The 72,089-nt window shown below is 39.2% G+C and overlaps 4 protein-coding genes across 6 annotated transcripts; all 4 read right to left on the bottom strand.

Moving 5' to 3' along the window:
* Positions 9,392-14,249, bottom strand: LOC109822261 (short-chain dehydrogenase cctT-like). Its single transcript, XM_020388431.1, is given in 5 exon segments — positions 9,392-9,934; positions 10,652-10,811; positions 13,638-13,932; positions 13,935-14,023; positions 14,113-14,249. Coding segments are annotated over 4 exon segments (840 nt in total). The 5' UTR covers positions 13,983-14,023; positions 14,113-14,249; the 3' UTR covers positions 9,392-9,597.
* LOC109821461 lies at positions 15,226-17,159 on the bottom strand. Its single transcript, XM_020387646.1, has 4 exons — positions 17,153-17,159; positions 15,744-15,857; positions 15,534-15,590; positions 15,226-15,464 (listed from the first exon to the last, which is right to left on the bottom strand). Exons 1-4 carry the CDS (start codon positions 17,157-17,159, stop codon positions 15,226-15,228), a joined length of 417 nt encoding a protein of 138 aa, XP_020243235.1.
* LOC109821462 lies at positions 20,824-21,898 on the bottom strand. Its single transcript, XM_020387647.1, has one exon. The coding sequence runs from the start codon at positions 21,625-21,627 to the stop codon at positions 20,824-20,826; it is 804 nt and encodes a 267-aa protein (XP_020243236.1). The 5' UTR covers positions 21,628-21,898.
* On the bottom strand, positions 32,143-40,174 carry LOC109820285. Of its 3 annotated transcripts, none has more exons than XM_020386413.1 (7): positions 40,101-40,174; positions 37,225-39,102; positions 36,277-36,332; positions 35,914-36,147; positions 34,253-34,544; positions 33,528-33,724; positions 32,143-32,504 (listed from the first exon to the last, which is right to left on the bottom strand). In XM_020386413.1, exons 2-7 carry the CDS (start codon positions 39,001-39,003, stop codon positions 32,351-32,353), a joined length of 2,712 nt encoding a protein of 903 aa, XP_020242002.1. In that variant the 5' UTR covers positions 39,004-39,102; positions 40,101-40,174; the 3' UTR covers positions 32,143-32,350. The 3 variants fall into 3 exon arrangements, with proteins under 3 accessions (XP_020242002.1, XP_020242001.1, XP_020242003.1); XM_020386412.1 differs by having other exon boundaries at positions 39,999-40,152; XM_020386414.1 differs by lacking the exon at positions 40,101-40,174 and adding an exon at positions 39,844-39,985.

Consider the following 72,089-nt stretch of genomic DNA (forward strand, 5'->3'; position numbering starts at 1 on the left):
TTGTGCTTTTTGTTTATAGACTTAACAACTATAGTTTATATCTTTTATCAAGTATATAAAATTATTTTACAAAGTTTTAAAAGTTTGTTTAAAATATTTTGTCAAAAACATGTCTTGTTTAGCTTTCAAGTTTTGGACCTTTTTGCAAAATAAAGAGATTTCTCATTTGGGAGGTGCAATTCTAATAATACTTTTTGTAACATGTTTATTATCATGCTTACAATCATTTCCTAAAGTTTTACATTTTTTAAAATTTATTTACTATTTTTAAAAGAACTTCAAAAATCAGATTTACTGTTTTATTTAGGCTGATAACTTATTATCAGTCGACTGATGGAATTTTTCAGTCGACTGATGAACTCATCTGGAATCATTAAATAGTTTTTGTTTTTGCAACTGATGAACTATCAGTCGACTGATGAGGTCTTCAGTCGACCGATGAGCTGTGAACTGCCTGTAATGGTCAGCTCATTAGTCGACTGATACTGTTCATCAGTCGACCGACGGCCTCTAACAGCTATATTTTTAGTTTCCATTATTTTGTCTTTTTTCTTGGTTTTTTTTTTGGTTTTTAGGCTTTGTCTTATGATCCTATATATACTCATTGCCCTCTAACATTCTGAAGCAATAAAAGAAAGTTTTAAACAAGTTTAAGAGGGTTTTAAGTTTGTTTTAGTGTTTGTTTCAAGTGTTTATTTATGAAGAAAATTTCACAAGAGTTTGAGGAGATCATGATCTCCATTGGTGTTTGAGCATTCAACTCTTCTCCCTTTCTCTCTTGTCATCTAGAGAAGTTTTTCTAAACTCTTATCTAGCTATTTATATGTTTGATTTTTATTTCTTTAAGCTAGAGTTTACATTGAGTTTAGTTTGATTTTGATTTATACTCATTGTTCACACACAACCTATTAAGATTATTGTATTTGTATACATAGTATATATTGGGGTTGTGGGATTGTGACATTGAGAGTGAGCCTTAATTGAGTTCTCATCCATAGTAGAGAACAAAACTTTATATTTGAGCTTTCACTATAAGGATACACTTTGTAATACACTTGTACACCGAGAGGAGTGTGTGGTGAGAGGCGGGGTCGTCCCAAGAGGAGTGATGTCGTTAGTAAAGCCTAGGAAGAGGTTATAAATCCGAGTACCTGAGGGAGATACAGGCTAGAGACCAACATTTAGATGGTGTAGAGTAGGATTGTAAGAGTGTTAATTATAAAGTTTTCGGTAAGCTAAGATATTTATTAATTAGTTTTTATTGACATTAAATCAGATTAGATTAGCATAAACCCTATTTACCCTCCTCCCCCCCTCCCCCCAAAGGTTCTTTCCTAGTGGCATTAGGGTCTAATAATTGGTATCAGAGTTTGATGCTATTTGATTTATGGTTTAACCACCTTGAGTTAAAGATCCAAGCTTTCATATTGTTGCTAATCTTGTTTTGATGTTTCTTTTTGCTTGCTTAACACATTATGGATATGCACGATGCACCTAGCTTAGGTTATACCATTAATGTTGCTCCTAAATTAGATGATTTCCCTAATGCCCAATGGTGTGTTAGATTTAAACTCTTTGTTCGATCGAGACACTTTGATTTATAGAAAATTATCGACTATGCTTATATTATGCTCATGTTGGAGAAATCCAAGTGGAGCAATCATGATAAGAAAATATTTACAATGAATAAGCTCTTGTTAGAATTTTTGTTAAATACTTTTGATTCATTGTTTTCTAGCAAGCTTGATTCATTTGATAGTGCTTATACATTGTGGAAACTTATAGAAGCACATCAAGAAATTTTGGAGGCAATCCGATAAGATTTGGAGGATTCCGCTTCTAGTTTATGTGGAGCTTCATTTTTATGCACATGGTTACTAGGTGATAGCCCTAGTGTGGTAAGCGAGTCAAAATCTGAATGTGATTTATCTTTTGATAAACGTGCTTGTACTTCTGAAAAATTATTGCATGCCTATAACAAATTGCACCATAGCTTTATAATTTTAAAAAGCAAGCATGTTAATTTAAAATCTGATCATGAGAAGCTAGTGTCCAAATTTGATATCATTGAAAAAGAGAATATAATGCTTAAAGAACAATGATATGCTGAATTTTGAAAATAAAAAGTTATCCTCATCTGTTACTAGCTTGACTCTTGAGAAGAATAATGTCATATTCTAAGTAGAGAACATGAAAAATGAAGTTGCTTCTTTTGGAAATAACTATATATGTTCTACTTCTAATAACAATGTATTTGTGCAAAATGATGAGTTGTCATGTTAAGAATCATATATCTACTCTAGATTCAACCCTTAATTCATGCATTGTTAATCATAATAAGCTTATGGGCTTGTGTGTAAAGTCCCGTGTTAACACTACTTCCAAATCAAACACTCACTATGCACACATGTATAGCAAAGTCTACAAATGCACAAATTACGATTGTAAAGGCCATCTTGTTAGATTTTGCTATAATGCACAAAAACTCATCAAGCCTAGTCATGTTTGTGCATCCCATGAAGCTTCATAATCATGTACACATGCACATGCATATTCTCATAAAGTTCATCATAAGCATGCTAATGTGTACAAATGTTATCTTTGTGGACGTTTTGGCCATTTGGTAAAATTTTGCTTTGATTTGAAAAGAATTTCACCTTTGCCAAATGATTTTATTAAGCCACAAAAGTTTAAATGTGATGTTTGTGGTTGTTTTTGTCATTTGACCAATTTTATTTTGATTTGAGAAGAGATTTCCATTTTCAAAATAATTTTAAAGAAAAATCTATTTTTGCAAATGAGTTACATGCACAACCAATTGATCAACGCAAATTATTTCAACCTTTTTATTGCACAAATTACAATTGTAAATGTCATTTATACAATTTTTGTTATGATTGTGTTAGTACACCACATGTACCCAAAAGGGATCATAACCCTAGGGCTTTGAGCTTTAACGGTAGGAGTCATGTCCCTAGACTCTTAGCTACCAAGAGTAATTGGGTACCAAAACTTGTTTGATTTTTAAGAATAATTTTTTTAATTTTTAGTTTTTCATGTTCTTAAAGATAATTTTTATTTGAGATTTTATTATAAACAACTTTTAAATCTTTAAAAGAAAGTATTTGTTTTACATTGTTGATAAATTAAAAATGATATTTGGTTTTTCATATTCATAGTTCATGATTCTCATATGTTTTGTATTCTTGGTTTGAACTATATAGTTTTTGGTATAAACAATGTATTTGTGTTTATAGATTCATTATAAAACACTTTTATAATTATATTTATGTGTTTGAGCTTATGGATCATCTATTTGTGCTTTATAATGTATACTTTATATGGATTGGTCAAATTTTACAAAAAAAAAATTCATTCATTAATCAATCATCATTTTTAGATATATTCTTTGTTTTGATTTTGATGAGAGGTTTATGTTTGAGCAACCCCTAGGTTTATTGGGTGTTTATTTCCCAAATCATGTTTACCGGGTGCTAAAAGTTCTTTATATGGGTTAGAACAAGCTTAAGAGCTTGATATGGTTATCTCCCTAATTTTCTTGTCATATATGACAAAAATTAATATTGGTTTGTTTTTATATTATTATGGTTTAAATTGATTGATTTATGATTTCATTTGGTTTGATTTGTTTTCATTTGAAAACTTTTTTTCATAATTCTTATGTTTTCATTCCCTTGATTTCATAAATTGCTCTTTTATTATGCTTTGTTTTTAAACCTATGCTTTGAGACACAATTTTCTAATGTCATATCAATATGTGTTCTCATTGTCTTTTTGTATGTTAGTTTTGCCTAGCATGTTTTCATCTATGCTTGCTCATATATATTTACCTTGGTCATCATTGCATATATTCATTAAGGCTTTTTGATAGGGGGAGCTATTCCCTATTATTTGTTTCACCTTGGTCATCATTGCATATATTCATTAAGGCTTTTTGATAGGGGGAGCTATTCCCTATTATTTGTTTCTATACTCACCATGCTTATAGGTAGGGGGAGCTTTCGCTTTCCTATTTCTTTTATATCCCCATTTTTGATGTTGCCAAAAGGGGAGAAATATTGTGAGTATATCTTACTTTTTTATGCATGATTATCATAATTTATATATTCATTTCGTATCATGCATATCTTTTTTTGTAAATTGTTTGTCATCATCAAAAAGGGAGAGATTGTTGACTTTTTTATTTTGATGATGTTTTAACAAACACTTTATGACTGATATTATTTGTTTAGTATTTGTTTTTTTATTTATTCTAAATAAACAATGAGTTGGAGGTTAGATTGATTGTGCCATAATGATCATATCAAATGGAGGTTGGTGGAAATAGTGGAGTGAAGCAATACATTCAAGTTAAAGATTCAAGATCAAGCTTCATCCACAACTAAGAAGAGCTTATTAAAGACCAATAGCTTGGGTAAATTAGTTTAGGGTTTATATTATGTGAGTTGATACTCTAAGCTCAATATCATATACACACATTTTATTGGTTTCTATGTATATATATAGTTATATATATACACATTTTGGTTTTGGGTTTTATCCACAAACAAAGTTTTTTTTCAAACTAATATATTTATATTTATATTTATATACATATATGTTTGTTTTCATGTGGATAAATTATTTTAGTTTAGTTATATAGATATGAAACAAGAATACATTCATATACATATTCATATGTTTCATATTCTATTGTATTTTGAAAAATATTGTGTTTTTGGTTTATAGACTTAACAAGTATAGTTTATATCTTTTATCAAGTCTATAAAATCATTTTACAAAGTTTTAAAAGTTTGTTTAAAATATTTTATCAAAAACATACCTTGTTTAGCTTTCATGTCTTGTAAACCTTTTTGTAACATGTTTATTATCATGTTTACAATCAGTTCCCAAAGTTTTATATTTTTTAGAATTTATTTGCTATTTTTAAAACCACTTCAAAAATCAGATTTATTATTTTAATCAGACTGATAACTTGTTATCAGTCGACTGATGAACTCGCCTGGAATCATCAAATAGTTTTTGTTCTTGTGACTAATGAACTATCAGTCGACTAATGAACTATCAGTCAACTGATGAGGTCTTCAGTCGACCGATGAGCTGTGAACTGCCTGTAATGGTCAGCTCATCAGTCGACTGATACTGTTCATCTGTCGACCGATGGCCTCTAACGACTATATTTCCAGTTTTCGTTATTTTGTCTTTTTGCTTGGTTTTTCTTGGTTTGTGGACTTTGTCTTATGATCCTATATATACCCCTTGCCCTCTAACATTCTGAAGCAATAAAAGAAAGTTTTATACAATTTTAAGAGGGTTTTAAGTTTGTTTTAGTGTTTGTTTTAGTATTTGTTTCAAGAGTTTATTTGTGAAGAAAATTTCGCAAAAGCTTGTGGAGATCATCCATTGGTGTTTGAGCATTCAACTCTTCTCCCTCTCTCTCTTGTCATCTAGAGAAGTTTTTCTAAACTCTTATCTAGCTATTTATATGTTTGATTTTCATTTCTTTAAGCTAGAGTTTATATTAAGTTTAGTTTGATTTTGATTTATACTCATTGTTCACACACAACCTATTGAGCTTATTGTATTTGTATACATAGTATATATTGGGGTTGTGGGATTGTGATATTGAGAGTGACCCTTAATTGAGTTCTCATCCATAGTAGAGAACAAAACTTTGTATTTGAGCTTTCATTGTAAGGATACACTTTGTAATACACTTGTACACTGAGAGAAATGTGTGGTGAGAGACGGGGTCATCCCAAGAGGAGTGGCGTCGGTAGTAAAGCGTAGGAAGAGCTTGTAAATCCGAGTACTTGAGAGAGACACGGGCTAGAGACTAACACTTAGAGGGAGTAGAGTGGGCTTGCAAGAGTGTTAATTGTAAAGCTTTCGGTGAGTGTTTGTGAGAAATTTGTAAGAAGAAAATTGAGAACAAAAATGTGGTATTCTCTCTAACTGACTTAGACAAAGAATGATTACAACGCTCTTAATATAATTTCTCTCTAACAGACTTAGAAAAAGAAACTACAATCTTCTTGTATCGGAATCCCGATTTACAAAAGAGAAGAAGATCGACGGAGATCTTCCCCTTTGTTTAAAACTGGGTTTTTCACGGTAGCGATGAGATGCCTCCCTCAAAGTTCGTATCGAGTTTGCTTCTCGTTGATGATCCAATGTCTCACTTCACTGGAGCGGTTAATGTAAACTTGTTTGGACAAGTTTGAAAATAACTCTTCAGAGTTTATGAACTCAGAACGAGTTTAAACTCTGTAAAAGAGTTGTTATTAAACAGAAAATTCGGTTAATGAATTAAACTATTCGTTGCTGAAAAGATACCTCAAACCTCTTTCTGAATTAGGCCAAAATCAGATTTCTTTTACCAATATCTGATCTGTTAAAATCAGATCCGATCCCCAAAAAAATCTGATCTGATCCCCTAAAAAAATCTGATCCTTTTACTCGGTTTAGTTGATTGGATATTTATAGGAGGATAAGGGGGTGTAAGTGACCCCTTAATCCGCTCCTAAGTGGGCGAGAATCCCTCAATACGTGGGGGAAATAGTTTTGAAGCCGTTTCAGCTCGTGCTTGAACGAGTCAAATGTCTCAAGCTAGCATTTTGGAACCAAATTCTGCATCTCAGACTTGGGACGCAGAGTTAGGCATCTGCATAATGTTGAAATGCAATGGTCTCATTGTGTTTTGAAACTGAAAAGCAGACGACGCCTCTGTGTTTTGAAGCTGAAACACAGAGGTCGCTTTTGTGTTTTTCGAAAAGATTGTAGGTTTGTAACCTTCCCTATTAAAGCGTTGCAAAGACCATTGTTCTGTAATCTTCGATTTAGCTATTTTTGAGATGAGAGTCATCAGATTGTAACTCTCACTGTTGTTTGTGAAGCCTGTTGAATCAGAGCTTTTCATCGATTGTCGTCCAGGTCGTTGAATTGTAACATTTCTCGATCTACGTAAAAATTCACTAATTGTAGCTTTCGTTTATTAACATGAAAGTCGTCTGATTGTAACTTTCATTATCGAGATGCTGATGTAGAAATCGTCAAATTGTAACTTCCATCATTGAAGTTTGGTAGGGATCATCTATCTATTATGATTTTTAGACAGCCTACAGAACCCCTCTAAAGTTTTCGAAAGTTCACGGTTGACTGGGACGAATTTTCGGAATACTTTGGATCCCAAATTTTGTTGAATGATTGTTCACTCCATCTGTTTTGAGGGCGTTATGAATTTGGTTGTCGGAATTTTCTGTACATCATAATTCTACTTCCTGTATTTGCGATTCCTTGCAATCTCTTTTGATAACGGTTAACCTCATACTCCCGATGAACGTGTAAAAGTAGTTAAGGTAATTCTGATCACCTTAAACCAAACAAGATAACTTTTGTGTGTTGATGACAATGAACTTAGTCAAACAAGCTAAAGTCCAAGTCATCATCGTTAGATCCATTAGTAGGATTAACTTTTTCCTCTTCTTCGGCAACAGGAATAACAACATTCTCGGATGATGCAACAGAAGCGAAAGTAACAGCGAATTTGCTTAGATCTTTGAGATACTCCTTCGACTTATATGAAGGTGTATTCATTGTCAATAACACCAGCAAAAAAGATTCTTGTAGGTATTGATGAACACCCAACGCGCAGCTGCAGGAGTTAAGTAAAAGAGAGGCGATGATACCGAAGCCACCACAGAAACATCAGCTACAAACTTGTCAACGAGGTCTTCTTCAGTGAGTTAAGCATCTTTGGGCTTTGTTAATATTGGTTGGAATGTTAATCCATTTGGAAGGATGAGTTGTGCGACGGATTGAGCTCGATAGTATCAACATTATTTATTATAACCTATCTGTACTCATCCAAGAGGCTGCATAGCTTCTTATCATAGGCTAGTTTCTTCTCGGCTTTCGTCACCTTGATGGCCATTGTTAGTTTCTTTCTAATTGTTTGAAGTTGTACGACAGCCCTGGTCGTCGAAATGTTTGTATTGTGGCGTTGAAATGCACAAGTGAATCTTGTGCTTGAGATTTGGGACGCAAAGATGAACTTTGCGTCAGAAGTTCAACCAACTCCAACGCGGATGCAGAGGTCACGTTTAGGCGCGATTCTTATCTAGAATCTCGTTTCGATTTGACAGCTCACAGCTGTCTATAAATAGACCGCTGTGATCAAATCAAGAGTCATTCGACTCTTCTCCATTCTTCCCCGAAACGTTTAACGAACAACTCTTCGTTTTAACCTTCGGTGAATCCTGTTCATCTTCTCCGATCATCCTCATCAATGACGCCCAGAAAGAAGACTATCTCCCGACCCAGGCCCGCTGTTGTCGCGACTCAGAGTTTGCCTGTCGGCTTCGGCCGCCGCCGGTGTGCCCGATTAGCAGGTGTGGCGCTGCCACAGTTCCTTTCGTTGGTGGTAAGTATGGCCTTTGTGGCTGTAAAACTTGCTTCGGCAAGTTCTAAACTTCGAATAACGAGGAAACTCGTTTTAATGATATAACGCAGAGTTAAGACTCTGTCGTTTGGAATTTGAAGCGTGGGGATTCGACCTCTGCGCTTGAATTTGAAGTGTGGGGGCTCACCCTACTTTACCAGTACAGCCAGGACATCAACGGCCTCCACCAATTGTACGTTACCCACTTCCTTTAAATCAGCAGCCCCTGCAATTTGGTATGCAGTATGCAGCAGCCACTACAGCCACCTAAGACGAGCTTCAGGCCCCTGCAACCACCCAACACGTGGTCTTGCCCTCTCAAACATGATGAGACTCTGTACACTTGCATCTTAGCTGGTGATAGTATTTGTTGTCATTGTATCTCTTACGTTTTTATTATTATTATTTTTACTTTTAATTTTGGCGTTATTTCTACTGGATTCTACCATTAAAGGATATGGCGTGAGTGATGGAGGCCATCTTTGTGCAGGGGTTACAGGAATTGTTGACGTAAAGTGCGGGCTCGTCGTCACTCAGTTAAACTCTTGCTCTTAAAATATGAGTAGGAAAAATCGCTCAACTAATAATTTTACCAGGCACGTATAGATAATAAAGTTTAACTCTCTTGCTCTTAAAGTATGAGAAGAGAAGGACAAGTTTTAAGAAGATTGACCGGAAATGTGTTTGTAGAGTCAATGTTCAAAGGATAAAACTTACATTGTCTATTTCGTCAAGAACATATGCATAAAGAGTCGAAGACAAATATTTGAATGATAGACGGTCTCTTTCATTTTTCATTTTTTCAAATTTTAAATGATGTAAAAAGTGTGATAACTCATTCATGACATGCGCATTTATTTGTATACTAAAAAATAAATCGGCATGCACAAAACAAAAAGGTCCCTTTTTTAACTGAATCAAAAGAATATTAAGCTTCACAAGCCAAAACAATTCAAATTGCAGTAAGCAACCACTACTACAATAACACACAGGTTTTACTTCACAAATATGAAAGGTAAAAAAAAAGCTGAAACAAGTGAATCATAATAACAAAATCTACACATAGAATTGTTCAAAACTCGTAGCACTTTGCTCTTAAACTGAACTGTTTTTTTTTTCTTTTTTTTCCCCTTTGGTCAACATTTCAATGCCATCCTGTAAACAATATCCCTAATGAACAAGGGCATGTAGTAAAGGATGCCTAAAATTGTGGATAGTTGACCATAAGAGAACCAGGCCGGTGGATTCTTCTTCAATATGGCTGAGACTGTCTTTTTAGCAAACTCTTCTGCAGGTGTTGATTTGGGGCCTTGAGAGATATTGGTCCTTGCTAGGATTGCAGCTTCATAAGGTTTGTAGAATTTCCACTCCGGAAGCTTACTGTATTTCACCAAAGACGAGTCTCCGAAATTTGATCTGATTGCACCGGGGACCACACTTACAACGCTTATCCCAAAAGTCTTGAGTTCTAGCCTACATAGAATTTTGAAGTAACATGACGAGTTTAAAATTGCAAAGCAGACAAAAATGGCAATGGCTGTGGAACATGGAAATTTTCGATGTTTGGATAGTCATCTGATAGGTAAAATTTATAAATTGCAAGCAACCCCCCTCCACATATCACCCCTCAACACTTTTATTAGCACTTCTCATCCTTAGATTGGCATTTTATGAATGAAAGTTGCAGATAACTACCCTCTTCCTCATCAATTGAGGGTTTGATAAATGTTATAAATGAGTTAATGGGTGATAATTATACTGATGAAAAATGAGACGGGCAATCTGAAATTTACCCAATCCATAAATAATAACGATATTTCTATCTTATGTCAGACATATCAGATACGATACTTATTTCTGTTTTTAATGCTATTTAGTACATGCCTCTTAGAATTTTTGGTGTGTATTTGTGTCTCGTATCATGTCCATATCAATGTTCCACGTCCCTGTTTCTTAGGTGAGGATATACTTTAAGCATCTAAAGGTAATATAGAAATCGTTAATGTCAATATATCAAAATTACTTAAAAACCATAACACATGTTCACCCCAGGGAGAAGGAAATGGAAAGATATCAAATACAAACTTGCGAACATCATAAAGATAGTTGATTTGCAAGCTTGAACTCAAATTGTGTATTAATGCATAAGAAGTAAGGAAAACAGTAAGAAACAAATGTTCTTATGCACACCTCAATGTATCTGTTAGTGCATGGATAGAAGCTTTTGATGCAGAATAAGCACCAGCCCATGGTCCAGGGGCCAGAGCTGAAACACTTCCAACATTTACGATCTTGCCCCTTCTCCTAGTTATCATGTGAGGAACCACAGCTTGGACTAACCTCAGGGGACCTGCAGAGAAATGATTATAAGACAGAACAAGCAGAAAATACTAAGTAACTAATTATTGGTTGAGATGACTGCTGGATGTTATGCATATGGGACTGTAAAATAACTATACAGATATACAAAATAAGAATATTTCAATCCGTATCTGCATACATCTATTGACATAAAGAAAGGATAGAAGAAAAACAATCCTACAAACTCAAGAATATATATGTCCAAAATATATGCATATTCACAGTCAAACAGATAACCAGTTGGGTCCTCAAGTCTGGATTTTTGAGATTGACGTGTCTGATATTTTCTGTTAACAAACTCTTCAGTATATAATAAAATACAACACAACCATGTTTATAAAATAGAAACTATAGGACCCTTACTGCTAATGATCAAACTCAAAGTCAAAATGATGTATTACAAACAAAATGAATGGAGTCCAATCTACTGGCAACTAATCAAGTCGTAATTATTCAAACATGCAAGCCCTACTTTTTGGAGCATAGAGATAGTGAAACTGGACTTCAAGTCTGAACTTAACTCCTGACATAAATTCATAGATCTTCATCTCACCATAGAATCCATCAAATAACTATTTGGGCACTCACATTATGTCACAGAGGTAAAGGTGATGTCCTATACAAAAGCTTATCATTTCTATGCAACATTCAAGCCCCGATTAATTTGAAGGCTGCTCCTTGGTGGCGAACATACTCTGCAAAAATTCTTTCTTCTTACTATGAGCAAACTATCCTCTATAGACAGAATCCGTATTTCCTCATGTTTGTGTTGGGGAAACACCAACTTGAAGTGGGTTCATATAATGTTACTATCCAGTAAATAAATTTGGGCCAACACTTTTGTGAGTTCTACTTTTGACTAAAACTGGTTGTTAATTAGATGATTAAATCTTTCTGTTATTTAAACTTTTCCCAATATGTGTACCCAACTGGATGCATAGACATATATGAGATAATTAGACATATATTTTGGACTAAAATTCATATGCAGTTCTTGCCTCATGTCTAGACATTAAATAGTTTTGTTTCGAGAATATCATGTCTATGTCATGGCATGAAACTCAAGTTTGTGTCTATGAATCACAGGTCTACCACGTACCTCCTCAGACGTGTCAAATTATAGTCACTTATGCAATATCAGCTTTAGGCTGGCCTTCATACTCAAGATGATTAGACTAATATTTTATGCACAGAGAATATGCACAGAGAATATGTTAAATATAATAAAACCTAAGAAAGGTTAGCAAGTATTTACTTCAACAACTTTTCACATGTCCAAAATAGCTATGGATCCTTGGTGGCTTTAAACTCCAACAACCACTCAGTCAGGAGATCTGATTTCTTTCATAACAATTATCCCAATGCTCATCATTCTTGCAGTACATAACTACATATATTCCCATTGTTAGTTCATCACAAGAACTACCCATGGCTTTAAACTCCAGCACATTGCTCCAACGACCAATCGGTCAGGAGATCTGATTTCTTTCACAACAATCTATTTCTCCCTTTTTGTCAAGTCTAGACACTTGGGGCAGTCATATCCAAGAAATCGTAAAGAATAGGAACGCTAATCATAGAAAAGGAGGAGGAAGAAAGAAACAACAGAGGTCCAATCATGTTTTACCAATTAAACTAGTTTTGGTATACCTATTAAATTAGCCTCTTCATTAGGAAAACCTGGAAAGGTTATTTTGTAATACTGCCTCTTTTGGGACAAGATTAAGTAAACTTATCTTAGTTTTTCTACTTAGCATGGCATGGTTGAATGTGTACATGTAGAGCGTGGATATGGAGGTTAGATACGGGTACATGTAGAGTATGGTCATGGGAACATTCAACAATTTTCTTATCTCATGAACAATTTGACATGTGTTATTCCCTAGACCGAGAGTAACAAGGGTGGCAAATAAGCTTAATAACCAATTTTAGAACAACTCACATTTTTCAGGTTAGGATTCCAAGAATTAATGCAATAGCTTAGTGGGTATGTATGAAATAATAAATAAATTATATTCCTTATTTGATCTTGAGATGAATACTCAAGGATGCAAGTTCCTAAGTATTTATAAAGAATACTCTGTCTTAGTTCTGTCTCAATTATTTCCTTTCTTCCAAACATTATTTACAATATTTGGTCGATAAGGAATATTTTAAGAAATAAACCCAAGCATTTTTCATCAGCATGAGAACTTGTAAACTTGTCAGCAAAACTTGACACATTTAGGGAGAATCGAGTATTGCATTATCAAAACTTGCATTTGAACTTAATAATTTATTGAGTTTAGATCCTCTACTACATCCCACATACTGAAGCTCGTAGGACATAACCAATTTCACCCTTGTAAGTTTATAAGGAGGGAGGGGGGGGAGAGATCTTCTATTTTCCATCCTCAACACTCTTTACATGGACCAATTTGTTGAACCATAGAATAAAGGTGGAAGACACAAACGAAGAAGGAACAACCATCTCTAGGCTCATATTCCAATGCATGTCCTAAACCAACAGAATATAAGATGAGAACTCTGAAATCTCAAATCAAGCAAAATTTTCTTATCATAATCATATTCATCATCACCACCACCACCATTTCTTTTTCTGATGAGGTTAAGGGAGGCCAAATAACTGCAGGCACCTCGAAAATCAGACAGATAACACTTTTTTTTAGTTTTTACTCATCTCATCTTATGTGGATATGCGAATGTAACTATGAAATGCCAGGCACCTAGCCTTCATATGCCCAGAACAAGATAATGCAGTAAAGTATCGCAAACAAGCCCAAAACAAGAAGAAGAAAAAACTGAGAAAAATTACCATATACGTTAGTATTGAAGACTTGTTCCACATCAGGCATCGGGACCTCGGCCAGCGGACCCACCAAGTGAACGCCCGCGTTGTTAACAAGAACATCGATCCGGCCAAACTTATCCAATGTATTCTCCACAGCTTTCCTTATGCTCTCTTCAGAGCAAACATCAAGTTCTTGAAGGAAAAAGCGAGGATCAGCCCCAAGGCTCTCCATTGAGGCCAGGGACCTGCTCGTCGCGATGACGTGGCACCCCTCGGCCGCAAAGGCACGGGCGAGGGCGTGGCCGATGCCACCCTCCGACCCTCCGAGCAGCCGGTGATCAGAACAACCTGTTTCTCCGAATCTGACATTTGGGAGAATTTGGAGGAAAAATTAGAAGCAAGAGCTCGAACTGCAACGAAAGATTGCTGTTTTAGGTAAAAGGGGCGGTTTTTGAGGAGAGAATTGAAAGGATTGTGTAATAAAAACAGATGGGTTTACCAAATTTTGCAAATTGATTCAGGATTTGAAGAGAGAGACGAGGATTTGGACGGAGGGTTGAGGTACCAAGTGCGAAACTTTAAGGAGAGGTCGTAAAGTACGGCAACTTTTGAAGAGAGAAACGAAAGAGGGGAACGATTAGGAGGGGACACGTGACATAAAATATTAATCCACCCAAGATATAGGATATTGGAGGGGACATATGAGATATCTTATCTCTATTACATAATGAATTTCATGTCGATTTATTATGAAATAGGAAGGTGAAACCTCACATGTCCCTTCTAATGATCACATATTTTAGATAAATAAGCCATTTTTTAATAAAATAAATGTTTTATTCTCGTTGTTGAAATAAACTGGACAATGTTTCGTTTTCGCGAAAGCCAAGCAACTTTTGTTGTTTCCCCATAAAACCTATATGTTAGAAATTGGAGTTTTCTTAAATGCTTTTCCTCATGGGTGTTCATGGACTAATAAATCCTGAATAACAATTGAGTTCCATCTAATTTGCTCTAATTTCTCTCATTGCCTCTCATCTCTCTCCTAATTCTTTATTAAATGCTAATTATAGCGGACTCATGTGGCATCCTTTCTCATACAATTTTATCATGTCTCTAAGTCTCGGAAAGTAGTTTCAAATCAGCTTCAGACCGAACCGAATCCACATAAAATTTGGATTTCTCAAAATTACTGTTGCTTTCCAACAAAATTTACGATTGGTGTCCAAACTAAAAAAGTAAATGAGAAAAAGTACTATTTTACCATGCATGACAACCGGAAATTGTTGGAAATCACTACAACAATAACACATAGTTTTACATTATAAATTTTGAAAACATAAAAAGTGGTGTATAAGTCTACCTGTAGATTGTTGATAGCACTTGGTATTACATACCAACTCAAGTTGCTTTTCTTTTAACATTTCAATGCCACCCTATTGAAAAAGTCCTCTAATGAACTAGGGCATGTAGTAGAAGATGGCTGAACTTATGGACAGTTGATGTAAGAGAACCATGCTGGTCGATTCTCCTTCAGTACGATCGTGATTGTCTTATTTGCAAACTATTCAGTCTGCATCGATCGTGAGCCTTGAGAGAAATTAGCCCTTGCTCATATTGCGGCCTCGAACAGTTTGTAGAACTTCCATTCAGGAAGTGTGTTGTATCTCTCCAGAGATGTGTTCCCCAAGTTTGATCTGCTTGCTCCTAGAACCACACTTACAACACTGATATCGAAAGTCCTAATTTCCAACTTGTAGAGAATTTTGGATATTATGTGCATAAAATAAATAGTGGGCAAAGATGTAAATAGTAACAGAATGTGGATTTTTTTTAATTTTCTGATAGGCTCTGATAAGCAATATGTAAGTAAATCAGCAATATCCCTCTTATGTCAGATATTTATATCAGTTACAACACTCTTCACCATGCTTTTTATCAATTTATGCATGTCCATGTTTCTTAGGTAGTATTGTACTGTGAACATGTAAAAGTAATATAGATGAATATCGATATGCTTGTGATAGTTAAAATGATACAATGTTACAATTCATAGAGTCAGTTTGGTTTGTGAGCTTTTGAAACTAAGGATAACATGTAAAAAAAAAAAGGAGGAAAATCAACATATACACTCCTCAAAGTATCTTTGAGTAGGCGGAGCTGAAACACTGCCGACATTTACGATCTTACCCCTTCCCCTAGTTATCATCTGAGGAACCCCGCCTTGGATTAACCTCAAGGGGCCTGAAGAGAAATGACTATAAGACAGAATGTGCCAACAATGAAGGGGCAATAATTACACCTTCTCCGAGTAACACATTGTTTGGCTGAGATCAGTATGGATTCCAAGGGCTCCATATAAATTGTATGCTAATTATTGCAAGAAACAGGAAAATTTGAATGCTAGTTAATATGAATCCAAATCTCAGCTCAATGTGGTTTTGGTTCGCCGGTGGATGTCAGTTCAGATCTGAGTTTGGGTTCTTGTAGATAACTCATCAACTTACAGAATTTAAATCAACTCTTTGACCTTTTTATTTCTCACTTAGCCCTCCAAACTAACAAGTATTAAGCCTAATGTATGTATCATTTGACACACACATGATAAGAGAAGAAAGAGGAGAGAAGGACGCTTTATAAACAGCTTGCTTCACTACCACATAATTGATCTATTGCAGCGGTTAAGGCGCAACGGTTTTAACTGTTGCGTTAGATATCTATCGTAACGATTTGCAGTGCCTAATACAACATTTAATGAAAAACGTTGCCATAGCCCAAATAATTGTTTCTAGGCTTAATAATTGTCCCTGGGCTTTGTTCAAGAGCTTTAAGTTTGTAAAGCTCATTGTCCCCACCGTTTAAACGAAGTATCTCATCTCTGATCCCAAAAATCGCCGTAAAAAAAGAGCGCTCCCTAAAATCGTCGTGGTCGTTTTCCTCTCCGATCTCATCTCTAATCTCATCACTAAACTCGTCGCCGTTTTCCTCTCCGATCTCATCTCCGATATCCTCTCCGATCTCATCGTCGTCAAGCTTGTTGTCATTCTCGTCGTCGAGCTACCCTCGTTTCAGGTATTTTCTCCTTCTCTGTTTTCTAGGGTTTTCTCCAGAAATCGAGCTCAGATCTCGCTAACAGGAGCTTTCTAGAGTGTGTTTTCAGCAATCAAGCCCGCTAATTTCATCAATTTTGTAGCTGATGGCTGCATTCTCTTAAATGTTCTAGTCTTGCGTTTGAAGGGAGTTAGTCAGGTATGTTGCACGTGATTACTTTGAGTTTTTATGAAAAATTGATAGAAGTTTACGGTTATGCTAGTGTACAGTCCGATACAAAACTTATCCTATATATGGGATGTATGATTTTCTTAGTAACCCTCCTGTCTGTAAGTTGTGATTGTTTCCAGGATTAAGAAATTTGTTCAGGATTAAGAAATTTCATCAATTTGTTCAGTTATATGGGATGTTTGATTTTCTTAGTAACCCTTCTATATATGTGATGCCCATCTTTTGTTCAGTTACATAGCATTTTTTTGTTCAGTTACAGTCCATCTTTTGTTCAGTTACATAGCATTTTTTATACTATTATTTCCTTATAATGACTTGCCAATTTCAAGTGCATAGCATTCATCTTTTGTATATCTTTTTAGTCCAGTTACAGTCCAAGTTTATCTTTTTAGTCCAGTTACAGTCCAAGTTAATTACGGGGTAACCTACTTTCATTTATAATCTTTTTTTATATTAAACTAGCATATGATCTGCTTACAAATACAAATCATGGCATGGCAACCGCACGAATGTTGATTGAATATATTGCTATTAATGGTAACAAGAGGATTGATTTTTTATTTTATAAATCATAATATTTATATGTAGTTATTAATAGTGTTAATCATTTTTTCTTTCTCCAGAATATATAATAAATGGCGGAAAACAGAGATTGGATGTATAATGCTCCTAGAGTGAGTGTGGAGTTCATTAATAATGTCAATGACTTTCTTGAGAGAGCATTTGCTAATGGAGCAGTAGGGGATGAAATATATTTCCCTTGTCGCATTTGTTGTAATTGCTTTTGGTATAGTCGTGATGTTGTTTATGATCACCTTATTGTCAAAGGATTTGTAGAAAATTATTATGAATGGTTTTTTCACGGAGAGGGTGTGTCATCAAGGATGGATGTTGATGACAATAATGAAGAAGTTGATGATGTTGCTGATGATGCTCAAGACAACCTAGATGGGTTATTGCATGATGTATTTAGAGATATAGCAGAAGAGTCTCCAGTGAACCAAGAAGATGACCTAAGTGACCATGAAGAAAGGTTAACTAAGGAGGCAAAGAAATTTTATAAGTTAGTTGATGAAGGTAAGCAGCAGTTTTTTCCAGGATGTAAAATTTTTTCTAAACTCTCTTTTATCATCCGGTTGTATCTTCACAAGTGCATCCATGGCCTAAGCAACGAGGCATTTGATGATTATCTAGCTATATGGAGAGAGGCAATTCCTGAAATAAATCTACCAAAGTCTTATTATGAGGCTAAAAAAATTGTGAAGGATTTGGGCCTTGATTACAAGAAGATACATGTTTGCCCTAATGACTGCATGCTTTACCGTGGAGAAGATGGAGAAAAAGTTGCTTGCAGTAAATGTGGTGAAAGTAGATGGAAGGCAAATAAGCAAGGTGTTCCAGCCAAGGTTTTAAGATATTTTCCTTTAAAACCTAGAGTTCAAAGACTATTCATGTGTTCTCAGACTGCTGAATCCATGAGTTGGCATGCAAAAGAGCGCCTTTAGGATGGGAAACTAAGACACCCAGCAGATGGCAAAGCATGGAAGGATTTTGATTCCAATCATCCTGATTTTGCACTAGACCCTCGTAATGTGAGGTTGGGCTTGGCTAGTGATGGGTTTAATCCATTTTGGACTATGAGCATTTCGCATAGCACATGGTCGGTGATCTTGATAAATTATAATTTACCACCCTAGATGTCTCTAAAGCCAGAATATTTCATGTTGTCTTTGCTTATTCCAGGGCCTCAGTCCCCTGGGAATAATATCGATGTTTACTTGCAACCGTTGAATGATGACTTGAAAGAGCTATGGGAAGTCGGGTTGCTTACTTAATGATGCTTCAAGTAAACAACCATTTTATGTTTGTGCAGCTTTACTTTGGACTATAAGCGACTTTTCAGCATTTGCAATGTTGTCCGGATGGAGTACTAAAGGGAAGTTGGCTTGTCCTTGCTGTAACTATGACACTTGTTCACAATATTTAAAATACAGTAGGAAAATGTGTTACATGGGTCATCGTCGATTTTTGAGTGGTAATCATCCATGGCGGTTAAATAGAAGAAAATTTAATGGCCATGTTGAGTTAGGAAAAAACCTGAATCATTATCTGGGATAGAGATTATGGAGGAATTGCATGGTTTTGTTAATGACTTTGGGAAGAAACAGAAGAAAAAAATTAGAAAAGGGATGTCCATGAAAAAAAGGTCAATATTTTTTTATTTGCCTTATTGGGAGCAGAATACATGTCGGTACTTGCTGGATTTAATGCACATAGAGAAGAATGTGTGTGATAATATAATTGGGACATTATTAGACATTCCCGAAAAGACGAAGGATCATGTCAGAGCTCGTTTTGATTTGCAGCATATGGGCATAAGAAGAGATCTACACCCAACCAAGTCAGTTGATGGTCGGCATTTTACATTCGCTAAAGCATGTTTTTCGATGACGATGGAGGAGAAAAAGATATTTTGTGGTGTGTTAAAAATGCTAAAATGCCGCATGGTTGTGCATCAAATATCTCGAGGTGTGTCAATGTTAATGAGACACACGATGCTCATTTTCTCATGCATTATTTGCTTTCAGTTGCTCTGAGAAGGACTATGCCTAGACGTGTTTCTATTCCATTAATCAGATTAGGGGCTTTCTTCAAGGGCTTATGTAGTAAAGTTCTTAATTTGAATGATCTTTATAAATTGTAGTCAGAAATTGTGGAGATACTTTGTCAACTAGAGAAAATATTTTTACCTAGCTTTTTTGATATTATGGTGCATTTGCCGATACATTTAGTTCAACAAATTTTGGATTGTTGGTTAGTTAACTATTGTTGGATGTATCTGGTAGAGAGATATCTTTGTAGATTAAAGTCATATGTTCGCAATAGAAGTACTCCTGAAGGTTCCATAGCGGAGGGGTATTTGGCTGAAGAGTCGCTGACTTTTTACTCGTTATATCTACATGATGGTGTGAAGACAAGATTTAATAGATATACAAGAAAGCAGGGCCGGCCCTGGGCCTGGGCAGGGGGGACGATAGCCCAGGGTCCCAAACATAGGGGGGCCTCCAATTTATATAGATATCTTTAGTAGTAATATGTAATGTCCAGCAGCCCGTTAGCATTTGTTTTTTGATTACTGGGCTTGGAGTACTTAATTAGGTGAGGGGCTGAGGGCCCATTTAATACTCCGTATATGAGTATATTATATGGCCGTTTATATCATAATTGCCTTGCCTTTGCTGTAGGAGTACTTTTTGCTCGTTATATCTACATGATGGTGTGAAGACAAGATTTAATAGATATACAAGAAAGTATGATGAAGTCATTGATGATGATGAGCCATCACCTATTTTTCCAAAGATAGGTCATCCAGTGGGGGGAAAGAGGAAAAGGAAAGGCAAAGCATTTGCATTGGATGATGTAGATTGTGTTAATGCACATAGATATGCTTTATTCAATTGTGGTAATAGGGAAGTTAGGGAGTATATTAGGTATACTTTATTTATTAAATCTTTATATATTATTTTTTGTATTCTTTAAATTCCACTATATAACATATTATGTTTGTTTCTTATTAATACAGAGAGCACAAACTCTTGATTGAGAATCAACCGAGAAAACGAGGTAGAAGAAGAAAATGGGTAGAAGCTCAAAGGCATAGTAAGGATTTTCTTGTATGGTTTAAAGACACCGTGGCTGAATCTCAATCAATACCCAAATACATGAAGTTTTTTTCGATGGGTCCTATGGTTTAAAGACACCGTGGCTGAATCTCAATCAATACCCAAATACATGAAGTTTTTTTCGATGGGTCCCAACAATATCGTACCCAAATACATGAAGTTTTTTTCGATGGGTCCCAACAATATCGCCAAGAGATATAGAGGATATTATATCTCCATTGCAAAATTTTAACACATCCAACTATCTACACATGCATAAGCCCCATCCTGCTGACAGGCATCATCTTGTTCAGTGGGCTACATCCCCTCCCATCAGCAAAGCACCCCTTTCTCATCCCCATCGGCAATGTTGGCTCCGAGGTCGAGGATGACATCGACGACAACGAAACTAGAAATTTCAAATGTTTATCTGCCTCATATTCTGTCTCATTATAATCTTTTGCCCTTATTGACTCAAAATTTTCGACTTTATTCGTCTCATCCATCTTCCTACCCTCGTTTTCCACATACAACAGTGTTGAAGTTGGAGATGAAGACGAGGAACATGAATTTTCTTCTTCAGAGCGCACGGTCAAATCCCCTTCTTCATCCTTAACCTCGCATTTTTTGCTTGATGCGAAAAGTGGGGAGTTCCCATCAACCTCGATAAGTCGGAGTAGGAGCCTTCCATTCGATCTATGCACACGGAAGTACTCATGATGCTTGACCCTCACCTCTCTAATGACTAGCCTTCCGTCGGCCTCGTAGCTCCTCTTTAATATCCAGGGCATGTGGCATGACAATTTCGCGGTCCTCGCGAGCAATGGGATAGCGGGAGGGAGCTTGCAGACATGTCCCCTCCCATACGATGCCCAACAAGAAGCGCCATCATCCTCCTCCTTGTTGTAATCGTCCTCAGCCTTAGCTTTTGACGCTGTAAAATTGCGATTGACGCAATTTGTTACATATGGGTATTGAAGATCATCGTTGGCTAGCATCTTGAGACCAGGAAGATTGGGATTGAAAGTGGTTTCCCTCTTCTTTCCGAAGAGCAGAAGAGATGGAGGCATTATATTAGAGGAGAGGTTTTATGATTGTATGAGAGTTTATGGAGATAGAATAGCGTACGTGGTGCTATATATATAGAGAGAGAGAGGGGGAAGAAGAAGGGGAGAGGTTCAAAGTTTGCTCGTTGCTTGGATTGGGAAGAGGCGCGGTGACAGCTAAGAGTGAAGGATCCTCTTAGAAACTTTGATGGTGAGGGTGTGAAATTGCAATTAAGGAAGAAATTAAGAGAGCAATTATAGTTACAGGGACTGAATTTGCAAATGGATTTGGCATTTTTTTTTAATCCAGAGATTTTTTATGACTTGTGGGTATATCATTTTTTTTTTTTTGGAAGGTGAATGAATAATTTCCATATAAGATTGATTCATTCCCTTTTGTTTCTAAAGCATAAAGCCAGCGTACGTAGAAACTTTATAAATAAAATTTGCTAGAAATATTGCTAAAATTATTGCATGCGGCAAGATCTTTGTAGCAGCTAGTCAGAAGTCACTAACTATATATTTTGGTAAGTAGCTTAGAATTGCTCTATTCATGATTTTCTGCCAAATTCATCAAAAATCACGGTTTTTAAAGATTAAAGTTTTGCATTAGCTCTTGTGCTCATATGTTAAGATGTCAAGTTTGAATTTAATACCGGTCTGCTAATGACTTTAATAGCAGGATCCATACAGTGTCGAGCTCGGAGCTCCTGAGTGATATCTCGAGGGACCATTAAGAGGTCGAAATGCAATTTAAGGCTGCAACTGTGAAGAAGCAAACCCGAGTCCAAAGTATTAATCTCAAAGTTGTAATCTTGAAGGAGGCCGAGGTATAACTAGCAAAATCATTTATCGGTTATGGAATTGACCATGGATCAATTCTCATTTCATTTGGAAGTATTGAATACACCATGCCGCGCAAGCAACATGATACGTGAATAATACAAAATAAAACAATAACGGTAGGAGTCAGACCTATGTAATTAAAAAAAATCATAGCTGCTTCTTTATGGTCACGTCTCCTAAAAATGGCAACTATAGTGACAGCTAATTGCACAAGTGAATTATCATCATTTGCGATAATCATAACGGAAAAAAAATCATACAATGCCAAATTATTGGTAATTAGTAGAAACTAGATGAGAACTAAGAAACTTAAAAAAAAAATTCTTTCTTATTTTTATTTAGTAGAAACTAGATGATAATCATAACAAAAAAAATCATACAATGCCAAATTATGGGTTTTCAAATTGGTTCTTTTGAGAACCAGTTTAGTTGTGGACCAGCTCCCACTTGATCCACAACTAAATTGGTTTAAGCCCCAAAAAATGAAATAAAAAAAAACTGGGTCATTTGTGGCCCAGTTTTTACCAATTAGAAACCAATATCAAAATTGGACCAAGTTTGGACTTAGCCTAGTTTTGCAAAGTTGTCAAACATGCCCCTTAGGTGCATCTAGCAATCTTGTCAAAACTGACTGAACCTCATCCAGTTTTGAGAAAAACTGGTTATTTTTAATCCAATCCCCAAATCAAAAAAACAACCAGTTTAGTTGGGGGTGGGGAGAGGGGGATTCTTTAGCTTGGGTAAAATAGGGCTAGTTTTGGTCTAACTTTACCCAAACAACATTTATCTCAAAATGAGACCATGTTCAAACCAGGCCCCACTTTTTAAGGTTGTCAAAACTGGTCTAAGTAAAATAGACATTTAAACTCTAGACGTTTGACATGATAAAAGGTTTTCCTTTTGTTTATCTCCTAATTGACCTTGTAAATTATTATATGCTAACCTTTTTAAGTTTGAAACTTGGACACAGATCATGTCCGTTTATCTCCCTATTCTGATCTTCCATTTCAATTTAGAGGGAATATATTACGCCATGTAAGATTTTCACTATTGCAATAGTAGTTTTCAAATTAAATAGTGGTTTTCATGGTAATTGTTTCATACTAGAATTTCTATTATTAGATTTATTTCCAATTAAGAGACTTTCTTCTCTAGTTGGAAGTTTCAAGGATTAGGAAAATGATCAGTACTAAAATCAAATAGGTCGTCTCCCACCAAAAAAATCATGATCCATTACCCAAATTAGCCTATTTTTCCAACTCCCTATCAAACTGGAATGCAAACATCCCAGGCTTGATGAGTATCACCTTCGGCTTGCCACATTTATAGGAATTAATCTTCACATAAGCCTCCATAGATTTGAGCCCTTCAGCTAGCCCCAGCACATTTCCAACCGAGGACGAATTCCAGTGACCAGCACCATCCATCCATCCCTCTTCAGAAATGTCTACACCATCATCCGTTATGGATGCAACAAACTCAAGACACATACTTGCACAAACTGCTCTAATATTATCCTTGAATAAGCTACTCTATTCCGTCGCATATTGCGTCACCCCCTTGATCATACCGGCAACTGGAGCTTCCCTGATCCCACAATCAACAGGGATCTCCTTACCGATATCCATAGATTCGTTCTTGCTTGCTCCATTAAATTAGCACAGGTGTTTTCAGTACTCGTAGAAGCCACATTACACAGGGCTGAGTTTAAGACAAATTCCTACCAGACTCTGGTCACTAACGCCCAAATCACCCCAAATTCTGCTCAACTTGAAGAACCGCAATGGTAGATGGAACTCCTGATCCAGAGGGGCTCGTGTTAGCAGCTATAAGCCCTTTACCCTGGACAAAGAGCCACATCTTCCGCTGGCATACTTTGAGCTAAGATCCGAGCTACGGTTTGAGGGTCTTACTTCCACTTGAACCGTATCACCTGATTTGAACTCTCCTCATCCGTCCAACCCATGCTAGCTAGGACTCATCCTGATCCAGTAGAAGCACTAGAAAGCTGGGGCACTCACTGTCTTCTTCCGCTTCCTCACTGTCCTCGCCAGAAACCACCGCAAACTTTAGCATGGAACACGATTATTGTTGGCGCCTGTGGTTAAATCTGGAATAATACAGATATATATAACAGCAAAAACTAAACAGAAAACTAAAGTGCAGTAATTTAAAATTTTTCAACTCAGCTGCTATACATTTGTAAAACACTGTGCTTAAAGTATTATTTGGCCTACTTCGGTGTAAGGATCCCAAGGACAAATTGCTTCTAGAAACAGCAGTCCAGTACTCTGGTGTGCACCGACCCAGTACTGTCAAGATCTCATCAATCTATAAGGTAAAGATCTCCTCGATCTATCAGGCAAATATCTCATTGATCTATCAGGCCTTCTCGGTCTAGGCATTATTTCTACGAGCACTAGCTATTCTACAACATATATATCTGTATATATTGATTGTTGTTTTTGGAATGAATTTTTCTTAAGGAATTGGGGTCTATTTATAGTGTTTGGGAAAATAGTATGCACTAATAAAATAATATTATTTTACTATGCAGGTGGGATCCACGTTCAAATTTTTCTTCGATGGGGCCCACCACTTTTGAAAAATTTAAAGAAAACATGGGCGGCTGTGTTAGGCAGCAGCCCATTTGAGAGAAAAAAATTATATAATATTCAACAATCCCTCATAATTTTTTTAAAACTAGTATCATGTAACAGTACCGTCGTTTCAATCGTTGTACATAAGGAATATGTCGCAAGGACTTGAATCCCCCTTAGACCAACTGAATAAAAGATAGGTGATGGTGTCGCAGAGACTTGAACTAGCACATGTCTAAAAATCCAGCGATCACACAAAATCAAACTTATATGTGGTAGTTTTCACTTTGAATCACACTTGCATTTGCCTTTACCTTTGCCTTGCCTTTGCCTTTGCGCATTTATGGCCCTGTGCATGTCCTGGTTTCTGCTATGGCTCTAGGTATCTTTCCACAAGACACCATAGGAGATGGACAAATCTCCATCATGCATAAGTGAGTTCTTGAAGCATGTTTCCTATCAAACATTCCGCATCTGAAATGCTTTGAACTCATTAAGGCTTAAGAGTCATCCTCTCTCATGATAGGATTCTTGGTGAAAAAATCAAAGTTTTTCTCGGATAGTTCAGTCAGATAAGGATAGTACTAGAGGGAGATCAAAGATCAATTAAGTACCCTATTCCTTACGGAGCGTGTTACGTAACCCCCAAACATTGCCTTAGACACCGATTAATCCAAGAAAACTTGAACCCTTTCACTTGTAAATTTTATTTGACTTTTGAACCATTTATCTTATTATTAGTAGCATAAGTTTTAAACTAATAACTAGATATAAATGGTAAGTATTTGTAAGACTCACCAAACTTTACAAATCTTACTTGACTTTTGAACCAATTATTTTATTATTAGTAGCATAAGTTTTGAACTAATAACTTAATAAACATGATAAGTATTTGTAAGACTTACAAAACTTTGAGACCCATTTCTACAGACGTCCTTTCGACTATGTCCTTTTTCAGACCCTTAGTCAAAGGATCAGCAACATTCTATGAAGACCGGACGTCAATCACAAAGATGACTCCTTGACAAATTAGCTCTCTCAAATAGCCATGCTTTAGACGAATGGTCCACTTCTTTCCATTGAACATCGAGTTTGCTGCCACAGCACTCGCCGTCTGATTATCACAATAGATAGTAATTATGTCTTGTAATTATTTCAATGGATGGTCTCGGAGAAAACAACTGAGCCATTCGGCTTCATCTCCTGCAACACAGAGTGTGAAGAACTCAGATTCCATCGATGACTATACAATCATTGTCTGCTTCTTAGACTTCCACGAGATGGCAGCTCCACCCATAGTGAAGACAAATCTTCCAGTAGATCTGGACTCATCTGGTTCCGAGCACCAGCTCGTATCTGAATAGCCTTCGATTATAGCCGGATATCCAGTGTAGAATAGGCCCAGACCTGTAGTTCCTTTCAAGTATCTTATCAATCTCTGTACAGCATCCCAATGAAGCTTTCCAGGATTACTTATGAATCTACTAAGCATTCCTACAGTGAATGCAATGTCTGGCCTTGTGCAGCTCATTGCGTACAAGAGACTCCCAATGATCTTTGAATACCTAAGCTACTCTACTGGTCTTCCAGTGTTTGGTCGAAGCTTCTTGTTGTAATTGTATGGCACTAATAGTTTGGCAAGTCGTTGTAGCTATACTTTCTTAGCATGCTCTCGACATAATGAGATTGGGACAATCCAATACCCTCTTTAGAGTATATGATTTTGATTTCGAGAATTGCGTTCGTAGTTCCAAGGTCCTTCATACTGAACTGTGCTGAAAGAAATTTCTTAGTAGATATTACTATCTCCAAATCACTCCCAATGATGAGCATATCATCCACATAGAGGCAGATGATCACCACCTTTCCTTCAATGATCTTGATTTATATGCACTTGTCAAATTCACTGACTTGATACATATTGTTGTGAACAATCCCATCGAACTTCTCATGCCAATGTTTTGGTGCCTGCTTAAGTCCATATAAAGATTTAGCAAGTTTATAAACCTTACCAGCTGGAGCATCAAGTCCTTCTAGTTTCTCTATGTAGATCTCTTCTGTGAGATCTCCATTGAGAAAGGTAGTCTTCATATCCATCTGATGTATGGCGAACCTTTCAATCGCCGCTCATACGATAAGCACTTTGATGGTAGTGATCCTGCAAACTGGTGCATAGATATCAAAAAAATCTATACCTTCTTTCTGAGAGAATCCTTTTGCCACAAATCTTACTTTGTACTTTTCAATAGTATCATCAAGACGGAGCTTCTTCTTAAAGATCCACTTATAACTAATAGGCCTTGCACCTTCAGGTATATCCACCAGCTCCCAAGTATGATTTTGGATCAATGAATCCATCTCATCATCTATAGCTTCTTTCCACAGAAGAACGTTTGTTGACTGTATTGTTTCTTGAAAAGTATGTGGACCTTCTTCCACACTATAGTTGATGAAGTCATCTCCAAAATATTTATGTTTCCTGATATGCTTGGAAGATGGTTCAATAACTCCGTCATGATTGACACTTTTAGTTTCTCGTGAAATTGGCTCCTCTTGTGTATCTGACATACTAGCATTATCTGCTATATCTTTGAGTAATAAGCCTTTATCTTTGATAAACTTATCCTCAAAGAATTCTGCATCTCGAGCTTCAATGATAGAGTTGGTTCCAAGGTTCAGGAACCTGCACGCATTGCTATCTCTAGCAATGCCAAGAAACACGCATTTGTTAGCCTTTGGTCTGAATTTAGGCCTTCTGATATCTGGAATTCGAACGTATGTGAGACACTCCCACACTTTGAGATTATCCAAAGGATCTGGATATCCTAACCATAATTGATGAGGAGTACTATCAGTTTTAGAGTAGAGTACTCTGTTTAGAATCCAGTTTGCCATCAGCAAAGCCTCTCCCCAATAGCAGGTAGGAAGACTAGATATGATTAGCATTGAATTCATCACCTCGGTCAATGTGTGATTCTTTATTTCTGCAATCAAATTAGATTGTGGAGAATACGGAGTAGTAGTTTCAGTAATAATTCCATGCTCCTTGAAGTATGCTTCGACTCCTTAGATCAGTACTCTCCTCTGTCACTCCTGAGTTTTTTCACCTGCAGTCCAAGTTACTTCTCCACTCGAGTCCGAAACTCGATAAACTTGCTGAATGTTTCATCTTTAGATTTTAACAGGTAAATGTGGTAGAAGCGAGAATGGTCATCAATGAATGTGATGAAGTACTTCTTACCGTCACGAGTGACGAAGCTCTTGAAGTCATATGCATCTGAATGAATCAGATCCAACAGGTTGGTGCTCCTCGTGACACTTGAAAATGGCTTCCTCGTCAGCTTTGCTTCCGCGCAAACTTCACACTTCTCAGGTTTGTTACCCTTATATTTTGAAAGTAATCCTAACTTCTCCATGCTAGACAGTTTTTTATAATTTACATGTCCTAGCCTATTATGTCATAATGCAGTGGAGTAAGCAGAAGAGGATACTTTATTTATAACCAAGTTAGGTGCAATAGTACTGATCTTATACATACCATCAGTACGATATGTATTGCCAAAATACATTTTTAAAGGATAATACAGCCTTACTTTCTTGGAAATCCAGCCTCATACCTGTATCACATAGCACGCTTCCAGAGACTAAGTTTTTAACAATTGAGGGAACATGTTTTACATCCTTCAATGTGAGAGTCTTCCTTGAAGAGAGAGTCGACACCATAGTCCCAGTTCTAAGAACAGGAACCATAGAATAATCAGCTAGTGATACGTTCTCTTTGGCAGCAACATAAGAAGAGGATAGATCTCTGTTGGAGCAGACATGACAAGTAGCACCTGTATCTAACTACCAACCAGAGATGTTGTTAGGAGTTGTTACCTGAAAGAGCATAGCCACACAATCTTGACATTGTGTGTAGTTTCGTTCTTTGGTGCTTTTCAGTCCTTGGCAAAATGCCCTTGTTTCCTACAATTAAAACATTTGCGGCTCTTCTTGAACTCCTCATTCTGAACATTCAGGTTCTTTGGATTCTGGTTCATCCTTTTGTTAACGAACTTCTTCTTCTTGAAAGATGAATTATTACCCTTTTCAGAGTTAGCAGCCATCATATTAGCAGACGTCTTTTGCTTAGCAAGGAGCTTAGTCTTCGTGCGAGTCCAAGTCTCGTCCTCGATCCGAATGAACCTCTTCAAATTAGCCAGAGTCACATGTCTTTTCCTTCTTTGAATATCAGTGGAGAATAAAATCCAAGATGGAGTAAGCTTGTTGACAATTGCACCAAAGATGAAGGTTTGACAAAGACTGATCTTTTCATCCTTCAGCTTCATAACAAGCTTTTCAAGATCTTTAACTTGAGGCAAAACCTCAGTGTCATATTCAAAATTTAAGTCCAGAAACTTATCAATGAGGTGATAATTTGGGCAGCTTCTCCTCATCCTTGTACTGGTCCTCCAGAGCATTCCAGATTTTCTTTGTAAAAGATTTGTTGGTGTAAGCATCTGTTAAATGATCGGCCATGCAGTTAAGAAGATAATTTCTGCAGAAGTGATTATCTCTAGCTCAAGAGGCTTCAGATTCAGAATCTTCTTCAGAGTCAGGTTTCTCCTCATAAACCACATAGTATATTTAAAGGAGTTGCATCCCGAAGATTATTTTCTAATGTCATGCGTTGAAGTTATAACCGTCAAAGTTCTCTAACTTAATACAGTCTACTCCAATAGTCCTCGCAGGATCCATTGTAGATCAAAATAATGCTTTAAGATTGTTTGTGCCTATGGTTAAATCTAGAATAATACAGATATATAACAGTAAAATTTTTTAACTCAGCTGTTGTGCGTTTGTAAAACGCTGTGCTTAAAGCATTATTTGGTCTACTCCAGTGCAAGGATCCCAATGCCAAATTACTTCCAGAAACAGTAGTCCAGTACTCTGGTGTGCACCGACCTAGTACTGTCAAGATCTCCTCGATCTATAAGGCAAAGATCTTCTCGATCTATCAGACAAAGATCTCATTGATCTATCAGGCAAAGATCTTCTCGATCTATAAGGCCTTCTCGGTTCAGGCATTGTTCCTACGAGCACTAGATATTCTACAACATATATATCTGTATATATTGATTGTTGTTTTTGAAATGAATTTTCCTTAACGATTTAGGATCTATTTATAGCGTTTGGGAAAATACTATGCACTAATAAAATAATATTATTTTACTATGCATATGAGACCCACATCCAAATTTTTCTTCGGTGAGGCCCACCACTTTGGAAAAATTTAAAGAAAACATGGGCGGCTCTGTTAGGCAGCAGCCCATGTGAGAGGAAAAAATTATATAATATTCAACAATTAGGACATTGATCAAATTTCAAAATACTCCATACAAATCAAGGCCTGATGACATTAGTTAGAAGCTTCTAATTCTGCTTCACCGGATACAAAAAAGTCACCAAAACCCAATATTACTCGCTTCAAGATTTTCATATAGGATACTGATATTTCAAATACAAGATTAAATCTCAATGACAATGCCCTCAATCTAGTATGTATGTCAAAGGATGAAACTTATAATATATCTCGAGCCAGAGGCTACTTCGTTTTAACAAACTTGCATAGCCCACAAGAAGAAAACAACATGTCTATTTATAATCAAAACGCCACAATCATCATCAACCCGAGTTCACCTGCCGGTGATTGGAGCTCCGGCCTCATCAGATTGCGTGCCGCCTGGGTGCACCTTCTTCTTCAGGAGTCCGAAGAAACCCCCACTCTTGTTCTTGTTTGTAGCAGAATGGCCTACTTGTTTCTCCATCTCTTGTTGTCTTAATCTCTCCATCTTCTCTTTATGGATCTTCGTCATTAAATAGGCTCCGACAATGTCTCCTGCCATTGATGATGCCATTGCTTCAAATAAATTATTCTCTTTCTTTTTTGTTTCTCTGAGTTGAGTTGAGCTGTGGGTATTTATAGAGCCTGTTGGAAAGTCAGAATCTATGCGAGAGCTTGGCAGGCAAGTTAATTAAAAGGACACGTATGTGTATGTTTTAGGGTTACTCAATGACCAAATAATTTAGTCTTGGGGGTTTTGTGAAATTAACCCTACTATATATTCCAAATTATAACTGGTTTGTGAAATTAACCCAATTAATTTGAAAGGCATATCTAGCACAATTATGGTTTGCCATAACCATCATCTTATGCCTACATTTCCAGGTGTACTCATTTTCAGTTTTTTTTTTTTTTAAATCTAACCTCAAGTAAAGAATAAATTATTTAGATTGAAAAGTAATGTGTCTCTTCATGTAAATAATAAATCATTGAAAAGCGGCTATTCATAGTGATAAGATATTGTTCTATTAAGTATTATGTCATGCTCTTTGTAAGGAAAGATGGTATGTCATATTCGTATGGGTCCTTCTTAATTAAAAACTAGATTAGTGATGCGCAGCCACATTTATTTCGATTTCTTTATGAGAAGATACTGATTACTATGACATCTGTCCACATTACTTTTGTGAATTGTGAGATTCATTCCTTTGTTGAATTGTGTGGTTCATTCCTTTGTTTGAATAAGTCCACAAGATGCTTTGGACTAGTGTAGTCATGTGCCTGCATTTTATTAGTTTATCTTTTCTTACAATGTTTCATATTGCACATTTGGTCTTCAGCTCATTTTATATTGCAAATTTGGACATGTGCTGGTTAATAGAATGGGGAAGCGAGATGCGCATACGTGATGATTTTCTAAATGAAATAATGATGTAGGGTTCTGTTAATAGACACACAATACACATGGTATACATCAGGAGACAGAAAACTTTTGTGCTTCACGCATGCCACGTACATGATTTAGAACATAAATTTTATTAAAACACTTCACACATGAGAAACAACCTACATGATGTAGAACACAAATTTTATTAAAACACTCCACACATGAGAAAATTTCGATGAGCCTTCCATAATGAAGGGTTCATCATCTAATTATTTTCCGAGATGAAGATTTTGAGTGCAGGAATGGTTTTAAAGCGTAATTAAACAGGGGGGAAAAAGACGGGACCAAAGCTGGCTTGTAAAGACTGGTGTCAAGTCTGTACAAAAACAAGCAGAAACTCATCTGATACATATCTGATGATGTCGTTGGTCCTTTGCATTTGTATACCAAGCCAATTCCTAAAGTTAAACAAGTATCCTCGCAATGAAGAATAGATTACCCTGATTCTTATGGTACTAATGTAAGCTGAAAAATCACTAACTGTCCAGTTCAGATAGAGAAATTAGGAACTACAACAGTCAAGGGAAAATGCTAGCAGTTAGGACCCCAATCGTAAGGCTGGTATGTGACCCGCAACTGATTGTTTGCAAGCAAATCCAAAAGGTCCTGGGACTTTGATGGTTCAAGGTAATTTGATAAATGCTTCATTACCTCCGCCTCGTTCTTTCCAAAATCCACACTGTACCTGTAGAAGAACATTTTGAGATCTGTCAGGATTTATCTTCCAAATTTCAGCTTTACGCCTTCTTCTGGATTTTGGTTTACAGCATGGAAATAATGATGGATTATTTTACAGTAAATCGTACAGACAGGATGCATATGTATACATGTACGACATAATATTAAGAACTGAGATAATGGGACTAGCATCTTTTCATTAATATCTAAAATAAAAGCCAAAAGCAGCTCTGGTTTGATAGTTAAAGCAAGTTGCAAATGCTATTGCAAGTAAATAATTAAAGACCAACTCAAAAATGCAAATTTTGGTTAAATGTTTCAAAATCCCACTAAAGTTTATAAATCATTGAATGCACCATTACACTTTCAAACTTATACCCCCTCAAACTATTACGGTGTGTTTGGGAGATGACTAAGGGAAGGGAAGGAATGGAAATTTTGTCTTCCTTCCCTTCCCCTTCTTTACCCCCAATTTGGAGGGTAAGATTTTAGTTCAATTTTCCCTCTCATTCCCCTCCCTATACCCTTCTAAATGGAACTCCTGAACAAAGGTAAACCAAAATTTCCCTTCCCCTTCCCTTCTCTCCCCTCCTTCCAAACAGGCTATCAGAGATTCTCATAAAGCAGAGCAATATGTCGAAGGAATCCCTTTTACTTTTCTACATACCCTTAGCCAGAAAAAGATAAAACAGAAGTTATCTTTAGTATACAGAGGTAAAATTGTCACGTGTGGAACACGTGACAACTTTAACTAATTGACGTAGGTCATGGTACTTTAGTGAGATGAGTTCAGGGCTCCCACCATTTATAAAATTCAAGTGTGAAATTTAACCTCGAAATTCTAAAGCCAGAAGTCATTAAAATCATAAATAAACTTGACAAATAAGATAATACAAGAGAAATACATAAATGCAAATAAGTCCCTTTACTTTTGGATTGCCAGTTTTGTCCACACGGAGCCATGAATCAAATTGTGCAAACTGGATCAGTAATCTATTTCGTGAAATTGAGTTTATTAGTTAAGTCTTACCATCGAATGATGCTACTTGCAGATGCCGTCTTTGTCTCAGCATCAACAAGGAGACCTCCATTCCTTAGGAAATTGCGAGCAGACTCCATGAGTTCCATGTCAATGTTACCAGGGGAGTAGCACCTGAGTGGAGGACCAGATACATTGCCAGATACCAAGGCGAAGTGAATAAGAGGTTCTACATAAGGCAGAGCCACCTGGATAATTAAAAACCATGGAGCTTCAGATTTGTATTAAAAAAAAAGATTGCTAAAATTCCTTCTTACAATGTAAATCTGGGTTAAGGTTTTGGTACATGGCATGTACAACTGTCATATCTTCGTGACTCTTTTGATAATAAGCATCTACGCAATGTGCATGCTATACATAAGTATACACTTAAGCACATGTAGACACATGCAAACGCATGCAATGCACATGCACACATGCAATCACATGCAATCACATGCAAAATGCAAACAGACATGCACATGCACACACCTAAAAGAATACACATTTTTGGGTGGATATGGGTAGCTGAGTATGGGTTCAAGCTGATTCAAGTTAATGTGGAGTTTCTAAGCTTCGTAAATAACACACATTATTGGGTTGGATCAAGAAGATTAGGGTACAAGACTGACCAGTTGAACGCTGTTAACACTACTTTTACAATTCAAGGAAGATCTAAATTTCTTTTATATTCAGAATTAAAGTCCTCACTGGATATGAAACATAGTTTGTTTTACCTTGAAACGCATGTCTCTTGCACCAAAAGGCTTGGAAATATTGTATGGAGGCCGTTGGTTACCCCTCAGTACACCATTTTGAATTGCTGAAAGAGAATAGGGGCACCCACCAACCACATACTTAAACTCTCCGAGAAACTTTTTCCTATCAGCAGCACTATTGGGATAACCCCACGTCAATATCGCATGGATGGCCATCATATTGTATAGGTTTATGAAGAAAGCAAGCTTCTCTTCTCTGGATATGTTATCCAATTCCACTCTTTGAAGCTCCTCTATTATTCTCAAGTACCTATGCATAATTCATAAACCCAATGGCATTTAACAACTTTTCGCTTAATTTTAAAAAATTGCAACTCGCAATACAAACAATCATATAAAGATAACTATGACAGTCAAAAGATTGCATACACAAAGTTGCACATATGAAAGTCAGATTACTACAAAAGAAAGATGAAGTTAATTGTATGTATGCACTTTTAAGTTGGAACATTGCAATGAGACTAAAAAGAGCTATGGATGCAGTATGCATACACTGTTTAAGTTAAAACATTGTAATGAGCTACAGGAGCTATGGATGCAGTTACAATTGGCGGTCAAGTTGACGTAGGATAGTAAGAAGCAGTAACATACAATATTAGCATAAATCATGAGCCCTGCTAGTTAAGAATTAGAGTATGAATGTATATGGGGTATCATTTTCCTTTTCTTTGTTTTCGCCAGCATAAAATTAAAGAAAAATGCAGAATGTGAGTCATGGCAGATTTCAGGAGAATCTACTCATAAATCCCTGCCCCTTCCTCCTCCTCTCTTCTCCACAATCCCATAAGTATCCTTGACCAGGTCATATTGACATATTTTCAGTTCTATGGTTTCAATTGATTTATGATTTCAATTAAGTTCTTTTTATATATTATTATTTATTAACCTGTTTTTACCACAAATAAGTGTGTTCTACTGGATTTGTGACCTGTCATCTCCTGTTTTTATCATAAACATTGGGTTGTTTTTCTTATCCACATGCAATTGGTGGATGTTCATTTTACCAGTGTATACACACAAGGGCGGGCACAAAGAAGAAAACTTCTTAAGCTGTCTTCAGCAAGTGTTCAACATTTCTATGAACATTTTCTAATGCGTCCAAGAAGGCACTAAGATTTAGCTTACTGAATTTGGTGACTCATGGCCAAAGTCACAACACCAACAAAGAACATACACCAGATAGTTGTCCTAAATATTTTTTGATCCATTTGGGTTTGACAATTTACATTTCACACTTGTTTTTGCAAATAATATCTCTTTTTAGAAAGTATACATTTTTTATAATGAAGTTTCATAAAATATATAAGCGCTAGCATGTTTACTTCCAGTAAAAGATGAATAAATAGATACATGTAAAGACTTGTAGAATATTTAGCAATCAATCCATCTGCAATGTGGTGTGAGAAAAACTTGCTAACTTCTTACAACTAAAAGAAAATCAATCACAAGAAAAAGCTTTACATTGGCAGCTTAATAAAAGTTTTGACAGCACTACAATTATTAATAGCATTATATGCATAAAATTTTGGGGTGAAAGAGATGAAAAAATATTACATGAAAAGAAGACAAAAATGTTCTTCGGTAAAACAAAAAATAGCTAATAAATTTATGTAGCAAACCTTCTGAATTCCTCACAGCCATGAATACTTTTGTAGTCAACATGTCTGCCATCTTCACTTACATAAGCTTCAAAGATCGCAAAGGACACAAACCTTAATCGGGATGCGATTTCAGTAACACGCTTAGGTTTTAGTTCATTTACACCCCTCGTCATATTGTAGCAATTAGTTGAAATTAAGGGATCATGCTCCAAGAACCGATACAAGTAGTTCCCATCTTCAAATATATTTTCACTGCAGCAGTGTAAGCATATTATTAAGCAAATAGAATAATCAGACCACTAAGCAAAATGCCCAGTCAAAATCACAAACCCATATGTGTGGAAAGAAAAAGGAAATGATCGATGGCTGTAGATCACTTACTCCAAGACTTGCCGAAAAAATAGTCCTTTCACAAGTTTTCTTCCGAGGTTGACTGCCTGCAATGAAAAACTACGATTTATCAGCAAAGTTATAGTCGAAGAAGCTTTGCTTATTTAGTCTTATTTTCATTGAAACATATTTTTAATTTTTTTTTCCATAGACAATGCTGACCTGCAATTGAAGGAATATATAAATTTCTTACAAAAAGAACTCTCTAATATTGAGCTTCCTGCACAAACTTTTAGAGATAGGCTAGTGAGATGGCATTTATTAGAAGCCAATAGACCTGTATAACATATAAGAATGTATATGTATACCCTCAATGCGGAAAAGTAAGACGTGATTTAAACTCACATAGCAGACTTATCTAAGAAAACAAATTAGACGAAGTATGAACCTTTTTAATATAGGAGCTCCTGCATGAATATTATGTATAGGCTAATGGTACAAGAATGAATCTATAACCTAGGCAAACCTTATAACACAACTTCAACGAAATTTATACAGGTAACAGCATCAGTAAAGTAAGTAACCATACGGCTGAAAAGATATGAGCTTCACTTCACATAGATGCCAGCTATCCTCGCATCTGATGACTCAGTTCACCGATGAAGTAATCTAAAGAAGCGAAGGAGATGGCTGGTCCTGATCGAATGAAATAGTTGACTATTCGAGTAACAATGACTAGTATGTAAGGAGAACATTTAGGTTTGTTATTTAGGGGGAAAGCTAAACCATGGGGAAAATTTTTAAAATGACAGCTTTTTAGTAGGTAACAGCCAGGCAATCACAAAAATATGAAGCCAGTATCTAAAGATAGTGATCTGTGTTAGACTATAAATATTATATATGCATAAAAATCCAAGAGATCAAGTAATTAAGCTTCAATATTCCATTCAGAAAAAAGAAATATCCAACTTTACTAAATCACATGCTCAGTGAACTAACCTCTTCTCGTTCCAAGTCCTGATCTCGTGACAGGAAATCAACAGCTTCAGACCCAAGAAAACAATTGTTGAACTTTCGCAACTTGGAAAATCTATCACTAAGAACAATTGATTCTTTCATCTTTTTGACGATTGAGGCCAACTCATCTATCTTTCCAGTTGCAGAAACATCATCCTCACCGGGAAATGGAGGCAAAGGAGCTTCATCTGATGGTTCCTCATGAGCAAGAGCCTTAAGTTGCTCAGCAAATTTCCCAGACTCGTCCATGGATTCTAGCTCAGTTAACCCCCCTACAACAAAGTCATTCAAGTAGACCCGTGGAATAGCAGAAGATCCTGTTTTCATCTCAAGTTCCAACTTTCTGCTAGGATAGATATCCACATTAATTTCGATGAACTTTAGCCCCCTCTGATGCATAAATGACCTGATCTCTCTGGATTCCTGACAGCCCAACTTTGTGTATAAAATTATCCTCCCTTTCATAACTGGTTCTTCAACTGAACTCTCCATAATGACATTCTTTTCTTCCTCATCAGGATTTCCACCATCGTCCTTTCCACCGGAAAGGCGGCGAAGAACAGTTGAAACTGCAACTGCTCCTTTCATTTTAACAAGATTTTTTAGAGCAGCAGCCTTTTCAGGCCAAGAACTTGTCGGTGAATCCGGATAGAGATCCAAGGATTGACTAGATAATGTTCTTCCTGTTCCCGCCTCAGGCGCCTCAGTTCCATCAAAAACAGGGTCAACTTCCTTAACCTCAATGACATCTTCTTCTGTCTGACTCGCATTGTTTTCAGAGGTCAAGCCAATCTCTTCCTCAATAAGAACCTCCCTTGTAGTTGTGCTCATCGTGATCGTCTTGTTCAGAGTCTCAGAATCAGAATCACCATCTTTCTCAACTTCTTCAGAAGACTGTATTTTCTCATTCGGATTATTAGAATCTGAACCATTGTTCATACATTCAGATGTAGTATGGTTATTTTCCTTTGGACTCATAGAGTCTGAATTTCTCTCCTTCACTATCATAGGAGACTGGCTCTCTTCGTTTACGTTCTCAAAGTCTTTTCCAATCTCCTTCTCTAGGATATGAACTTCCTCTCTAACAACACTTCTTTTGTTTGGATCCTCGTAGTCTGAGTCACTGTCCTCTAATTTATCAGTAGTTTGAGTATTTCTGCTCATATTCTCAGAGTCTGAACCAATCTCTTTATCTATGACAGGAACTTCTGTTGCAGTATGGCTCATGTTGTGCAGTCTTTCAGTGACTGAATCACTCTCCTCTTCCATTGCATTATTGCTCAATGTCCTAAATTTGTCCAAGTCTGAACCAATCTCCTCCTCAACTTTGTCAGCCTTCTGGCTGATTTCACTTGGCTCCTCAGTCTCAGAGTCGCTCTCTTTCTCTTCAACAAGGGTTTTCTCTGAGGAACGTCTCTTTTCATTCGGACTGTCAGTATCTAATCCACTGTTCCTCTCAGTTTCTAGTGCTACACTCATATCATTCTGATTCTCAGATTCTGAGTCACTCTCCTTATTCTCTTTATCGGCAATCAGAACTTCCTCTTTAGAATGACCTATTTCATTTAAACTCTCGGAAATTTCTCGTTCAGTTTCGCTCCTATTTTCATGGTTAATCTTGTCAACAGTTAGAGACTCCATTTCTCCTAACAGCCTATTTTCTTCTTTTCCCCCAACACCACTTCCCCTTGGACTATCCTCTGGACTTGACAATTCAGAGAGGGAGCCCTTGTCACTTTTAATTGTGTGCTCATTCTCCATGATATCAAAATATGTAATAGCTTGATGAAATTACAATATTATTTCCTCTAAGAGTCAGTTTTCAACAAAACAGAAGCCCAATACCTCCGATCTACCGTCCTGAAAGGCAATGGTCATTAGTTCTCAAGAAAAAAGTAGTACATAACATAAAAATTTGTATTTGTTTCATCAATATATATTCCAGAAAAGATACATATAGAAGGATAATTATCAGGAATACTACAGAACTGCAAACATTATTGCACCCCAAACACATTCATTCAGTTGATGCAGTAGCCCCCGTTGCAAAATATTTCACATGCATTGATTTTTCTTCAATTCCCTCGAATAGGTCTTTGAGCACTTTCGTTTACTACTTTATTTAGTTCACATTTCTATAGATAATAATCCATTTAAAAAACTAAAGCACCAAACTTTATTATTGAACTCAATAATCATCGAAAATATGCTATCAAGAAACTAACTTTCAACCTAAAACAATAAGTTTTAGTGGTCTGAATTTAAAGTGAGATACAGAGAGAGAGAGAGGGAGGGATATTGTGACCTAACAATCTAAAACTTAAAATAATATCTCCAATGTCTCATGCCACATATCTAAATCCGTAAATTTCCATTTATTTATATTATATAAACAAGCAACTTGTTGTCCTTTGAGTAATAAATACTAGGGACATTAGTCTCTTACAATCAAAAACTTCAAAGAGGAACAAAAATCGAATTTTTTTTCTAACTTCTTCACATCAATTGGAAATTTTGAATGCAGAAAAAAGGGGAAACAATATCCTCTACAAATCGTCTAAAAATATAAATAAAAAAGATAATGTGGATCGAGAAACAAACCCATGGATCGAGAAAATCGCTCTGAGCGTACCAAATCGTTATTTTCGATGTCGAAAACGCTCAAAAAACGTAGACAATGGGGGGAAAATAGACGAATAAATAGGGGGTTTGGGACAAAAATTGAAAGATTTAGGGTTGGAAGAGAAGAAACTTACATCGAATTGATTGAATAAGATTTTCTTTCCTTTTTCTTTTTTGTCCTTTTTCGTAATTTTTTTTCTTTCTTTCTTTTAATTTTTTTTTATGTTGGTAAGTACCTGGTTCTTCGAAGACTGTGGAAACGGGGGAGCGGGAAGGGCGGGCGAGAGAAAGAATGTCTGCACGACCTCCTCTTTTTTCATGCACGAGGGGCATCACTTCTTTACTCTGTCATATTTTTCTTTTAAATTAAATTAATTATATTTTCATTTTCATATGTTGTCAGTTTAAAGAATATAAATAATTAAATGGCATGAACCAAATCCTTTTTGTGGAGCTCGAGTTGTGCCGCCAAATTAAAACAATTGAATTTTGGATTTTGTATTTTGGGATGTCATTAGGGGTGTCCATTCGGGCCGAAGGCCCGAACCCGGCCTGATGTCTAGACCCGACCCGACCGGGCCACCACCTAGCCCGAACCTAGGAAAAGCCCGGGTTTCTAGGCTTGATCGGGCTCTAGGCTCAGGTCCAACTCGCCTCGGCCGCGCCCACACCAAAGTCGGCCGGGAAAACGCCGAGCCATAACAGCTATTTTGGGGTACTTGACCAAAATACTCCAAAAAGGTCAAAAAAGGACCAAAATTTGATGATATTTTGGTCATTTGGCTAGGGGTTGCGTCTATAAATAGAGGGAGTTTTAATTTATTTTTCCCATCCAAAACTTATCTAACTTCTCTCTAATATTATATTATACTCTCTGATACTCTCTTATTCTCTCTTCTCTTATTCTCTCTTATAATCTCTAATTCTCTAATCAAATGGCTTCCTCCTCCGATTATGAAGCACAAGTTCCAACTCCCGATACCGAAATGAGTCCTAGTACACCTATAGAGCCTACAACTACTTCTACTACCGATGTTGATCCCGATTCCGATGGCAATGATCTCACACCTAGAGCTTCCAAAAAGCTCATATCCAATGTGTGAAATTTTTTCGAGAAGATAGAAGTCACAAATGATCAACACGATAAATTTCTCACCAAGAAGGCCAAATGTGCGCTATGCGACCATATTTTTTAAACTCATCATAAGAGCGACACCAACCATCTCAAATGCCATTTGGAAAAACCCAACAGAACGTAAGGAGGAACGTCCTAAGAAGACCTTCGCCAATCTTTACTCTCTCAATCATCGACCTCCAGTAGTCTCGATTCCTAGAACTACAACGCAATTAAAGCTAGGAAATGCGCTATCAGGCTTGTTGATGTTAAATAATCAAACAATCAAATATGTAAGGGGGTGAGTTTGATTAGGGGCCCACTCACTTCTCCGAATATCTGGTTTTGAGTTGAGTAGCTTTAACCTTCACAAATAGCAACTCGTGAGAGGACGGAGCTTAGTTCCCCCATTGTACTTCTGATGATCAAGTCAGCTGATAAACTTGAGTGGAAAAATAAAGAACTGTATGATTTCTTTAGTGTAGTGCAGTTATAATTTGTAGATATTTCTTTAGTGTAGTGCAGAAAAAATTCCTCCCTTATATTGAGAATAGTACCTCTATTTATAGTGGTGTTGAAAGTATAGAATCGTTATTTCGACCGAGCATAGGATGGCGATAAATAAGTATGGGTTGGCGGTTACGTCAGCACCTACTTTACACACGCCGGTAGGCGAGTGGAGGAGAGATCACCGCAGCATTTAATGTGAAGTGATTGGAGACATGGCGGTGCTCACATGGTCTCATGAGTCATAAAGACTATCGGGGCTAGAGGTATGATGCGTCTACCTAGCATTAAATATGACGCCGACGTGTTGTTAGTGGAAGAGGCTCGAGGCTGAAGTCGTCCTTCAGTTTGTCCGAGAAGTAACGCCTTTTGAGTCGACCTAGAGAGGCGTTGAATAACTAGTCGAGTATGCTCTAAGCGAGTCATTTCGACAAGAGGACCAACAAGTACCGCCCTTCGAGTTAGCCTAAGGAGACGTCGACTCTGCGGGTTGGCTAAGTTAGGATCCTTAGTTGCCTTGACTGTTAGTTTGGTTTGAGCAGTGCATGTAGGGGGACACATGTCTGTTGCTAGCAAAAGATCGTATTTGGCGACTGAAAACACCATAACAAGGCTTATTGTTCTTACTTTTAAATTAGTAGAAGACGATGTAGTTGAAAATATGATTGGTGATGTTTTTTATCTTGCAATTTAAAAAATTTCTCATCAATCTTGTAAACGTGATATTTTAAAATTTATCACAATAAACAAGCAAAAATAATTTCTTACTTTCAAGTCTTAAACTGTAAATTTTTTCTAACTTCTGATATTTGGACATTTAGAGCACAAACTAGTTATTTATGTATCATAGCACACTTGATTAATGATACTTGACAAATGTTTAAAAGAGTTGTTTATTTTATTGCATTTGTAGATTCACACATTCGTGTTAATGTTACAAATTTAATAATGGAAGAACTTTCTAAATTAGAAATTTCTGATGAAAAAATATTTTTCCTTTCACTAGATAATACAAGTAATAATAATATAGTTGTAGATCAATATTAAATCATCTTTGCTATTGCCATGTCATGGTGGTCTTTTTCAAATAAGATGCATATGTCATATTTTAAATTTAATTGTTCAAAGTACATATAATGAAATTAAACCTATGATAGAAAAAGTTAGGATTATAGCTCACGCTCATAATGCTTCTGAACAAATACTTCAAAGATGAAAACAATGTTGTAAAAGAAAAAATTTAGAACCCAAGTTAATTCCAAAAGATGTTGACCACATGTGAAATTCTACCTATGCAATGTTAAATATAGCAAAAGAATATGAAGAAATTATTAATGATTTTATTGCTTTTTATGTTTCTAGTTCTAACTCTAGTAGTATATATAGAATAACTGATGATGAATGGACAGTTATACATAGTATAAAAGAGATATTACAAGTCTTTATGAAGCTACTATGTTATTATCTGGTTGTTATTATCCAACTATTACTCAAGCTGTATTACAAGTTTTAAGTATTCAAACTTTTTTACTAATTATCGTATTGGATTATTATTTTGAAAACATGATTTTTAAAATAGAAAGTAAATATAATAAGCATTTTAGACATATTTCTATTATTTTTGGTTTGGCGTTCTTATTAATCCACGCTTGAAGGATATTGGGCTTCAAAATTTGTTAAATTCTTTATATGAGAACGTGATAATAAACATTGATGATGGTCAGACTATTACTATATTTACTCATCATAACACTATTAAATATTATTTTCAAAGATTATATACTGAGTATGCAGGTAGATATGGTGTAAGTACAACTTAACCTACGGCTTCTACAAGTTCAAGACGGGGCAAAGGTAAGATTTTTGATAGGCAACCGATGATAGTGAGGCTAACTGGTAATAGCCGTGGATCTGGATCATCAATAAGAAAAATTTCTAAAATTGAATAATATTTAGCTGCACCTCTAGTTTATTCTCAAAATAACGATTTCGATATTTTGCATTGGTGGAGTGTATATGGAACAGTTTTATATCTTATACTTTCCATTATGGCACATAACTTACTAATAGTGCAGGTTGTTAGATCTCATACTTATGAGCCTATTGTCTAATCTGATTTTGATGATTAACAAATAATTCCTAACATTATTTTTGAGTATTTGCATTTGCTTGTTAGGTATCCTACACAAACATCCTCTGTTAGGTTGGTTGGAACTTGAGCGATAACGATGATATTCATGGAGGTTGAAGGAAATCGGAATGAAGCGTGATACCATCCAAGTCAAAGATTCAATATCGTGTTTCATCCCTACTACTAAGCTGAGGATCGTCCAAGATCGAGCTTCATGCAAATTAAGCTTGGGTATAGTGTTTTAGGGTTTTACTTTATGTGTTTATACTTAGAGCTCAAATCATACACATACACATTTGTTTCATATATATCGCTTATACATATATGTTTGGTTCAAAAGTTGATTTCTTCATTATGATGAATCTATTACAACTTCAGGCGTTACAATAAACTCAAATGAATAAAAAGTTGATCTTTTTATAAGATCTTCTTACATAATGAATTTAAAGATTAAGATTACAACTCTTGTTAAACTACACACAGCAAATGTTTATCGCCTGTTGTTTGCGTAGGATCTTTGCCTGTGCCGGGGACGTTGACATCCGTGGACTGCCTATGAATTGGATCCGGTTGACAGAATGATGAATCAGAGCTCCTACATTACCAAGGAAGTATTCGCTTGAAGCACAGAAATCGACCAAGCAAAATCAGTAGCTCTTCTCGAGATTAAGACCAAGCCTAATCTCATGGAACAGACGGAGGGGAATACGGGTTCAGATCCTTCAAAAGCCTTCCTCTTTATGCTGAAGTTCGCCAGGATTTAACTTGCCTCCTCTGAAATTCGTGCTCCCTTGCTCTCCAACTTGACAGTACCTCCTCGTCTTGATAATAATTCGCCCTTGTGAAATGAGTCCCTAGGCCTGTATTTATAGGCTTTGGTTAGGAGTTTTCGAATAAGAACGATAGATTTGACCTTATCTTCAGTTGACAACGACCTAACCATATTTATGGATGATATCTAGGTAGTTGAGATGCTCTGGAATGAACAAATCCCGAGAAAACAGCAAAAAACCGTCGAAAACGCGTTCTGACAGTTCTGGGCGCGAGACAGACCGTGGTAACCCTAGCGTTCCTGAGAACCTAGCATTTTCTAATCTCAAATTTTCATTGCATTCTTTAAGAATTATATTTTCATTTGTAATGAAATCAAACTTAGTGACTAGTGTTTCATGAGATTCTTTAAGAATTATATTTTCATTTGTAATGAAATCAAACTTAGTGACTAGTGTTTCATGAGTGGATTTTATATTAACATGTAATGAAATCAAACTTAGTGACTAGTGTTTCATGAGTGGATTTTATATTAACATGCTTACTTTTTAAATTAATATAGCTATTGTATAATTTTTCAAATTCAAACGCAAGCTCATCAAAAGTAGTATCATCATCGTTATCAAGCTCTCATACCTCACTAGGGTTATTACCAAGTGGTCGTGTATATGGATATGAGGCTTCTTTAGAACTCGAAGCGGAATTTTCTAACGCTTGTTGAATAGCCTCCAAGTCTTCTTGATGTGCTTCAATAAATTTCCATAAGGTGTAAGCATTATCAAAATAAACAAATTTTTCAGAAAGGATGAGTGAAAGGTACTAAGCAAATATTCTAACAAAAGCTTGTTCATATTAAACATTCTTTTATCATCTTTATTCCACTTGGATTTTTCCGAAGTGGGAACAATATAAGTATCCTCAATAATTTCCCATAAATCGAATTGTTTAGATTGAACAAAAAGTTTGAATCTAACACACCATTGAGCATAGGAAAAGATATCCAAATGAGGAGCAATATTAATAGCATAACCTAGACTAGATGCATCATACATATCCATAATGATTATATGCAAGAAGCCGCCGCGAGATCCCTCCGACCAAGCCTCTTTGATTTCACCATCGCGAGATCCCTTCGACCAAGCCTCTTTTATTTCACCGCCACGAGATCCCTCCGATCAAGAGGTAAAATTTCAAAAATCCCTCTTGATCCCTCTCTCGATCCCTCTTAATTAAGAAAAAATCAACAAAAATAGACATAAAAAGGCTTGTTTACTTGGTATGGATTTTGGTCTTAAACTTCTTGCTTAGTATGGATTTTAAGTAATTGTTTGTTGTTGATTTATTAGTTTTCTTGTACGAGAAATATCCCATGAGTTGGTCGTCTCTTGTATCATTTTTCTTAACCAACTGGTGAATTGTTCTCTCATCGTAGAGTTTGACCAAGCCAAGTACGAGAAGGTCCTCTCCTCTAGATCGCTTAGCCCCAAGGGTAGGCGCGACACCCGCAAGATCTCCAAAGAAATCAAAACTGTTGCTGAAATGCCAAAGAAAGCCCTCTCCTTTGGCCAAAATTTATCAAACAGCCCCTCCTCCAAAGGAGCGGGCTTAGCCTCTGCCAAACTCGTCCAACGAGTTGTGCGTTCTACGTCCGTGTCAACACGACGTGCTACGGGTCACAAACGGCCTATGGAGGAGGCGAGCTCTATAAATGCTGATGACGTTGTTGCAAAGGCTTTGAAACAAGCCAAAAAGAACGCCGCTCGAAGACGGAGAAGATCCATACGACGAGCGCATCTACAAGAAAGCTGATCTCTTGCCCAATGCGAGGATCGCGTTTTTGAGGCTCTGCCCGAGCACAACGTTTCCACCCCGGAACGTACACTTCACGACAATGGGCCCAATTATGAGCCTCGGCTGATACAGCTGAAACGCGACCCTCAGTGGTGTGTTATTCCTCTAAAACGCAGCCCTCAGGAAGGCACTGCCGAAGATAAACGCACACCTCACATGCACGTTCAAGCGAAACATAGCCCTCAAAGGTCTGTTTCACCAACCAAACGTGACCCTCAGGGGTGCGTTGAACCAAAACATGACCCCCAGAGGTCTGTTTCACCATTTAAACGTAGGCCTCGGTCTAATGTTTACAAATCCAAACGCGATCCCCGCGTTTCTTTTCAAGCTGAACACGACCCTCGGGTTTCTTCCCAAAAACATGACGTGGTCCGTCAAGTTCAAAAAGGTTAACATGGAATTAAAATCCATGTTTGGCAAGAATCAGTCTTACCCACTCAAGAGCAAGGGGCACCCTCTCCTTCCTCGTGCTCAGAATGAGACCCCTCCTAGGTGTCTGATTTACGGGAATTGCTATCGAGAGGGAGACCAACACAGCAAGCAGCCCATTCATGCCAGTGTGAGTGGCTTATATCAGTAGTCCTTTCAGAATGCCACTGCTATACACCTGAACCTCGCAAGTCTGTGTTCGACAGATTGGCTGATGTCGTCGGACCTACCAAGAGACGATGTCATCATAAGAAGAAGGTTTTTAAAACTAAATATCCCGAGGTCACTATCAACATGGTCGGCAGAGGGAAATCCTCAGCTCCTAACTCTGGTGAATCAGAGAGAAGCCACTCTCCGACTATCCGGGATATCTGCGACGAGTTTAAAGGGATATATCACCACACTCGAACCCGGACAGAAGCCATCCGCTCGGTTAATTATCAAAAGTTAGCCAAGGGGATTACTTCAGATGATGAACATTCGGCAATTGACGCTCAATCCTCAAGCTCTGTTGTGGCACGAGAGGCTCCCGTTTACATGTCTGGAGGCCCCGAAGACTTAGCCAAAAGAGTTGACGAACACCACGTCATGTTCCAGGCGTAACAGGAGACACTTCTCCAAATAAAGGATATGTTGGCCCAGCTCCTTGCTGAAAAAGGCCAAAGACCAGAGTCTTCCCGGAGGACAATCTCCAAGGGAAAGGAGAAAGCGCCTGAGCATTCGGATCGTGAAGTTCAGAACATAGAATCTTCTTCTGAAAACGAGAAGGAGATGGAAAGAGAACTACACCCTCAGTCCTCTAAAGTGGATGAACTTGAAGCCCGTCTCAACGCAATCGCCAACAGAACCGAGCTTCACGAGGAAGGAGTGATACGGCCTTATCCTACTGAATGAGACACAACTCCCTATGCATCGAAGTTTAAGGCTCCAACTCTACAACCTTTCGACGGTACAGGATCACCGAACCAACACATCTACTACTTCAAGTCACAGACTAGAGATGTGGTAGCGAACGATGCCATCTTGACCCGTTTGTTCATCAGCACTCTTAAAGGAGTTGCCTTCGAGTGGTTTATGAAACTGTCTGCTGGATCTATTCAAAAATGGGTAGATCTAGAAAGGCTTTTCTTGGCCAGATTCTTCGAAGATGACATAGAAGTTTTGGTCCCGACTCTTCTCGTCACCAAGCAGAGGAAAGGAGAGTCCATCCAGACTTATGTGGAAAGATTCCGCAGCATAGCATTACGATGCCCGTTAGGTATGACCCAATCGACCTTAGTTGAAACTTGCAGGCACAACTTGCAGACCCAGCTCCTTGCTCAGATGGGGGTGGCGGAATGTCGCTCCTGGAGATAATTGGTTTCGAAAGGAGAACAAGCCGAAGAAATTGTTGCTCGAGTCAAGGCTAAAGAAATTCCCTAACCAAAGCCACAGCAACAACGCAATCAGCACAATGCTCCGCGCTCCAAGGAAAAAGAGACTTTGGCTGCCGACACCAACACACGTGCATCACCGGCTAAGCAGGGCAAAACTCCAAGCCAACCGAGAGCGTCCAAGTAATACTCGTTCAAAGAAGAGCATGTGGACACCCTGTTCCAACTACTTCGGAAGAACAACAAATTGTAGCTCCCTTAAATCAGAAAACCAGATGAAGCAGGGAAGGTGGATGACCCATATTACTGTCGTTATCATAGGTTATTGGGACATCCTACCAGAAAATATTATGTCTTCAAAGACATCTTACAAAATCTGATGAATGCTAACGTGCTTACCCTAAAGCCGGAGTAGAAGACCGTATCCACTAACTTGATAGCGGTCCAGTTCGATGATTCCCCCTTGTGGCGGCTGTAGATGGCGTCATTCCTATCCACAAAGGTGAAATGCACTTGAAAAACATCGACTTACACAGTCAGAAGGATCGGGGGTTGGTACCCCTCACTACCTTAAAAGGGGAGATCATGTGGGTCCATCCCGACCTGGTTGGAGACCAACAATGGACGAACACCTCGTCCAAGAAGAAAGGAAGCAATGCTAAATCATCCAACATGATTAGCCCCTCTGTAAAGGAGAATGATGACCATCTCAAACCTCTCACCGACTCAGAGGAAGAGAGAATCATCCTGGCAGCATACCCAGGAGGCAATCCTGGCACCCGATCAGGAAAGATTTATTTGAAAGACTACGACCAGCCCGCTTAAGAAGCTGAGGAACAACACTAAGACGCTGGGGGTTCTGTTCTACAAAAGTCAATTGATAGAGGGAAACAGAAGGAAACCCGGTATAATAGGAACCTTCTACAGGAAGCCGGAGAATCGAGCACTCCTTTTCGATTCAATGTCATGACGCAACTGGCCAACATACCGGCTAGGATTACCCTATATGAGCTCCTGAGGTTATCCAAAACCACCAATAAAGCTCTAATTAAAGCATTAAAGAATACAGAGAGCTTTATTACACAAGTCACTCCAATCCCCGAAGCTTCCGAAGATCAATCTTGCCTGCAATGCCTACAAACAGAAAGAAGTCTACTGTGCATATCATTCATTCAGGAAGATATGCAAGTGAAACACAAACATGACAGACCTTTGTACTACACAGGGTACATCGGGTCATTAGAAATCAGCCGTGTTCAAGTTGACCTAGGCTCAGCACTCAGTATCATGCCTTACAGGGTCATGCAGGTCTTAGGGATTCCCATGCATCGGCTGAACACCACTCAAACCACTATCTTCGGTTTTAATGCTAACAACACCCAGCCCCTAGGGAAGATCAAGCTTAGGTGTCAAATCGGAGACCTCAAGTCTGAGGTGACATGTTACATCATAGACGCGGACACTTCCTACAATCTATTGCTAGGACGACCATGGATACATGCAAACCGCATTGTCTCGTCTACCCTACATCAGGTCATGAAGTATGCCAATGATGAAGGAGAAGTTCGAACCCTAATTGTAGAAAAGTACCCTTTCAGAGGAGTGGAAAACTTTTACACAGATTTTGTCTTCTATTCGGAATCATAAGAGCAAGAAGATGTTGATAGTGGTAATGAAGCCGACATCGAGCCAGACCCTGAAGAAGATTGTCCGTGGGAGTTGAATCTAAATGTAATGGGTCAAGTCGAGAACAATAATAATATACCGAGTGAGGGCAAGTGGTGCATTAATGAAGATTTTATTTTGGCGTACTTGTCTGATGTGTCCTCTAAAAATAAACAAATAGAGAATGACCTTAATGCAGGTACCGACCCATGACACACATTGTATACAGAGGCATCCCTCACATTGTCGATTAAGTCATCATTCACTTTAGATGAAGAAGTAGAAGATGCACAAAAGGCTTTCTTTAAAGTCCCGTCCAAAAGGAAAAGGCAGAAGCCGATCTATTTTGGTAAAGTAAAACCTGAATTGCTCAAACGAGAAAGTTCAGAAGAAGATAATGGGATCCCTCAATTCCACTATCAAGAACCCAATTCTATACATCTGATGAAACGAATGGGGTACAACTATATTGAAAAGCAGGGCTTAAACTTCGGGAAAGGAAGGCGAACACCGATTCGAATGTCTCTCACCCCCGAAGGAAAACCTCTGGATTATTATCAAAAAATTGGAAGAGGTGTGGGCTATGTCACAACTCCCTCTATCTTAAAAAATGAAACCAGTAATTATCTGCGTCAGGACCATTCATCTGGGACATCCTCATGGGAATCCGACGTCAGTATCGGACCTTTCTTTAAAAGTTTGACCTTTAACATGGTTTTAGCTAGTCATCCAGATGAAGATGCAGGGGGTGACAAAGAATTAATTGAATCAACCAATGACCCTTGGATTAAATGCCTTAACATCTTGTGGGATATGTGTTTCGAACAACGCGTACCACCTACTGAGGATAAAGTGATTCAGATCAACATGGAAAATGAATCCGAACCTAAACCTATCTTCATAAGTGAAAGTTTAGCACCATCTGAGAAAGAGGACCTTATATCCCTTATCCAAGAATATATAGATGTCTTCGCTTGGAATTATGAAGATATGCCTGGCCTTGACCCAAAAGTAGCCACACATCGTCTGAACATCGATCCGGATGCAAAACCCGTCAAACTAAAACAACGCCGATTTCGTCCAGAGATCATGAAAGCAATTGAGTCAGAGGTTAAAAAGCTTATAGACTCGGGTTTTGTTAGAGAGGAACAACACTCGGACTGGGTAGCCAACATTGTCCCAGTTCCTAAGAAGAACGGTAAGGTCCGGATATGCATCGACTTTCGTGAGCTTAACGGAGCTTGTCCAAAAGACGAGTTCCCTCTTCCCATCACTGATGTCATGATTGACAATACCTGCGGATATAAAAGGATGTCTTTCATGGACGAATTCTCTGGATACAATCAAATCAAGATGTATCCTGAAGACGAAAAGCATACAGCGTTCAGAACACCATTGGGGGTCTGGATACAATCAAATCAAGATGTATCCTGAAGACGAAAAGCATACAGCGTTCAGAACACCATTGGGGGTGTATTGCTACACAGTGATGCCTGAAGACGAAAAGCATACAGCGTTCAGAACACCATTGGGGGTGTATTGCTACACAGTGATGCCCTTCGACTTGAAAAATACAGGTGCAACTTATCAACGTGCAATGAACACCATCTTCTACGAACATTTGCGTAAGAAGATTGAATGCTACGTCAATGATATAGCAGTGAAAAGTCAACACAAAGGTGACCATCTTACAGACCTGAAGACAATGTTTGATATCATGCGAGCACATCAGCTGAAGATGAACCCCACAAAATCGTTCCTTGGGGTATCGAGTGAAAAATTCCTGGGATTTATTGTCATATCTAAGGGAATTTCTCTTGATCCAGAGAAAATTCAGGCTATCCAAGATATGCCACCTCCCAAGAATCTCAAAGAACTCAGAGGTTTGCAAGGTAGATTGGTCTACATCCGGAGATTCATATCCAATCTCTCGGGACACTGCTAACTTTTCTCTAAGCTCATGAAGAAAGGAGTGTCCTTTGTTTGGGATGGAGACTACCAAAGCGCATTTGAAGAGATTAAGAGATATCTCACCCAACCGCTAGTTCTCGTGGCCCTAATATTGGGAAAATCATTCCTGTTATACGTGAGAGCCATGGACCATTCTCTTGGAGCTTTATTAGCTCAGAACAATGATCAAGAGCAAGAACAAGCCATCTACTACTTAAGTAGGACCATGATGGGAGCTGAACACCGGTATAATCCAGTCAAAAAAGAATGTCTCGCTTTGGTATTTGTAGTCCAAAAGATGCGACATTACCTAGTAGGACAAATAATTCATGTCATTTCTAAGGTAAATCCCTTGAGAGTTCTGATGACGAAACCATCATCTCTAAATTGCTGACTGGCAAAGTAAACCATCCTCTTGTCACAATATGACATGCAATTTATACCCTAAAAAACAGTCAAGGGTCAAGCGTTAGCAGACTTCCTAGCTGATCACCCGGTGCCAGGGACATCTAAGTTGTATGAAGAATTTCCCAATGAAGTCGCTGAAGCTTGCGTCACTCAAGAAGCTATGCAAGTGTGGAAATTATTCTTTGACGGTGCATCCAGAGCAAATCCTCATGGAACAATTACCGCGGGAGTAGGAATAATATTCATCTCTCCAAACGGTCACGTGATCCCAAGAGGATTTTCCCTGATCGAGCCCTGCATCAATAATGTAGCCGAGTATAATGCTCTGCTATTAGGAATACAATTTGCTGAAGAACTTAATATTTGGCATCTCGAGGCTTACGGTGACTCTCAGCTCATCGTAAATCAAGTCCGAGGGGAATACGAAGTGCGTCCGAGGCTTACGGTGACTCTCAGCTCATCGTAAATCAAGTCCGAGGGGAATACGAAGTGCGTCATGAGGATTTGATCCCGTACTACTTCGTGAATACGAAGTGCGTCATGAGGATTTGATCCCGTACTACTTCGCAGTGCTAAAGCAAGCTAAGAAGTTCAAATGTTTCTTCATTGGATACATTTCACGAGCTCAGAATGTTTATGTCGACGCTTTAGCCTCGTTGGCAACTTCATTAGCGTTGCCACCAGAGGCTGAAACAATGATTCCAGTCACAGAACGCGAGCTATACTGTTCCAAGATTCCTATAGAGGAAAGTTTAAACAAGACAATAGCAGGAGAAGTCTGCACAACCTCCATGGAGCTTGAATCTAGGGATTGGCAATTTCCGTACATCGACTATGTCTTGTACGGAATTTTGCCCGATAATCCTAAGAAAGCGGCCGCTATCAAACAAAAGGCCCTCCGATTCTATTACGACACGTTTTTCCAAATATTTTATCGTAAATCACATGATGGAGTTTTGCTTCGATGTCTTTCTTGAAAAGAAGCAAAGGAGGCTCTCAAGGAGGCTCACGACGGAATGTGCAGAGCTCATCAACCCGAGCTAAGTTAGGAGATCTCCTCCGACGAATTAGCTACTATTGGCCAAAGATGTTCTCAGACGTGGTCGACTATGCTAAACGTTGTCACGCATGTCAAATTCATGGTGATTTTATCCATCAAGCGCCAGGGAACTTACATCCCACATTTGTGTTTTGGCCATTTGAAATGTAGGGTATGGATGTCGTGGGACCAATCTCGCCTTCGACTTCCAAAGGACACCGGTTCATTTTGGCTGTAACCGATTACTTCTCCAAATGGGCGGAGGCAATCCTGCTAAAAGAAGTCAAGACTTCGAACGTGATTAAATTCATCAAACATCACATCATCTACCATTTTGGAGTCCCAAGACGAATAGTTCACAACAACGGGACACAATTTGTTAGCCTGGGATTTTAGAGATTTTGTGATAAGTTTAGAATCCAAAGCGTTGCCTCTACGGTATATTATCCGCCAGCAAATGGCCTTGCAGAAGCTTTTAACAAGACCATTGTGAAGCTTCTCAAAAAGTTTGTTTCCAAGAGCTGACGTGATTGGGATGAAAGATTCGGCGAATGTCTGTGGGCCTACCGCACAATGGTGAGGACCCCTACGAAAGCTACGCCATTCTCTTTGGTATACGGTTGCAAAGCTGTGTTACCTTTGGAAATTCGAATCCTTTCCTTGAGAGTCGCTATCACAACCAAAATGACAGAGGAAGAGAAACATCAACAGCACATTTAGGAACTTGAAGCCTTAGACAACAAGCGACTTCAAGCTCAGCAACAGATCGGGTTGTATCAAGCTCAAATTTCTAAAGCTTACAACAAAAAGGTTAAAGAATGAATTTTCAAGAAAGGCAATTTGGTCTTAGCCGTCAGACGACCCATAGTGATGACACACAAAACCAAAGGGAAGTTCAATCCCTAATGGAAAGGACCCTTTGTAATAGAATTAGTTTATTCGAATGGAGCTTATCGCCTCATTGATCAAAAAGGAGACATGCTCATGATACCAATCAACGGGAAGTTCCTTAAGAGATACTTCCCGTAAGTCATAGGCCCCCTTCTTCCTCTCCCAAATGCCAGTCAAGCCAGGCCGGGAGTTGTCAATTCAGAGTGTATTTTGGGAATAAATTTTAATTATCTTGTCTTGTATGTCGTCATGTTAACACTATACCTCTAACGATTAATTTTTTTTGGAATTATTCTAAGTGGTAACAAAGAGAATTTCGATTTCATGCTAAGTTAACATTCCACTTACAGCATTTGTATTACTTTTTATTGTCCTGAATTAGAATTCAACAAAAGAGATGATGAAATGCAAAATGATATCATTTTCATTTAATATTGTTAATTTGAATACAAAGTGACGATAATCGAAATGAAAATGATACAAAATTATTCCCCAGCCAAAAATAGTACAAAATCTAAGCATCAGGATTCATCAACTTAAGGGACTTTAGCCTGGACTTGAAGGCAGAAAGTTTCTTCTCGTGAACAGCTCGGACTTGTTCTTCAATCTCCCTTCTGAGTTCGGCTTCAACAGGGGTAGCAGCAACAATGTCTCTTCGAATTCTCTCAGATGCGTGGAGTGTGTTGTGAAAATCCTTAAAAATGTTGTCACTTTGAAGTTGAAGTCCTTTTCTAACATCCTCATATTGAGCCTACTGGGTTTTCTTCTGGTCCAACTCAGCCTCTAATCGAGCAATAGCTTCTTCAGTGACACGAATATCAGAAACAACACCATTGATATCAGTATATACTTGAGTATGCTATTTTCTTAAGATCGTTATGCGAGCCTTTTTATTAGATAAGTCCTTGTGAAGGATCTCTTGATGATGTACCTTCGAGATTGTAGCCAAAGAGAGAGCCGGCTCCACTTCAGATTCTAGATTGGTGCACTGCAGCTCTTTGAAATCTACCAACTCTACCTCCAAGAGGATGACACTCCCCTTACAATGTTCAGCCCATGACACATCACCTTTATCCTTGATTTTATCCAAACAGCCAGTCAAGATAGGTGCAAAATTCTCAAAGGAAGCACCCCTAAGACTGACGATATCAATAGTCATCTGTATCCAGTACTCTAATTCCTCAATTAGTTTCTTCAGAGCTCTCGGATGTGGAGGAGGAGGATTTGGATAGATCGGACCCGTATACTCATCACGAGTAGGTGGAGGAACAACCTCGGAAGGATGGCCTTCATGCATACCTTGGTCCAGGATGAGAGGAGGAGAGGCGGATTCTAAAATCTCAATGGGCAATATCTCATCGGCTCCCGCCTCCTCAGGAATAGAAGGGATCGATTGAAGCATTTCGTCCTCCCTATCAGCCAAGCGCACAATAGGTGCAGATTTCATCACGTCCCCCATCAATTTGGCCCTCTTAGAATTTTTGACAGTGACAGGTTTTCTCTTGCGAATTCTCCTATCATATTCGCCTTCCTCTTCAGCAGTAAGGGCCTTATTACTTGATCTTAGAGAGCAAGGTTCAAGAGCGGGCGCTTCTTCGGGAATTTCCCTAGCTGCCTTGTCTTCAGGAGGGTTAGCAATTAATGACCCCTCTTCAGTCCCTATAGGAATCTCTTCTTCAGAGGGTTTAATGGTGGGCAACTCCTATTGGGCTTCAATAGCTCTGACTGCTCCTCGTTTACAGGATAGATACTCCTCTATTCCCGGTAAACGAGTGTTGGTGGAACCACTTCTTGATTTATACAATTCCCGAATCTCGTTTATGCATGAAGTGTATATATCGTATTCCAGAATTCGAGAAGCTCCATTGAACCAATCGCGAAAGTTCACAATGGTGGAACAGCTAGGCGATGAGTTGGGTAATGTAAAATGCGCATGAGTCCCTCCGATAGAGAAGAAGTACCACGCGTGGGTCCCCTCGTATAAGTTCCTAACTTGAGCCAATGCCGGGTTAGGATTGCCAACATAAAGCTGATCATATCCAAATTGTATGGTGAATTGAGAAGGCATGTAAACTTCAATGATGCATTTCTCTCTCAAGTGATATTCCAGATAGCCCAACCTGATCATGAGAAGCCATCTGAAGGTGCCTTCTTCCAAAGAGGACGAACCCTCAAAAAGCACGTCTATAAAGCTGACATTCTCTTCATCAGCTCCATCGAAATCAGGAGCACAACAGAAAATTCTGTAAGCGTCTTCCTAAGATAAAAGCAGTCGAGCCCTGACTATATAGGTATTAGTCCATGTGGCCGACTCCAACCTCTGCACAAAGGGAATATAGGTGTCATCATCTTCAGATACCCCCGTCATCAACGAATGGCTATGTAGCACGAACCATGCCACCAAGTACATATACGGCACTGGTACATGTGGTTGGGGAGTTTTCCCAGCTTTCTTCCCAGTAGCCTTAATTCCCCAGATGCCGGCAAGTTTGGAGGTTAACATCCGTAAACCACTCTGCATGCAGACTACCATAGCAGTGAGGAGGCTCACGGGCCTCTCGTGAGCTAACAAGATAGCTGGGTATACAACCTCAACTAATATCACCTCGACTGGCTTCGACGGTACTACACACCGCTTCAACTAGATCATGAAGAAGCCAGCGAGGAGAGCCATGTCAGAAATAGGAGTTGTGGCCTGGTAGTGAAAATTTTCAAATTTGATACCAGCCTCAAAGTCATCTTCCATGCGCTCCGTCTCGTAAGTAGCATTAGAAGCCTTAATTTGAGACTTAGCGCCTTTAGGAGAAATGGCAGCAAGACGGGATACGGCTTCATCTTTCTGACTTAAGTTCTAAAAAAGGTAGTCCGCCTACGCAGTATGCATGATACCCCCTCTGCGCATCCCAATGACCTGAGCACATATATGGAAGTGGCACATCAACTCCCAGAAAGTAGCATAAACTTCTGGGTATGCCGCCCTCAAAATGGAGAGCTCCTCGGTAGTAGGGATGAATTCTTCATAGGACATCCGACCGAATGGCAGCCCCGATACCGCTTGCATCTCGTGGAGAGCAAAACCTAACTCCCCTACAGGTGTGAAGAATGTACAGCTGTCCGGGTTGTATCTCTCCAACATAGAAAAAAAATTAGGATAACTTTGCACAATCCCACATCGAGTAGCTAACACTGGGATTGTGAGACCTGATTGAGTGAGCAGTTCCTTAAGATCCTCAAGAACAAAGTCCACCATCCGGGTCCACCAACCTCCCTCTCCAGAACAAACCCATCCTGGGGATCTGAACGGTTGTGTAGAGAATTCACTCTGAGCCGCAATGAATTGGCGAATGAAGACGTTCGCTAGACGTGGAACCTCTGGAGCAAGATCCTTCTTCTCAAATAGGCCGGGCCTCAAACCCTTGAGTTGTCCCCCGATTCGTGTGCGAGTCTGACGACCAAATCCAAGCGACACATTTTCTTTCCAAACCCTTGAGTTGTCCCCCGATTCGTGTGCGAGTCTGACGACCAAATCCAAGCGACACATTTTCTTTCTCCTTGACTATATCAAAAGTCAATTCGTGTGCGAGTCTGACGACCAAATCCAAGCGACACATTTTCTTTCTCCTTGACTATATCAAAAGTCAAGCCTCGACGACAGCTCACATTCAAGAAGTAGGAGAGTGGATGCATCCTCTTCATATTTGGGAGAAAGAGGAAGAGGTTATTGACTCTCCGTAACAACTTTGAATCTTCTACATGTATAAGGCGATCATCAGCCGCTATATGATCTCCGAATACGAACGCCGGTTTAGAAAATTGATCATGGCCGGTAAGAGTCTCCAAGTCTAAATCGGTGATCAAAGTTCTGAGAATAGAGCATCGGGGGAATCAGAGCATACTCGTTCTCTCTGAGTCAGAGAAAGTGCACAATGGAATTCTACCGTGAAAGCCAAAAACTTCATTCGTGTCAGGGCTGCCAATATACCCAAAATGATTCTCTTGCGAAAGCGGCGCAATTGGAAGGAACATATAAAGTCAAAAGCAAAGATTAGCAGCTAAAACAAGTTGTTGACATAAACTAGAAACACAGAGATCAAGGCCCGCATGTCAAATCTTAAACACAAAGGGCCAACCTCGTGTTGAAAATCTCAAACGCGAGAGTCGAGCCTCGTGTTGAAAATCTCAAACGCAAGAGTCGAGCCTCATGTTGAAAATATCAAACGCGAGAGTCGAGCCTCGTGTTGTAAATCAAAACGCGAAAGTCGAGACACGCGTTGTAAATCCCAAACGCAAAGGCCGAGACCCACGTTTAGAATTCAAAACGCAAAACCTTATTTTGCAATGAACACAGAGTCCTAACTCCGCGTTTTCATTAAATAGAAACGACTCATCTTCCTTGTTGTCAAGGACCCATCTAGGGTTTTCCAAAAACTTGTCAAAGCAAGTTATTTTGATCACCACTTACCACGACAGGGAAGCCCCCACGACGGCGACGGTGACGATGACGCTCCTGCAGGAACAAGAACACCACTGACGTCCCTAACCGACAATGTTTCGGAAGTTGCTTCAGCGACTTTCTTAGAGTTAGAACTCACTCTTCATGGCGCCATCAGTCAAACAAGACGTTGTTGATCAAAGAGGATCGATTCACCAGAAATCTCGTCGAAATCAAACGAGGGTTCTCGTTCTTAGAACTAGCCAAAAAAGGAAAGAGTTGAATGACTCTTGACATGACCACTCGGGTCTATTTATAATAGCCGTCAAGCTGTTAAGATGGTACGAGATTCTAGGAGAGAATCCTAACCATTTTTTGAAACGCAATACTTCGCATTTTTGGATAAAGTCAGTTAAGACCTTTAATCTTAACCCGAAGTTCACATCTGTGTTCAAATCCCCAAAGGCTAGGCCCAGACCAGCGTTACGAGGGTTCTTAACCTTGCGTTTCGAATCTCAAACGCAAAGGTCACATTTGCGCTACAATTCTTCCAAATAAAGAATTTACCCTTTTGTTTTTAAACATGACACTTATTCCCTAAGTTCATGGATTCATTTAATAGAGTGATGTTAAACCTCTGTATCTCCTCAGCAGAATCTAAATCCTCGTCAGGTTAATATTACACCCCAGACGATCATCATCACCACAGAGATTGAATTTAGTTGCCATCACTACTAACATGACTATAATTCCTTTGTCAAGATTCACTTATCGATTCCCATCAATAGAACAATAAATCTCTAAAATCATTCATATCCTGGTCAATTTACCAACTCTCCTCAGCAGAGTATTAAATAACCAATTGATCAACTTCCTTTCAGTGGGGTGATAAATTTCCCCAAATCTTGTTCAAATCACAAGTAGTACAATTCATCGCTCCGATGATAAAGCATTTAGCAATCCTCCCCAGCGAGATGCTAAAATATCTTCCCCACAGATGTCACGTTAAAACCACACCTCTGACAAAGTCCACTTATCAACTCTCCCTAATAGAGCGATAAGTCCTCATCATTGCCCCGATCATAATTTCTCTCCTGTCACGTTAAAATTACACCTCTGACAAAGTCCACTTATCGACTCTCCCTAATAGAGCAATAAGTCCTCAAAATTTCCATGATCGAAATTTCTCTCCTGTCACGTTAAAATTACATATCTAACAAAGTCCACTTACCGACTCTCTCTAATAGAGCGATAAGTCCTTAAAATTACCCCGATCGCAATTTCTCTCCTGTCACGTTAAAATCACACATCTAATAAAATCCACTTATCGACTCTCTCCAATAGAGTGATAAGTCCATAAAATTACCCCGATCATAATATTTCTTCCTGTTACGTTAACATCATACCTCTAACAGTTCAAACCCCTCTATTTGAACTTTTTTATCCCTCTACATAAGAAGTGTTCTCATAAAATCCTCAGCGGATTAAACTCTTTCCGGAATTATCCCTAGTCGTAATAAGGAAAATTCATAAATTTCACTCTATGAGGAAATTCACGCCAAGTTAATAATACACCTCTGGCACTTGTAGATTTCTTTCTGTGTTTAAAGCAAAGGCATAACATAGGAAGAATTCTACTGGTCAGTCTTATTCTGGGAGAATAACAAGTATTTATCCCCAACAGTTGAAAATTTTCTGGAGTTATCTCAAATGATAATAAGGAAAATTTTCTAAATCAGACCTATCACGGAAATCTGTGCTAAGTTAGGATCACACCTCTGGCATTTCTCGTGATTTTATTGCTTCAGATCAAAACATGACATATGCAAGAAATACGAAAAAACCAATATAACTTTTATTTAGAAGCCAAAAGAAAGTGATACAAAGCAGACCTGTTCTTATGAAAAAGAATAATACAAGGTCAAATCAAAAGAAGCAAGTCGAGCTTTGGCATCAGAGAGCTTTTCCTCATGGTTGGCACGTACAACAGCTTCAACCTTCCTCCGCAACTCATCCTCAGTGGGTGCTACTTCAGCAGCTACCTCCTTCTTCACTCTTTCAAGAGCCTAAGCTTCTTTATAATAACTCAAAAGGATGTCTGCATTTTTGGCACTAAGTATATTAACAACAACTTCTTCATGAGATAGTTGAGCCTTCAATCTCAGCACTTCGGCCTCAGCTTTGACGAGTTTTGTACGAATGAGGTCCAGAGAAGCAATGGAGAGCTCCAAGTCTTTTTGTCTCAGACTGCTCTGCTCTTGCAAGTGTGTAACTTGAAGCTCTTTTCAGCCAGTCCCCGCTCAATTGCCTCACGGCGAGCCACTTCCTCAACTTGGAGGTTAGCAAAAGTAGACATGATCTGTGTCTGAATGTCTACATGATCGAGGGCCTCTAAGTGTTTGAGTTGTGCTTCTACGTGAGAAATGGCTTCCGAACAACGTTCAAAGCATTGGGCATTACCCACACTTTTAACTCCATTTAAGCCTACTTCTAAGAGAGGCTTAAAGGAATCAAAGCGGCCTCGACCAGCCATGATAACTTCAATCACCTTCTTTACGAGACTGTTCAAATAACCCAGGGAGATATAGAGGAAGTCAGGAGCATCTGTCGGGCTAGAAATAGCAATTGAGGATGACTCGACGACCCTGGAAGTAGACGTATCAAAATACGACTAACAAGTGATCTGGGTGTAGAAGTCGCGAAAGCAAAAGAAACATCCAAGTGGGAAGGACTTGAGGTTAAAGCCATCATTGCCCTTTCCTGAGATGTGCTTGGTCCGGCCTTTGTTGGTGTAAGTGAAATCTTCATCAATGTTGTTGACGAAGCAACTGCCGTGGATGAGCCAGGTAAAGGTTGCTCTTTCAAAGGAGCTGACACATGCACGAGCTGCTGTTCCGGAAGAGGAGTCACAATGGTAGTCCCGGGCAATACTACCGGCGAAATAGCTGTCGTGGATGAGCCAGGCAAAGGTTGCTCTTGCAAAGGAGCTGACACCTGTATGAGCTGCTATTCCGAAGGAGGAGTTACAGTAGTAGTCTCCGAAGGAGGTGAACCTGCACGCAAAAAGGGTCGGAACACGAAAAGAATGTACGGAAGAATTTAAAGTAAACTAGGCTTACCGGAGATGTGAAAAGGAAGATAACTAGATGCCTTATCGGATGGGACCTTGGGAGCATCATCAAAAGTAGTGATGTCATCCATAGAATCATGCTCTTCGTCCTCCTCGCCATGGGACCTTGGGAGCATCATCAAAAGTAGTGATGTCATCCATAGAATCATGCTCTTCGTCCTCCTCGCCATCACCTGGCATGTTGCCAACTAAAGTAGTGATGTCATCCATAGAATCATGCTCTTCGTCCTCCTCGCCATCACCTGGCATGTTGCCAACTTTAGCATCCTCATTACCTCTATCTTTACTAGCTGCATCACCAGTCGAGGAGGCTTCATAATCTACTTCCTCTTCATCATCACGTACAGCTGAACACACAAGAAGACTTGCGCCGGCAGCCGATTTAGTCATAAGTCCCGTTGTCGGACTAGGACTTAAACTGCCAGCCGATGGCATTAGTGCTGAAGGAGGAGGGGATAGATTCTCTTCACGACCCTTTGATTCTAACACAAGAGATCTAGGAGGGTCTACTGCTAGAGTAGATTCTGCATCTGTAGCCATTAATTCACCCTCTTCATCCTCGGAAGGATGGTAAGAGGAAGCTTTACTTGATAGGGCCGGATCATGTGAACGGAGCCCAGTTCTATGTGGCAGGCCTGCAACTGAAGATTCATGTTCTTCTTCTTTTGAAGCTCTGATAGCTTCAGCTATCAATTTTGGTTTCCGCTAGCCTTTAGCAGGAGGAGACCCAACCATTAACTTTCGGCGGGTTTGCTTATCGTATTGACCAATGTCATCCACTGAGAGTTTCCTCTTTCCAGCTACTTTTGTCATGGAAGAATCAATCACTCGGGGTTCCTCCACGGGAGCAGGCTCAGCTGCTTGCTCCTCTTCTTGTCCAGCAAACGGGTCCTCAACAGACAAGAACTCGTTTATCCCTCTTAGGCGGGATGTCTTAGACCCCTTCCTGAAGCGTACATACGTCTGATCTCCTTTAGACAAGATGTATTCAAGTTGTAGTCAGGAATTTGAGAAGCAGCAAAATACCAATTACAGAAACCCATGGAAGTATAGGAGTTGGGCGTCTTATGAGGAAGCTTGAAGACAGCTTTGGTGCAACCAGCCACGGAATAGTACCAAGCCCTGGCCCCTTCATACAGGTTGCTTACAATCGAGAGGTGAGGTCGAGGGTTTCCAACATACAGTTGATCATACCCAAATTGTCAAGCAAACCTATAGGGTTGGCAGGGCTCAAGGAAACATTTGCCGCCCTGCCTGAAAATCAAGTAGCCTGGCCTGATGGAGAGGAGCCAATGGAAAACACCCCCGCTCAATTGGGTGAATCCATTAGGACCTACCACATCCTGATACTATGCTCCATATACCCCACCTTCAAAGTCAAGAAAATAGCGGAAGATATGGTAGTTAGTGTCTCGCGATAGGATCTGGCGAATCCTAACCATATAATTCCCCACCCACTTTGCAGATTCCAGTCGCTGTACAAATGGAGTGAAGGAGTCACCTGGAGGAGAGCTTGCACTCATTAGAGGAGGACAATGAAGCATGTACCAAGCCATCAAATAAGTGTAAGGCAATGGTTTTCGGGGATTGGGAGTTCTGAAAGTCTTGTTGCCGCCCAACTCAACCTCTGTGACATTCACAAAGTCCACGGCCAACTCACGTAACCCGCTCTGCAAGTAGCCTACCATGGCATAAAGAAGATTTAATGGCTTCCCGTGTGCCAAAATAATAGCTAGGTAAATCACCTTAGCAGCAAGAGCATCAATTGGCTTGATAGGGACGGCGCATCGCTTGAGCCATAGCATCAGAAATCCCGCCAACAGTGTCGTGTCTGAGATGGGAATCTGAGCTTGATAGTGGAAGCTTTAAAACTCTGTGTGAGCCGAGAAAATGTCCTCCTTGACTTCGTTTGTATAATGGGAGGTTGCAGCATCGATTCGGGCCTGAGATGTCATGCATCTCGTGAAGAGCGAAGCCTAACTCCCCTACCGGAGTGAAAAAGGTACAGGTCTCAGGGTTTTATCTCTCTAATGTAGAGAAGAAATAAAAGTGACTCTGGATGATCCCGAATTTAGTAGCCCACACCAGAATCTTCAGGCCAGCTCGAGTAAGATGTGTCTCCAACTCTTCCAAAACAAAGTTGGTCATCCGGGTCCACCATCCTATCACCGGAGAGTGAACCTATCCAGGAGTTCTAAATCCTTGCGCGGGAAATTCTCCCTTCTTCGCCGTAAACTTTTTGACAAAAGTATTCGCCAGACTGGCCACTTCACCGATTAGGTATTCTTTGGCGAACAAGCCTGGTCGTAAAGTTGTTATAACCCACTGTACGAACCCCCTGAAAAGATAAAGTTCTATGAACAACTCCATCTTGCTCCTTAACAAGGCTCCAATCCATACGCCTTGGGATGGAGGCACACTAGAAATATAATATGGGGAACATTCTCTCTATATTAGGCAAGAAAAGGTTACGGTCTCTAACTTTTCTCAGCCATTTGTAGTCCCCATCATAAGCGACACCTGCTTCAAAGTCAACAAAATCCCCAAAGAGGAATCCTGGTTTGACTAACGGTTTACGGCTTAGGCTCTCAAGCTTAGCATCCATAACCAATATCCGAAGAGTTTCGGGAGAAGCCTGGGTAATCATCTCCATACGGCTCTTCTAAGTAATCCTAAAAACCAGGAGTTCTTGGCGTAGATTGAATATCATGTTTTGATCCACACCACCTTCATGCCCAAAATGATGGCAAAAAGGAAGAGGCTAGCTGGTATGACACACTGCAAAACAAAGAAAAGAGTCAGACAGTGCAAAGGCAAATCAGACGCGAAGATCGAGCCTTGGGTCGGAAAAAAATTAGACGCGGAGGTCGAACCATGCATCGAAAAATCAGACGCGGAGATCAAACCCCGTATCGAAAAATTAGATGCGGAGGTCGAACCCCGCATCAAAAAATCAGACGCGGAGGTCGAACCCCACACAAAAAAATCAGATGCTGAGGCCGAGCCCCGCGTCGAAAAAAACCAAACGACATAGTCTCAGTCCTGCATTATTAAAACGAGTCTCCTAGTTGATTCAAAGATCAGAACTCCCCGTAGCAAGTTTGGCAACCACGAAGGTCATACCCACCACCAATTAAAGGGAGTTAAGGTGACGGCATGCCCGCCTAAGCCACGACTCCACCGGCCGACGCAGGTGGCGACGAACCCTGAGCCGCGGTGACGACGGGCTTGAAGGGCCGAGAGACAACCTTCTTTTTGGATGTCATGGAGTTTGGTCGATGGAGAAGAGGAACAGTATTCGTCGGAGATAAGAACAAAATTTTTGTTAAAATTTCAGAAGAGTCAAATGACTCTTGATTTGACCCCCAGCGGTCTATTTATAGATAGCTGTGATCTGTCAAATCGGGACGAGATTCTAGGCTAGAATCCTGCCCAAACGCGACTTCAGCGTTCGAGTTGGTTGAACTTCCAAACGCGGGACTCAACCATGTGTTCTAATTCTCAAGCGCAGAGTTCACCCACGCGTTCTAACTCTCAAGCGCAGAGTTCACCCATGCGTTTTGACCACAACAAAAATAACATCTCAACAACAAGAGCTATGACACAGCTTTAAATAAATAGAGAGAGGCTGATATCAGCCATCAAGGTGACCAAAGCCGAGAAGAAACTGGCGTATGACAAGCAGTTATGCAGCCTATTGGATGAGTACAGATAGGTTACAATCAACAAATGCTAAAATCGTCAAGCTCAATCCGGTGCATAACTCATTCTTCTAAGTGTCTTAACATTCCCACTAAGATTAATGAAACTAGGAGCTGTGCACAACTCATTCTTCTAAGTAGCTTAACATTCCCACTAAGATTAATAAAACCAGGAGCTGCACATAACTCATTCTTCTAAGCGGCTTAACATTTCCACTAAGATTAATGAAGACATGAGCTGCCCACAACTCATTCTTCTATGTGGCTTAATATTCCCACTAAGATTAATAAAGTCAGGAGCTATCCACGACTCATTTTTCTAAGTGACTTAGGTACTGTTTGGCAACCAAAAAAAGTGTCTTATCTATGAGCTTGTGTCTTATTGACTTGGTCAATAAGCTAGTAGAGCGGTTTGGTAACCAAAAATAGAAGGAGGTTATTTTGAAGATTGTGTCTTTTGCAAGTAGCTTTTGGAAAGCTATCTCAAGTAGCGTTTGTCTTTGGGAATGAGCTGTCAATTTTTTTCTTCTGTTTTTGCCCCTAATAATTCTAATTTTATATCAATAATATTGCATGACCTTTTTAGTCATTTAACAAATTTAAGCTAGTTGTACAGCTTCTTTTGCCAAACAGCTCTAGTCAATCAGCTAGCTACACAGCTATCAGCTATAATTTCACAGCTTTCAGCTAGCTTGACAGCTTTCAGCTATAATCTCGCAGCTTTCAGCTAGTTTTGCCAAACAGAGCCTTAACATTCCCACTAAGATTAATAAAGCTAAAAGCTGCATGTTGAGTGTTCATCAATGCCTACAAGAATTCTCTGGATGAAAGAATGCACCTCATCGCAGATCGAGTAGAGTATCTGAAGGATCCAAACGATATCCGAAGAACACACCTCATCGTAGATTGAACGGAGTATCTCAAGGATCCAAACGATATCTGAAGAACACACCTCATCGCAGATCGAGTGGAGTATCTGAAGGATCCAAACGATATCCGAAGAACACACCTCATCGTAGATCGAGAGGAGTATCTAAAGGATCCAGATGAAATCCGATGAATATACCTCATCGCAGATTGAGTGGAGTATCTCAAGGAGCCAAACGAAATTCGATAAATACACCTCATCGCAGATTGAGTGGAGTATCTTAAGGACCCAGACAAAATCGTTGTCATCATCGCTCTTGTTTGGTTCATCAGCAATGACTTGGGCTTTAGCTTGTTTGACTAAGTTCGTTGTCATCAAGACTCAAAAGTTACCTTGTTTGGTTTGAGGAAACAGAATTTTCAACATTCTGAAAAACAGGTTCGCAATGTCTTCATATCAGACGGAGTGAACAATCAATAACCTAAATTTTGAGATCCAATGTATTTTGAAAATTCATCCCAGTCAACCGCGAACTTTTGAAAACTTTGGAGGGGATTCTGTAGGTTGTCTAAAAATCATAATAGATTGCTGATCCCCATCAAGCTTCAATAATGAAAGTTACAATCGAATGACTTTCATGTCAACAAATGAAAGTTGCAAATGAGGGAATTTTCACATAGATCGAGAAGAGTTACAATTCAACGACACTTCTGACAACTGATAAAACTTCTATTCAATGGTCTTCAAAATCAACAGTGAGAGTTACAATCTGATGACTTTCACACCCCACAACAGCTAAAGTGAGGATTACTGAACAATTATCCTTGCAATGCTCTACAGAAGAGGTTACAAGTCAACTAACCCCTTCCAAACGCGGAATTCATCTTCACAATCTAATTTCCAAGCTGCAACAAGCAAAACGCGAGTGGCCCTCGCGTTTTTGATGTTCGGTCAACACCCAACTCCGCGTCTCAATTCTAAGACGCGGAGTTAGGATCTTGAACATCAAATTGGGCGTTTGACTCATTCAAACATGAGTCGAACGATTTCAGAACCGTTTTTCCACGATCTGAGGAAATCACGCCCACTTAGGAGCGGATTAAGGGGGCAGTTATAACCCCTTATCCTTCTATAAAAACTCAACAAACTCAACAGAGTGAGAGGTTGGTTCGGTCGAGTTGGTTCCCATGGAGATAGATCGGAATTTGGAGGATCTTCTTGAGATCAACAGCTCCAAGGTAGTTCAATTCAGTTGGTGTGCACTGATCAGCAGCTAAGGATAGATCTTGGAGGAGATTGGCATCTTTAACTTCAGCAACAAACAAATCTATTTGGCTTATTAACCGATTATTTAGTTTTAACAACTCTTTTCACAGAGTTCTAACTCGTTCTGAGTTCTAAAACTTGTTAAGAGTTAACCATCAAACTTACCACATAAGTTAATTGTTCCTACAAGACAAGACGGTCGGATCGTCAACGGAGAGCAAATTTGACGTAAACATTCGAAGGAGGCACTCCATCGCTACCGAGAAGAACCTAGATTTAAACAAAGGGGAGAATCCAGATCATTCTCCTCTCTTTTGTGATTAGGAAATCTAATTGTAACTGAGATTAAAGGAATACAAGTCAATTTTTCTTTCATTTCTTTTACTACAAAATTTCTACAAACAAAAGATGGCGACTCCGCTAGGGACTAGCTTTTCTGACGAAGAAGTGGTGGCGCCATTCGATGTCCACCTCATGGGAACAACTGTCAAAACTCTTATCATAGAGTTTGACTAAGCCAAGTATGAGAAGGCCCTCTCCTCTGGATTGCTTAGCCCCAAGGCTAGGCGCGACACCCGCAAGATCTCCAAAGAGATCAAAACTATTGCTGAAATGCCAAAGAAAGCCCTCTCCTTTGGCCAAAATTTATCAAACAGCCCCTCCTCCAAAGGAGTGGGCTTAGCCTCTGCCAAACTCGTCCAACGAGTTGTGCGTTCTACGTCCGCGTCAACACGTCGTGCTATGGGTCACAAACGACCTATGGAGGAGGCGAGCTCTATAAACACTGAAGACGTTGTTGCAAAGGCTTTGAAACAAGCCAAAAAGAGCCCCGCTCAAAGATGGAGAAGATCCATACGACGAGCGCATCTATGAGAAAGGCGATCTCTTACCTAACGCGAGGATCGTGTTTTTGAGGCTCTGCCCGAGCATAGCGTTTTCACCCCGGAACGCACACTTCATGGCAATGAGCCCAATTATGAGCCTCTGCTGATACAGCTAAAACGCGACCCTCAATGGCGCGTTATTCCTCTAAAACACAGCCCTAAGGAAAGCGCTGCTGAAGATAAACGCACACCTCACATGCGCGTTCAAGCGAAACATGGCCTTCAAATGTCTGTTTCACCAACCAAATGTGACCCTCAGAGGTTTGTTTCATCATTTAAATGTAGGCCTCAGCCTAATGTTTACAAATCCAAACGCAATCCCCGCGTTTCTTTTCAAGAACGCGACCCTTGCGTTTCTTCCCAAAAACGCGACGTGGTCCGCCAAGTTCAAAAAGGTCAACATGGAATTAAAATCCATGTTCGACAAGAATTAGTCTTACCCACTCAAGAGCAGAGGCGCCCTCTTCTTCCTCGCGCTCAGAAAGAGACCCCTCCCAGGTGTCTGATTTACGAGAATTTCTATCGAGAGGGAGACCAACACAGCAAGCAGCTCATTCATGCCAGTGTGAGCGGCTTATATCAGCAGTCCTTTCAGAATACCACTATTGTACACCTGAACCTCGCAAGTCTGTGTTCGACAGATTGGCTGACATCGCCAGACCTACCAAGTGACGACATCATCATAAGAAGAAGGTTTCTGAAACTAAATATCCCGAGGTCACTATCAACGTGATCGGCAGAGGAAAATCCTCGGCTCCTAACTCTAGTGAATCAGAGAGAAGCCACTCTCCGACTGTCCGGGATAACTGCGATGAGTTTGAAGGGATATATTACCACACTCGAACCCGGACAGGAGCCATCCGCTCGCTTAATTATCAAAAGTTAGCCAAGGGGATTACTTCAGATGATGAACATTCAGCATTTGACTCTCAATCCTCAAGCTCTGTTGTGGCACGAGAGGCTCCTGTTTACATGTCTGGAGGCCCCGAAGACTTAGCCAAAAGAGTTGACGAACACCACGTCATGCTCCAGGTGCAACAAGAGACACTTCTCCAAATGAAGGATATGTTGGCCCAGCTCCTTGCTGGAAAAGGTCAAAGACCGGAGTCTTCCCGGAGGACAATCTCTAAGGAAAAGCAAAAAGCGCCTGAGCATTCGAATCGCGAAGTTCAGAACATAGAATCTTCTTCTGAAAACGAGAAAGAGATGGAAAGAGAACTACATCCTTAGTCCTCTAAAGTGGATGAACTAGAAGCCCGCCTCAACGAAATAACCAACGACACAGCTCCCTATCTGCCGAAGTTTAAGGCTTCAACTCTACAACCTTTCGATGGTACAGGATCACCGAACCAACACATCTACTACTTCAAGTTACAGACTAGAGATGTGGTAGCGAACGATACCATCCTGACCCGTTTGTTCATCAGCACTCTTAAAGGAGTTGCCTTCGAGTGGTTTGTGAAACTGCCTGCTGGATCTATTAAAAAATGGGTAGATGTAGAAAGGCTTTTTTTGGCCAAATTCTTCGAAGATGACACAGAAGTTTTAGTCTCGACTCTTCTCGCCACCAAGCAGAGGAAAGGAGAGTCCATCAAGACTTATGTGGAAAGATTCGGTAGCATGGCATTTCGATGCCCGTCAGGTATGACCCAATCGACCTTAGTTGAAACTTAAAGGCACAACTTGCAAACCCAGCTCCTCGCTCAGTGGGGGTGGCAGAATATCGCTCCTGGAGACAATTGGTTTCACAAGTAGAACAAGCCAAAGAAATTGTTGCTCGAGTCAAGGCTGAAGAAATTCCCTAACCTAAGCCGCAGCAACAACGCAACCAGCACAATGCTCCGCGCTCCAAAGGAAAAGAGACTTTGGCTGCTGACACCAACACGCGTGCATCACTGGCTAAGCAGGGCAAAACTCTGAGCCAACCGAGAGCGTGCAAGTAATACTCATTCAAAGAAGAGCATGTGGACACCCTGTTCCAACTACTTCGGAAGAACAACAAATTGCAGCTCCCTGAGATCAGAAAACCAGATGAAGCACACCCTGTTCCAACTACTTCGGAAGAACAACAAATTGCAGCTCCCTGAGATCAGAAAACCAGATGAAGCAGGAAAGGTGGATGACCCTAATTACTAACAACAAATTGCAGCTCCCTGAGATCAGAAAACCAGATGAAGCAGGAAAGGTGGATGACCCTAATTACTATCGTTATCATATGTTCTTGGGACATCCTACCATAAAATGTTATGTCTTCAAAGACATCTTACAAAATCAGTTGAATGCTAACGTGCTTACTCTGAAGCCGGAGCAGAAGACCGTATCTACTAACTTGATAGCGGTCTAGTTCGGTGATTTCCCCCCTATGATAGCTGTAGATGGCGTCATTCCCATCCACAAAGGGAAAATGCACCTGAAAAACATTGACTTACACAGTCAAAAGGATAGGGGGTTGGTACCCCTCACTACCCTAAAAGGAGAGATCATGTGGGTCCATCTCGACCTGGTTGGAGACCAACAATGGACGAACACATCGTCCAAGAAGAAAGGAAGCAAGGCTAAATCATCCAACATGATTAGCCCCTACGTAAACGAGAATGATGACCATCTCAAACCTCTCACCGACTCAGAGGAAGAGAGAATCGTCCTGGCAGCATACCCAGGAGGCAATACTGGCACCCGGTCAGGAAAGATTTATTTGAAAGACTATGACCAGTCCGCTCAAGAAGCTGAGGAACCACACCAAGATGCTGGGGTTTCTATTCCACAAAAGTCAATTGATAAAGGGAAATAGAAGGAAACCCGGTATAATAGGAACCTTCTACAGGATGCTGGAGAATCGAGCACTCCTTTCCGATTCAATGTCATGGCGCAACTGGCCAACATACCAGCTAGGATTACCCTATATGAGCTCCTGAGTTTGTCCAAAACCACCAAGGAATCTCTAATTGAAGCATTAAAGAATACGGAGAGCTTTATTACACAAGTCGCTCCAATCCCTGAAGCTTCCGAAGATCAATCTTGCCTGCAATGCCTACAAACAGTAAAAAGTCTACTGTGCATATCATTCACTCAGGAAGATATGCAAGTAAAACACAAACATGACAGATCTTTATACTACACAGGGTACATCGGGTCATTAGAAATCAGCCGTGTTCAAGTTGACCCAGGCTCAGCACTCAGTATCATGCCTTACAGGGTCATGCATGTCTTAGGGATTCCCATGCATCGGCTGAATACCACTCAAACCACTATCTACGGTTTCAACGCTAACAGCACTCAGCCCCTGGGGAAGATCAAACTTAGGTGTCAAATCGGAGACCTCAAGTCCGAGGTGACATGTTACATCATAGACGCGGACACTTCCTACAATCTATTGATAGGACGGCCATGGATACATGCAAACCGCATTGTATCGTCTACCTTACATCAGGTCATGAAGTATGCCAATGATGAAGGAGAAGTTCGAACCCTAATTGCGGAAAAGTACCCTTTCAGAGGAGTGGAAAACTTCCACACAGATTCTGTCTTCTATTCAGAATCACAAGAGAAAGAAGATGATGATAGTGGTAATGAAGCCGACATCGAGCCAGACCCTGAAGAAGATTGTCCGTGGGAGTTGAATATAAATGTAATGGGTCAAGTCGAGAACAATAATAATATACCGAGTGAGGGCGAGTGGTGCATTAATGAAGATTTTATTTTGGCATACTTGTCTGATATGTCCTCTAAAAATAAACAAATAGAGAATGACCTTAATGCAGGTACTGACCCATGGCACACATTATATGCAGAGGCGTCCCTTACATTGCCGATTA

The sequence above is a fragment of the Asparagus officinalis genome, chromosome 8, assembly GCF_001876935.1.
Source record: "Asparagus officinalis chromosome 8, Aspof.V1, whole genome shotgun sequence".
Classification (NCBI taxonomy): domain Eukaryota; kingdom Viridiplantae; phylum Streptophyta; class Magnoliopsida; order Asparagales; family Asparagaceae; genus Asparagus; species Asparagus officinalis.

Coding starts and splice junctions, on each gene's coding strand:
- LOC109820285 (XM_020386413.1), bottom strand. CDS start 39,003: ATGGAGAATGAGCACACAATTAAAAGTGACAAGGGCTCCCTCTCTGAA. Junction 34,545..35,913: donor GGCTGTGAGGAATTCAGAAG/GTTTGCTACATA, acceptor AATTATGCATAG/GTACTTGAGAATAATAGAGG. Junction 32,505..33,527: donor GCAAGTAGCATCATTCGATG/GTAAGACTTAAC, acceptor GTTCTTCTACAG/GTACAGTGTGGATTTTGGAA.
- LOC109821462 (XM_020387647.1), bottom strand. CDS start 21,627: ATGCCTCCATCTCTTCTGCTCTTCGGAAAGAAGAGGGAAACCACTTTC.
- LOC109821461 (XM_020387646.1), bottom strand. Junction 15,591..15,743: donor TCAAAGATACTTTGAGGAGT/GTATATGTTGAT, acceptor ACATGTTCACAG/TACAATACTACCTAAGAAAC. Junction 15,465..15,533: donor GATAAAAAGCATGGTGAAGA/GTGTTGTAACTG, acceptor ATTGCTTATCAG/AGCCTATCAGAAAATTAAAA.